This window comes from Leucoraja erinacea, chromosome 2 (genome assembly GCF_028641065.1).
Source record: "Leucoraja erinacea ecotype New England chromosome 2, Leri_hhj_1, whole genome shotgun sequence".
NCBI lineage: Eukaryota > Metazoa > Chordata > Chondrichthyes > Rajiformes > Rajidae > Leucoraja > Leucoraja erinaceus.
Window position 1 is genome coordinate 32124110 of NC_073378.1, and position 72089 is coordinate 32196198.

General features: G+C 45.3%; 2 protein-coding genes across 3 annotated transcripts; both read right to left on the reverse strand.

Annotated features, from left to right (window-relative positions):
• Window positions 1-16447: 16447 nt before the first annotated feature.
• LOC129705727 (uncharacterized) lies at window positions 16448-21659 on the reverse strand. The gene is made up of 5 exons (XM_055649482.1): window positions 19302-21659; window positions 17257-17445; window positions 16961-17149; window positions 16678-16863; window positions 16448-16564 (listed from the first exon to the last, which is right to left on the reverse strand). Exons 2-5 carry the CDS (start codon window positions 17443-17445, stop codon window positions 16448-16450), a joined length of 681 nt encoding a protein of 226 aa, XP_055505457.1. The 5' UTR covers window positions 19302-21659.
• Window positions 21660-21787: 128 nt separating this feature from the next.
• On the reverse strand, window positions 21788-56698 carry LOC129708595 (activity-dependent neuroprotector homeobox protein 2-like). Of its 2 annotated transcripts, XM_055654426.1 has the most exons (4): window positions 54901-56698; window positions 40430-40552; window positions 34623-34712; window positions 21788-32226 (listed from the first exon to the last, which is right to left on the reverse strand). In XM_055654426.1, the coding sequence occupies exons 2-4, from the start codon at window positions 40535-40537 to the stop codon at window positions 29515-29517; spliced, it is 2910 nt and encodes a 969-aa protein (XP_055510401.1). In that variant the 5' UTR covers window positions 40538-40552; window positions 54901-56698; the 3' UTR covers window positions 21788-29514. The 2 variants fall into 2 exon arrangements, with proteins under 2 accessions (XP_055510401.1, XP_055510407.1); XM_055654432.1 differs by lacking the exons at window positions 34623-34712; window positions 40430-40552; window positions 54901-56698 and adding an exon at window positions 32858-32939.
• Window positions 56699-72089: the final 15391 nt, after the last annotated feature.

Consider the following 72089-nt stretch of genomic DNA (forward strand, 5'->3'; position numbering starts at 1 on the left):
TGCAAAACGCTATGTGTGGCGGAAAACTAACACTGCACATCACCCTGAACACACCATCCCCACTGTGAAACATGGTGGTGGCAGCATCATGCTGTGGGGATGCTTTTCTTCAGCAGGGACAGGGAAGATGGATGGAGCCAAATACAGGGCAATCTTGGAAGAAAACCTATTAGAGTCTGCAAAAGACTTGAGACTGGGGCAGAGGTTCACCTTCCAGCAGGACAACGACCCTAAACATACAGCCAGAGCTACAATGGAATGGTTTAGATCAAAACATATTCATGTGCTAGAATGGCCCAGTCAAAGTCCAGACCTAAATCCAATTGAGAATCTCTGGCAAGACTTGAAAATTGCTGTTCGCAGACGCTCTCCATCCAATCTGACTGAGCTTGAGCTATTTTGCAAAGAAGAATGGGCAAAAATTTCAGTCTCTAGATGTGCAAAGCTGGTAGAGACATACTCCAAAAGACTTGCAGCTGTAATTGCAGCGAAAGGTGGTTCTACAAAGTATTGACACAGGGGGGCTGAATACATTTGCACGCCACACTTTTCAGTTTTTTATTTGTAAAAAAATTTGAAAACCATGTATCATTTTCCTTCCACTTCACAATTATGCACCACTTTGTGTTAGTCTATCACATAAAATCCCAATAAAATACATTTATGTTTGTGGTTGTAACGTGACAAAATGTGGAAAAGTTCAAGGGGTATGAAAACTTTTGCAAGCCACTGTATATATTAATGATTTAGATGAAGGGATTCAAAGTAACATTAGCAAATTTGCAGATGACACAAATCTGGGTGGCAGTGTGATCTGTGAAGAGGATGCTATGAGAATGCAAGGTGACTTGGACAGGTTGGGTGAGTGGGCAGGTGCATGGCAGATGCAGTTAAATTAGAAACATAGAAAAATAGGTGCAGGAGTAGGCCATTCGGCCCTTCGAGCTGCACCGCCATTCAATATGATCATGGCTGATCATCCAACTCAGTATCCTGTACCTGCCTTCTCTCCATACCCCCAATCCCTTTAGTCACAAGGGCCACATCTAACTCCCTCTTAAATATAGCAAATGAACTGGCCTCAACTACATTCTATGGCAGAGAATTCCAGAGATTCACCACTCTCTGTGTGAAAAATGTTTTTCTCATCTTGGTCCTAAAAGATTTCCCCTTTATCCTTAAACAGTGACCCTTTGTTCTGGACTTCCCCAACATTGTGAACAATCTTCCTGCATCTAGCCTGTCCAACCCCTTAAGAATTTTGTAAGTTTCTATAAGATCCCCCCTCAATCTTCTAAATTCTGCGAGTGCAAGCCGAGTATTCAGTCTTTCTTCATATGAAAGTCCTGACATCCCAGGAATCAGTCTGGTGAACTCTGTACTCCCTCTATGGCAAGAATGTCTTTCCTCAGATTAGGAGACCAAAACTGAAATTAACTGAAAATTAAAGCCGAAAGGCTTTAATTCGAACAGCTTCTTAACGAGATGCTGTGAAAAGTTTGACTGATTTGTCACATTTTAATGTGATTTAAAAAAGGGCAAACGAAAAGTCTGGTAGATATACTAGAAGTTTAAGTTCTGCTAAAGTTTTGGAAAGCAGTCATTAAGCTTGTTTGCTAGCCAGCCTGGATAAGGCCAGGTGCTTGGCCTTGAGATGTTTTGGAGTTGAGATGCATTCACATTCTTTCACGATAAATCAGCTCTGCACTTCGAAAATAATTGGATTGGTTTTGAGAAGACCTTCCAAAATAATTGGATGTTTACATTAAGAATCAGCTAGAAGACTGAGGGAGATTGAAAACCATCCTGCTAGGCCACTAGCAGATTTGGCAGTCTTACCAAAAACCTGTTTAATTCATGGAGCAAGAAGGAGCAGGTAAGCCAGGCGAGGGAGTGCCACCAGAGGGAGGCGTGGAGTCAGGATCCAGAGGATGTGGGGAAAGATTTATCACCAGAACCGAGAAAGGACAAGCAGGTTACCTGGAAAAATGCCGGAAGGACAGAGAGACACAGAGAGTGGTGAATCTGTGGAATTCTCTGCCACAGAAGGTAGCTGAGGCCAGTTCATTGGCTATATTTAAGAGGGAGTTAGATGTGGCCCTTGTGGCTAAAGGGATCAGGGGGTATGGAGAGAAGGCAGGGATGGGATACTGAGTTGGATGATCAGCCATGATCATATCGAATGGCGGTGCAGGCTCGAAGGGCCGAATGGCCTACTCCTGCACCTATTTTCTATGTTTCTAGAAGCCATGGAAGATTATTGTCAGTTGAACATCAGAGGAAACTAATGAACTCAGAGGAGAATGCGAGCCAAGTACAATCTAATCTGGATCAATTAATCACCCTCTACCGTGAGGTTGGAGAAAAGCAAAACTCAATATGGAGTTTATAACTGTTTGAGGACCAACATAGAAGGTAAACTCAGTGGTTTCAAGAGAAGATTAATATGTTCGATGGTTTCATGGAAAAAACGGAAAAGTGGTTGTCGTTGTTGCAGCACAAACATTGCGCTCTACATTGGGAAAAGTTAAGCAACAAGGTGTTGAAATGGGAGATGAAATTGGACCCCAAGAGTGCCTCGAAGTCTCAACACGAAGATCAGGACACAAATCTGGTTCTGTAGTCAGCTCATCTACAAGGGTTTCCGCTCAAGTTGAAGTTGAAGTGGCTGCTCTCTTGCAACAAACTGCCACCTTGGAGAAAAAATCTGAGATTGAGGAACGAGAAGAACAGCTGGAGAGAGGGGCTGAAGAACAAGAGAGGCAGTTCAATCAATCAATCAATTTTATTTGTATAGCACATTTAAAAACAACTGGCGTTGACCAAAGTGCGTCACATCAGTGCAGGTACTAATGTGCTACATACAATGGTACACAGACCTAACAAAACATACATAAACTCTTTACAGCGTCCCCTCAGAGGGCCTCAAAAACACTAGGGAGTAGAAATAGGATTTGAGCCTCAATTTAAAGGAGTCGATGGAGGGGGCAGTTCTGACGAGGTGAGGGATGCTATTCCACAGTTTGGGTGCTGCAACCGCAAAAGCGTGGCCACCCCTGAGCCCCAAGTCGGCCGACCTGAGGGACCTGGAGGTAGAATGGTGGGTTAGAAGATTTTTGATATGGGGGAGGGGGGCAAGTCCGTTAAGGGCTGTGTATACGAATAAGAGGAGCCTGAAGTTGATTCTGTATCGTACTGGAAGCCAATGGAGAGAGGCCAGGATCGGGGTGATGTGGTCCCTTTTACGGGTACCCGTCAGAGGTCTCGCTGCGGCGTTTTGAACCAATTGCAGGCGGGACAGGGATGATTGGCTGATGCCAGTGTTGAAGAGTTGACCAGTTGAAGAGAGCCGCTGAGGAACAAGAAAGGCAATTAAAGAGAGCCGCTGAGGAACAAAGAAGGCAGCTAGGTAGACAGAGAGAGCAGCTGGAATAAGCCACGAAGTTGGCAGTTGCCAAGACAAAGAAGGAGATGCTGGAAGGTTCAAGATGGGGCTCAAGAATATCTCAGAAGAAGAGTTCCTTAGCCCAAGAAGTAGCTGCTAAGCTGTAAACAACAGCTGAATCAAATCTACAGCCAGAGAATATCTGTCATAACTCAGAACCTGCACGGAGCTGGTGGATGGGCGACAAAACTATCAGTATCCTTTTCAGAGGCCTGATATACAGGCTCGAGCTGCCTATCAATCATTTGTACCCAGACATGGACAAACAACTAGCCATGGCGCTCGTGATGAAGCTTACCCAAGACAGTACCCTTTACAGATGCCTGATCAATATACATCTTGCCCAACCAGAGATCTCAAAATGTATTCTTTGAATTGTTGAAGAATCAAATGTAAATCAGCACGCTCATAGCTCAACAAAATATCCTTTCCACTTTACCTCCAAAAGAAATTCCCACATATGACGGGGATCCTTTGCATTATGAAACTTTCATAAAACGGTTCCAAGTGGAAATGAAAACTACTAATCTGGGAGATCGCTTAAATTTTCTTGTTCAGGCGGACGTGCAAAACAGCTCGTTACTTACTAGTTGTGTACATTTGCCTGCAGAAGAGGGATATGTAAAGGCAAGAGAGTAGCTCAAAGAATATTTTGGTGACGAACAGAAGATTGCTAATGCTTACATGAAGAAGGCCATTGCCTGGTAAGTTATCAAGGCGGAAGATGTGGAGCATTGCACGAGTTTGCAATGTTTCTTAGAGGTTGTGGTGAAGGGGGCGCTGTTCTGGCGGCAGCCATGGCAGCAGCGCGTCAGTCTTTCAATTTTATTTTTTATTTTTAGTATGTTTTAAAGTGTGTATTTAGTGGGGTTTTTTGTGTTTTGTGTGGGGGGTGGTGTGGGTGGTGTAAGGGGGAAACCGCTTCGGTCGCCTCCTCCATGGAGAGGCGACTTTTTCCAGGTCGCCTCCCCCGTGGCCTACCATCAAGGATCGGCGAGGTCTTTCCCGGAGACGTGCCCGGGGCTTCAGCGGCAGGCACAGCGTGGACTCGGCGTGGAGCGGGTGAGCCCTCGCTGGGGCTCGCCGGAGGGGAGTGCTCCGTTTCACTGGCCCGGGGCAGCTGGCAGCCTGAAGTCGCAGCCTGAAGCCGCGGTCTGCAGAGTTCCAGCTGCTGCGGCGTCTACAGCCCGGGATCCCTCATGGGGGACCCGGGGGAAGAAGAAGCCGCCATTGCCGGCCCGCGGATAACTTCTACCGCGGGCCCGGCATGGACTTACCATCACCCCTGGAGGGGAGCTTCGACCGCCGGCCCTGCAGTCTACGGTGCTTCTGGCTGCGGCGGGGACTTTAAATCTCAACCGCCGGCCTGCGCCTACACAATCTTGAAGCCGCGGTCTCCGGTGAGGAAAGACCGATCCTGGACTGGACTCTGGACTCTGGTCTTGTCCACGGGGGTGGGGGGGAAATGGAGGAGGACGGCCAAAATTTTTTGTGCTTTCCACCATAGTGATGAATGCTGTGGTGGATGTTTATGTTACATGTTGTGTCCTGTTTAAGCATTTTATTATTTTGTTAACCCATCTTTATGCTTTGTATGGAACTGATTTTTAAATTATGTAAAGCACTTTGGTGTCAATGAAAATTGACTATAAATGTGCTATAAATGTGCTATATAAATAAACTTATTATTATTATTATATATTGTTGGGACGACTCGAATTGAATTGAATGTTCCCGGGGCTTGGGGGCGTAAGGGACATGCAGGCTATTGATTCTTAAAACCAGCACCGGCTTCAATGACTTTAGAATCGAAAACGTCCGGCCGAGTCGACTGCCCGTGTTCCAGCAAATGGGCCCTCGTACGCCAAGTACAGGCAGATGTCCGTGAATTGGCACGACCCTTAGGAGCCGCCACACTATATAAATAAACTTATTATTATTATTATTATTATTATTATGTTTCCTGGTTGGTGAATTCCATAGCCAGGCAAGCACAAAATATGTCAAGTCTGCACCATGGGAATATTCAAGATCCAAATTCAGTGAACGTCAAAGGTTCAACCTTTACTAAAACAAAGGAAGACCAGGACCTAAGGGAAGAAGTTTTGCTACTGCAGAAACAAAAGGCAAAAAGACTAGATGTATCTACTATTAAGTCACAAGGGTTTTGTTTGTGGTGTGATAAAGCTGGTCACCCCATAAAGTGCTGTCTAAAATTCAAGAAGGAATATAAGGAAAAGATGAACTTAAAGCAGAAGAGGATCTGTTTTGGATGCTTGAAGAAAGGACACATGGTTAAAGACTGCCCATATTGGGACCAGGGTAGAAACAGAATATAAAAACATAGAAAATAGGTGCAGGAGTAGGCTATTCGGCCCTTCAAGTCTGCACCGCCATTCAATATGATCATGGCTGATCATCCAACTCAGTATCCTGTACCTGCTTTCTCTCCATACCCCCTGATCCCTTTAGCCACAAGGACCACATCTAACTCCCTCTTAAATATAGCCAATAAACTGGCCTCAACTACCTTCTGTGGCAGAGAATTCCAGAGATTCACCACTCTCTGTGTGAAAAATGTTTTCCTCATCTCGGTCCTAAAATATTTCCCCCTTATCCTTAAACTGTGACCCCTTGTTCTGGACTTCACCAACATCGGGAACAATCTTCCTGCATCTAGCCTGTCCAACCCCTTAAACCTGTATTTTCTCTATCTTACCAGTAAAGGTAAGGAATAGCAAGACAAATACAGTGTTGCAAACATATGCATTTTTAGATCATGGAAGTTTGGCTACCTTTTGTTCAGAAAGCTTGGTGAGAAGGCTGGACATTAGAGAAAAGGTTAAGATTCTATTGCTTACCAGGAATGAAGTGAAAGAGTGCGTTAGTCATCACATTACAAGTATGGGAATATCTAGCCTGGATGAGGACAATATTATACAAATATCTGATGTGTTTACACATGAGACCATGCCTGTTTGTCATCAAAATATACCCAGACATGAAGACTTGAAACAATGGCCTTACTTGAAGGATGTCAAGATACCTAAAATAAATCTGGTGTCGACCTAGTTATTGGAACATAGAAAATAGGTGCAGGAGGCCATTCGGCTCTTCGAGTCAGCACCGCCATTCATTGTGATCATGGCTGATTGTCCCGTATCAATAACCCGTGCCTGCCTTCTCCCCACATCCCTTGACTCCACTAGCCCCTAGAGCTCTATCTAACTCTCTCTTAAATCCATCCAGTGATTTGGCCTCCACTGCCCTCTGTGGCAGGGAATTCCATAAATTCACAACTCTCAGTGAAAACTTTTTTTCTCACCTCAATCTTAAATGACCTCCCCTTTATTCTAAGACTGTGGCCCCTGGTTCTGGACTCGCCCAACGTTGGGAACATTTTTCCTGCATCTAGCTTGTCCAGTCCTTTTATAATTTTATATGTTTCTATAAGATTCCCCCCTCATCCTTCTAAACTCCAGTGAATACAAGCCTAGTCTTTTCAATCTTTCGTCATATGACAGTCCCTCCATCCCAGGGATCAATCTCGTGAACCTACGCTGCATTGCCTCAATCACAAGGATGTCCTTCCTCAAATTAGTAGACCAATGCTTTGAATCTATACAGACTGTGAGGAGACAAGGGGTTGGACCATTTGCTGTGAAAACCCAACCCGGATGGGTTATCTATGGCTCCTTGAGAAGGAACAATGAAAGCAGGAACCAGAAGAGCCACCATGCCGCTGCTGTCAATCAAATATCTACTGTTAAATTAGAAGAGTTATTGATCAAGCGATACAATCATGACTTCAGTCAAAGTACCGGTAAGGAATTGGAAGAAATGACCAGAGAAGAATCCAAGTGTTTGGATATTATGAACCACTCAGTAAAGATGATAGGACACTATTGTCTAGACTTACCTTTCAAGCAAGAAAGCGTTAGTCTGCCGAATATTGGTCGCATGGCAGAGCAACGGACCCAGAATCTGAAACGCAAGTTTTGCAAGAACACGAAATTTCATGAGGAATATACATCTTTCCGAAAGGACGATGATTATGTTGAAATGGTACCAACAAACCAGCTAAATCGAAGTGATGGAGAGCTTTGGTATATTCCGCACCATGGGGTGTATCACTCGAAGAAAGGGGTCCTGAGGGTGGTCTTTGACTGTGCTGCAGTCTTCAAAGGAACATGACGCAACTGCCAACTACTGCAGGGTCTGGACCTTACTAATGGGCTTGTCCCACTTAGGCGCCTGCAGGAGACTATACAATCGCCACATGGTCACCACATGTTGCCGGGTGGTTGCCGGGCGGTTGCCGGGCAGTTGCCTTCATGGTCGCAAGGAGTTCCCGCATTCTGGGAACTAGTCGCCGCAAATTTTTCAACATGTTGAAAAATTAGTGACGACCAGAATGAAGCCGCCATGAAGAGTAGCGAGAATTCACGAGCTGTAGGTGGGTCGCCAGGAGGGCCTAATGGGTTGCCAGGAGGTCAGAGGTTCTCGTAGGTTGTAGCCGGTGCTGACTGGTGAATTTCATTGGCTCATGGGGGAAAAAAAAGGTAAGCAGTTTTCAGAACCAAGGATGTGTTAAATGTCCGTCAAGATTCACAGCCGTGTTTCTCTAGCCTCTTAAAAATTATCTCCACTCCTCCCCCTTTCTCCCACCCCATTCTTTTAAAGGACTTACCGTAGGTTTAGCCATCTTAATTACAGCGGCAACCTTCCTGTTCATCGTGGTATCACCTTGGCTTTGCACCGTGTGAATCTTCAGATGCAAGTGAAAGTGGCTACGATACTGTTTCATATGTAAGATTGGAAAACAATGACAATAAAGTACATGTTACATTTTTTAATGGGAAAGGCCAGAGTGGCACCACTGAAGCAAATGACAATTCCCAGAGTGGAACTCACTGCCGCTGTCTTAGCTGTTAAAGTTGACATAATGTTGCAGCTTCAACTGGAGAAATATGTTTTCTGGACTGATAGTACTACAGTGCTTAAATACTTTTAATAATGAAAACAAACGTTTCTTGACATTTGTAGCGAACAGAATCTCTTTCATAAAGGTTGCTACTAATGTGTCCCAGTGGAAATATGTTAACACAAAAGAAAATCCTGCGGATGAAGCTTCTAGAGGACTAACAGCAGACCGCTTCTTTAGCAATAAGCGATGGATCAATGGACCAGAGTTTCTCTGTAAGCCAGACAGAGAATGGCCAAAGCTTAAGCTGGGATCTGAAATCTCAGCTAATGATGTGGAAATTAAACAAAACATTACAATGAACATTATTGCTAAAGATTCATCAAACGCAACAAATGACTTAATTACCTACTTTTTATCATGGAAGAAGTTGAAGACTGTGGTAGCATGGTTGATGGGGAAAGGTATTGGAGATCGTGCCTGATGTTAAGGGTTTGGTGCGTACAGTAAGACTTCAGACTAAGAATAATGTTTTAATAAGACCAATAACCAAGTTATGCTTGCTTCTAGGAGGCAAAGGTGAAGATAGAAGAATCGCTAAAGAAGTCTGAATGCTGATATATAATGCATGTTATTTTTGTTTTTTGATATGTTAAGCTTTTATAGCTCCTTTTTTTAAGGTCTATTAGTAATTGCCTTGTTATATACTCAGAACAATTAGGGGCCGGGATGTAAGTAGCCATTTAGCTCAACTCAGTATGTTATCTTTATAACCAGTTACCTTTAAATGTAGTGTTTAAGAGGGAACTGCAGATGCTGGAGAATCGAAGGTTACACAAAAAAGCTGGAGAAACTCAGCGGGTGCAGCAGCATCTATGGAGCGAAGGAATAGGCAACGTTTCGGCCCGAAACGTTGCCTATTTCCTTCGCTCCATAGATGCTGCTGCACCCGCTGAGTTTCTCCAGCTTTTTTGTGTAACCTACCTTTAAATGTATCTGCCTGTAGTTATGTGGGTGGGATTTATACGTAGTGTGGGCTGTGTTCGTGGCTAGGATTCTGGTGCAGAAGCCCAGATGTTTTAGTTTTAGTTCGGTGGAGACTATGGGAAGATATAGTTTTTGACTATGACCACGAGCACGATAACGACATGACCACGAGTATGATTGAAATGTATATATGCTGGAAGACGATGTACTTATACAGGAAGATGTTTTTAAGAGTGATTTTGCTGTTTTGTACTACTCCAATAAAGAAACTATTAATCACGAGACTGTCTCTGGAATACTTATCTTTCAACGGCTTTGGATGTCTCGGCGAGAGCTCGCCTAAGATGACCTTCTAAACCATTGTCAGCAAATTAGTGACTACCGAGGGCTAATACTTTGAGACGTCGTAAAGACTATCACTACAACTTGTATTATGTTTGAAGTTTAATGTTTATTGAAACTCAACGAACCTCCTGGGGGTGATGATCCATTATAGATAATTTCAAGTTTTATGTGATAATATTTTTGTATGCACTGCTGTATGTTCTTATCAACCTTTCTTTGTTGTTAAAACTTTTGTTTGTTTCAATATCAATAAAGGAAATGCTTGACATTTTGACGGAAAATTTGTGTATGAAGATATTATAATTCAGACTTTCGTAAACATTACGATAGCCCCTGCCACAAATACCTCCTCAGGAGGCTCGTTCCATTCAGCCACCACCCTATGTGCGAAAAAGTGACCCCTCAGATTTCTATCAAATCTTTCCACCCTCACCTTACCTTAAAACCTATGTCTTCTGGTTCTTGATTCCCCCACTCTGGGCAAGAGACTGCGTGCATCTACCCAATCTATTCCCTTCATGCTTTTATACACCTCTGTGTGACGTGTGAAGGGAAGCATTTTGGGAGATCAAATTGAAGAGAAATATGTCTAGAGGGGGTTTGGACAGGCTTTGGATAGCACAGGTTTAGGTGGACAGCGGTCAAACACAGGCAGGTGGGGCTAATGTAGTTGGTTTGTGTGGGCAAGTTGGGCCGAAGGGCCTGTTTCCATGCTGTATGAATTTCGGAAAATATACAGTAAATGGCAGGATTCTTCAGAACACTGTTGTACAAGAAGGACTTAGAGCGCAAGTCCACAGCTCCCTGAAAGCAGCATCACAAGTGGGTAGGGTGGCAACAGTGGTACATGGCCTGTCCCACCAAGGCAATTTTTGGACTAGGCTGTCGCCACATGGTCGTGAGTAGTCACCTCAGTCGCCCAAAGAGTCGTAGCATCTTTCTGGTCGCTGCTGGATTTTCAAAATGTTCAAAAAAAATTCGGCGACAGTGGGTTCGATGCCAATGAGCGTAGCTTGACTTCTCCTGACGTAGGTGCTGTCGTAGGTTGTCGCCAGGGCTGAGTTCGGCGAATTCCATTGGCGACTACCTACGTCACCCTGCGACAGGCACTGCGCGTCAGGAGAAGTCAAGTAGCGACAGGCATTGGAAAAACCCAAGTCCACAGAAGTCAAGCCACAACGGCCAATCGAAATGCTGATGAATGAAGTCCATCTATGCCTATACCGACAACAAGCTACGACCATGCATTTTGTCATTTTTGGGGTTATTTTTCTCTGTATATTTTATTCATGAGGTGACATTTACTGTCTGTTAAAACTTGCGAGTTTCTGGCAGTAGCTCTTCCATTCTCTTGCAGGCAGGCAATTCATACTGGTCTTTATTTACTTTTTTACAGATGCCCAACTCTGACTGTGGTTCCAAAGCCCGAGAAAAGGGAACAAAATATGGCAAGCGGTCTCAGAGTGGGAACAAGTCGGGGTCTGGTGGCAAAACCCTTACCCCGAGACAGCAGTGTATCATCGACAAATGGGGTTTCATCAATTCACAAAGAGTACGAGTGGAGAGGAGACAGAGCACCGTGAAAGTAATTATTATAACATAGTTATTGTGAAATTGATAATTTGATTGTCATCTTGCTTGCCATGTCCTCATGGTCGTGAAAGTTTGTAAAACACATTTATTTTCTTCCAGTTTGACAAGAAGAAGCCACTCCCCACAATGTCCAGTGGAGAGGTGGTTGATCCACTTGAGGGAACCTCTGGATCCACCCCCTCCACCAGTCAGCAGCACAACAAGACGAGCAGGACCACTGCGGGCTTCACCCCAACAGCAACTGGGGTAGAGGAGAGAAAGGCAAGTCGCCCTGAGCTGATCAAGGCAGTAAGTACATTTGGGGACATTTTTGGCCGATTTCCCTTCTATTCCGTCCACCCTCCCATCTTTTTTTCTCCAAATTAACTTACCTGTATCATACTCATTTATGTTGCAATACATGAAACAGGCAACAGAAGCCTGGGAGGCAAGACAGGCCATGACACAGCCCCAGACACCGCATGAGAGGGCTGTTGACATCTTCCAGGGATTCTTAAAGACTGAGCTGCTCAAGATACCAGAGAACATGTGGTTCAAAAGACCATGGCTGCCATGATGGTGGCCCATAACGTCTCCCAGCCGGTTAATATTTTAAGTAATTTTTGTGGAATTTTAGGAACATTTGACTTTAATATTTGACCTTAAAACGTCTGTTTTTGTATGCAATATTCACAAAGGATTCATGTGTGTTGCGGTCTCAGCAGCAGATGGGACACATAGTACAGCCACAGATGGGACTGATGGGACCCCCACCACAACAGTTGCCACTGATGGTGAGCCTGCTGATGTGGTGGTCCCATCTCATTTTATAATACCTTTTGTGAATTGGACTTGAAATTCTTTGTCACACACAGCTTGTGAAAAGTTTTAATTTATTTGCCTTCCACTTAATATTGATATGATTCTGTGTTGCAGCCGCAGTCACTGATGGGACCTCCACAGACGCCACCGCCAGTGATGTCGTGCTCACCGATGGCCACCCCAACCACGGGCAGGTCACCCAGTCCCGCACACAGCAGCAGTTCTCACAGAAACAGCAGCGGCAGCCTACATCAACAGCATCACAGCAGGTAGCCACTACTTCCACATACACTGCCTAATGCAGCCTGCAAGATCTAGTAGCTTCTCTGCACTCTCAGCTGCATTCACAGACTTGACACACCAAGACCTGCACCAGTGACACCAGGGGGTACCCCCAGAACAGAGACCCAGGACGCAAGTGGGGACTTGAGTTTGAGTTTTACAGGATTAATGGACACAGATCACCCATCAGTGTAATGTGTCCATAAATGATGTTACGTCTTGTATGTTTTTGTACTTGTATTATGTTTGAAGTTTAACACTTGCACTTTATTGAAACTCAACAACCCTCCTTGGGGTAATGATTCTTTATACATTTGTTATAAATTATTTAAACATTTTTGTGATTATAGTATTTTTTTCTGCACTGTTGTATGTTCTTAACAACCTTTTTTTTTGTTAAAATGTTTGTTTGTTTCAATATCAGCAAAGGAAATGCTTGACATTTTGACGGAAAATTGATGTATGAAGATATTATAATTCAGAGTAGTATCTCATGGCTTCACTTACAAATATTTTAATTGCCTATATTTTGATCAATAAAACAAACACAAGCATTGTACTGCATTGACAATTAAACTCCATTGGAAGGATGTGGGTTTCCTTGAAAAAGGCCTTTTCTTGTGGGCTCTCTTCCTGGAGTGGTGGACTTCTGTTTGTGATGTGGGCTGTTTGCTGCTGGTCTTCAGATCATGTCGTTCTGCCAATGTACACTGCCTAGTTTGGTGTTGTTGTCAGTGCAGAGATGGTCTCTCTGGTCCTTGGCTCTCTTGTTGGAGGTGTTTCCTGGCAATATCTCCAGTCCCACCATCGGTGCAGCCTGCCCTTCAGTTCTCCATAAGCCTGGTGTGATGTTGCCTGTTTGGTTGTCCACTCGGTCACCCTCCACCATGGCTGCTGCTGCTGCTGCTGCTCTTCTGGTACGGATCAGGTTGTGGAGGACACATGCGGCGTAGACAATGGTCTCCACATTCTTGGGTTCCTGCTCCATGGTAGTCAGCGAACATCTGAATCTGCTGGCGAGGATGCTGAAGGCGTTTTCCACGACCCTCCTAGCCCTGGACAGCCTGTAGTTGAAGATCCTCTGCTCCCTTGACATCCACGTGTGAGGGTATGGCTTCATCATCCATGACCCGAGTGGGAAGGTGTCATCACCGACCAGTGTGTAGGGGATGTCAGGATTATCACCTTGGGTGGACACCTGATGGCCATCCACTGCCCCACATGTGTACTGGAAGCTCCATCTAGTATCATAGCCGTGCGCCACTCTCTTCCACTCATCTAGTGTACTAGGGCAGTCCATGATTTCATCTTCATAAGCATTGATGATGTTCTCACAGGTTTCTCGGACAACCTTGCTGATGGTGTTGTGGGCGACAGGAAAACTGTAGGAGAGGCTCGTACAGACATCTTCTTGGGCTTTTTCTTCCCCATTCTTCTTGTCCTTCAGTCTTGTTGATCTTTATGACACAGCACCATCAGCACCCACAGCACCATCAGCACCCACAGCACCATCAGCACCCACAGCACCATCAGCAAGGGTGGGCCACAAGAAAGCTGTAGGAGAGGCTGCTGTAGGTGTCTCCTGATGCCAGGCAGCGGGGGCGGGGGGGGTGATGGCTAGGCGCAGGCCTGGTTCCAGTGGCTTCCTCATGAAGGTCTCCTTTTTCACCAGGAAAGGGCAACCGACAGCCGAAAGAAACGGCGACTGGACCCCTCTAAAACAATGTCCACGACAAGCCACAACAACCTACCACCTAGTTGACGTCAAGCCATGGCAAGCTGCCGACAACTGGGGACCCAATAGTCGCGACTTGGACGTCCATCTACGACCACACCTACAACAACCGGTCAACCTACGTCTGCCAACGACAAGCTACGACCCTGTCGGCGACAACTGAAGACAATTAACGTCATTTTGGCATCTAAGACAATGGAATCCCCCAGTTTCCCTATGAAAGGGGTTGTAGGGTAGGGTTTTCAATCATTCTGCATCATGACTACCTTGGAGCAACATCAGAGGACATTGCCCTCACAACAAGAAGAAGCTCTGCTGCTTGCAGCAGCCTCATGCTTAAAGATCAACAAGCAGAAGGACAAGAAGAATGGGGAAGAAGAAGCCCAAGAAGATGTCTGTACGAGCCTCTCCTACAGCTTTCCTGTTGCGCACAACACCATCAGCAAGGTTGTCCGAGAGACCTGTGAGAACATCATCAATGCTTATGAAGATGAAATCATGGACTGCCCTAGTACACTAGATGAGTGGAAGCGAGTGGCGCAGGGCTATGATACTAGATGGAGCTTCCAGTACACATGTGGGGCAGTGGACGGCCATCAGGTGTCCACCCAAGGGAGGTTCTATGTACTCAACTACAAGACGTTCCATTCCATCATACTCATAGCTGTGGTGGATGCAAACTATAACTTCCTGGTTGTGGATGTGGGCACACCTGGCAGTGTCGCAGATGGTGGGATCTGGAGAGAGGCCTCTCTTGGGCCAGCACTGAAAGGAAGAGCAGGCTTTCCTGATCCAGAACCTCTGCCAGGAGAAGACAATCCTGACATCCCCTACACACTGGTCGGTGATGACACCTTCCCACTCGGGTCATGGATGATGAAGCCATACCCTCACAGGCGGATGTCAAGGGAGCAGAGGATCTTCAACTACAGGCTGTCCAGGGCTAGGAGGGTCGTGGAAAACGCCTTCAGCATCCTCGCCAGCAGATTCAGATGTTTGCTGACTACCATGGAGCAGGAACCCAAGAATGTGGAGACCATTGTCTACGCCGCATGTGTCTTCCACAACCTGATTCGTACCTGAAGAGCAGCAGCAGCAGCAGCCATGGTGGAGTTTGACCGAGTGGACAACCAGACAGGCAACATCACACCAGGCTCATGGAGAACTGGAGGACAGGCTGCACCGATGGTGGGACTGGAGATATTGCCAGGAAACACCTCCAACAAGAGAGCCAAGGACCAGAGAGACCATCTCTGTACTTACTACAACACCAAACTAGGCACTGTACAATGGCAGAACGACATGATCTGAAGACCAGCAGCAAACAGCCCACATCACAAACAGAAGTCCACCACTCCAGGAAGAGAGCCCACAACAGACCACAAGAAAAGGAGCTTTTCAGGGAAACCCACATCCTCCCAATGGAGTTTAATTGTCAATGCAGTACAATGCTTGTGTTTGTGTTTGTTTTATTCATCAAAATATATGAAATTAAAATATTTGAAAGTGATGCCATGAGACACTGAATTATAATATCTTCATACATCAATTTTCCGTCAAAATGTCAAGCATTTCCTTTATTGATATTGAAACAAACAAAAGTTTTAACAACAAGAAAAGGTTGATAAGAACATACAATTGCATACAAAAATATTATAATCACATAAAATTTTAAATTATCTATAATAAATCTATAAAGAATCATCAGCCCAAGGAGGTAGACAAAAACGCTGGAGAAACTCAGCGGGTGAGGCAGCATCTATGGAGTAGGTGATGTTTCTGATCGAGACCCTTCGTTGAGTTTCAATAAACTTCAAACGTTAAACTTCAGACATAATACAAGTACAAAAACAATTACAAGACTTAACATCATTTATGGACACAATACACTGATGGGTGATCTGTGTCCATTAATCCTGTAAAACTCAAACTCAAGTCCCCACTTGCGTCCTGGGTCTCTGTTCTGGGGGTACCCCCTGGTGTCACTGGTGCAGGTCTTGGTGTGTCAAGTCTGTGAATGCAGCTGAGAGTGCAGAGAAGCTACTAGATCTTGCAGACTGCATTAGGCAGTGTATGTGGAAGTAGTGGCTACCTGCTGTGATGCTGTTGATGTAGGCTGCCGCTGCTGTTTCTGTGAGAACTGCTGCTGTGAGTGGGACTGGGTGACCTGCCCGTCAGTGAGCACGACATCACTGGTGGTGGCGTCTGTGGAGGTCCCATCAGTGACTGTGGCTGCAACACAGAATCATATCAATATCTAGTGGAAGGCAAATAAATTAAAACTTTTCACAAGCTGTGTGTGACAAAGAATTTCAAGTCCAATTCACAAAAGGTATTATAAAATGAGATGGGACCACCACATCAGTGGTGGTCCCATCAGTGGCAACTGTTGTGGTGGGGGTCCCATCAGTCCCATCTGTGGCTGTATCATATGTCCCATCTGCTGCTGAGACTGCAACACACATGAATCCTTTGTGAATATTGCATACAAAAACATACATTTTAAGGTCAAATATTAAAATCAAAGTTCCCCAAGATTCCACAAAAATTACTTAAAATATTTACCGGCTGGGAGAAGTTATGGGCCACCGTCATGGCAGCCATGGTGTATTTGAACCACATGTTCTCTGGTATCTTGAGCAGCTCAGTCTTTAAGAATCCCTGGAAGATGTCAACAGCCCTCTCATGTTGTGTCTGGGGCTGTGTCATGGCCTGTCTTGCCTCCCCGGCTTCTGTTGCCTGTTGCATGCGCTGCAACATAAATGAGTATGATACAGGTAAGTAAATTTGGGGAAAAAAAGGATGGGTGAGAAGGGAAATCGGCCAAAAATGACCCAAATCTACTTACTGCCTTGATCAGCTCAGGGCGACTTGCCTCTCTCTCCTCTACCCCAGTTGCTGTTGGGGTGAAGCCTGCAGTGGTCCTGCTCGTCTTGTTGTGCTGCTGACTGGTGGAGGGGGTGGATCCAGAGGTTCCCTCAAGTGGATCAACCACCTCTCCACTGGACATAGTGGGGAGTGGCTTCTTCTTGTCAAACTGGAAGAAAATAAATGTGTTTTACAAACTTTCACGACCATGAGGACATGGCATGCAAGACGACAATCAAATGATCAATTTCACAACAACTATGTTATAATAATTACCTTCCTGGTGCTCTGTCTCCTCTCCACTCGTACTCTTTGTGAATTGATGAAACCCCATTTGTCGATGATACACTGCTGTCTCGGGGTAAGGGTTTTGCCACCAGACCCTGACTTGTTCCCACTCTGAGACAGCTTGCCATATTTTGTTCCCTTTTTTCTGGCTTTTGAACCACAGTCAGAGTTGGGCATCTGTAAAAAATAAATAAATAAAGACCAGTGTGAATTGCCTGCCTGCAAGAGAATGGAAGAACTGCTGCTGGAAACTTGCAAGGTTTAACATTTAGTACATGTTACCACATATGAAAAAAATACAGAACCCCCCCCCCCAAAAATACTAAATGTATTGTCGTAGCTTGTCGCCGATATAGGCGTGGATGGACTTCATTCATCAGCATCTCGACTGGCTGTTGTAGCCTGACTTCTGTGGACTTGGGTTTTTCTAATGCCTGTCGCTACTTGACTTCTCTTGACACTGGTACCCATCGCCAGTTGACATAGGTTGACGTAGGTAGTCACCAATGGAATTCACCATTCAGCACCGGCGACAGCCTACATCACCTGGCGACAACACCTACGTCAGGAGAAGTCAAGCTGCGCTCATTGGCGTGATACCCACTGTCGCCACATTGGTTCCCACAGAGCCAAAGATTCTAGTAGACAGAACGGCTCTGCCAGACATGGGTGAGGTAAAGTTGTACATTTTGAAAATCCAGTGGCGACCAGAAAGGCTCTTTAGGCGACTGAGGAGCACGAGGACCTCACCACCATATAGGCGAAACCACAGACTCACGATCATACAGGTGGCACCCCGGCGACAGCCTAGTCGCCTAAAAAATCGCGTAAGAGGGACAGGCCCTTTAGCCTTCTGAGTCCACCTGGCCATTATTAAATGCAATGCCTATATGAGTGGTCATGACATAGTCTTCCAAAGGAATACCCCAACTGACATTGCCGCCTGCACAGCAGTTTGCGAACATTGGTCCCCACAGAATCAAAGATTCTAGTAGACAGAACGGCTCTGCCAGACATGGGTGAGGTAGAGTTAATGCAGGGGGCGCCTCTGCCGCGCAAAATGATCTATGGAAACGAGAGGGCTGCGCCGTTGACTCTTTGACGGGCCTCTGGCTCACTCCTCTTGGACATGTTTGTGTACCTGATGCTTTCCTGCCCGTTCTTTATGAATATACACTCCCTTACGCATGCTGGTAAGGAGTGAAGGGAATGTGGAATGTTGCTTACACTTTGGAGCTTTTATGAAATGGCCCGTGTCTAAGAGGGGTGAGCAGCAGCAGCAGAGAGAGAGAGTCGAGTGGGATATAAGGGATGTGTAAATGTGTGTTTCTGGTCGAGACTGTTCTTCAGTATGTATTGCATTGATGAACAAAGTTGATCGTATTTGGTTTATCAAGGTTTTAAGAGTTTGCATGATTTCCTCGAGGCGAGTGAGAATTTTATTGTTTTAAAGTGAAGTGTGTGAATATCTGAGATTCTGCATATTACATGAGGTGTGGAAATTTGTGAGTGAATGTCACAGAAAAAAGGGTGTAGAGTGAGTTTAAAGATTGTTACTTGTTTGTGGAACCAGTTCTGGGCGAATGTTGTATTAATCCTATACTTCAGATGAAATAGGATGTAATCGAATGAGCTAGCTCTTTTAAGTGATAAATCTTTGTAGAGTCTCTTTAAGAAGTTGCAGGTGTATGAGGGTGGAGCCGCACAGTTATTTTCTTTCCCTTTGTTCCTTGGAAATGCGTTAGCTATCTATGTGGAAATTAACTGTTTATTCTCTGTCTTCTCAAGAAGATGCAAATATGCAGTTTGTTTTTGTCTTAAGTTGGTTTAGAGGAAGATGACTGAACTTTATTGCCTTCCCACACAGTGGGAAACGTTGATGCCGCAGTGTCGGGGTGTTCATGTTAAATTCTAACGTGCATTGTGTTCTTTTTATTCATGGCTGTATAGTAACTCAAATCTCACTGTACCAATTGGTGTATGTGACAATAAATGTAACTTGAACTTAGATTTGTTTTCTTCCTATTTCTTACCTTTTGTATTGAGTTCAAGAAGAGACCTGGATTCCTCACTGGCCACGTGGAATCCTGGTCAAAGTGTTAGATGAGATTGGAGATGCCTATATCTCAGAGAAAATTTGTTAATTTGAAATTGTGAATTTGGAGAGAGATTAGAAATTGGGAATAATTTTTGAATTGTATTTTCCCTTAATAATGATCTATTTTAAATGGGTTTGCCTTGTAAGTAGTTAAAGAGTGATCTCACATCTCCCACCACCCGCAGAGTTCTGAATTAGTGAAGGGAATGAATAGGACACTAAAGGGTTGACCGAGACGGGACAGGAATGGGTTAAGGTACCATTCTGACGGTTCAGAACAACCCCAGCTAGAGCAGGTTAGTTTTGACCTACAGGCCCTCAGTGATGAATTGATCACGTACACTCACCAATTAACCCGAACCTTGTCAGTCTTACTTTCACAAGTATTGGAAACGCAGAAACCACTATCAGCTGACCATAATGGTGAATCCTTACCACCAGGAGACCACGTACTAATAAGACATTGGGATAGGAAGAAACTGGGAGAATGGTGGAAGGGCCCCTTCCAAGTACTACTGATCACACCAACAGCAGTGGAGGTCGAAAATCTTCCTTGTTGGATACACCAAACTGATTGCAAAAGAATTGGAAACTGGAATAAGGACAATTAAATAAAATAACTCTCCTCAGTGTCCTGGGAATGGCCCAGATGCTGGACTATATCTTTTTGTCTATGAGTTATGATAGACAATTAACAGTAGGTGCAGGAGTAGGCCATTCGGCCCTTTGAGCCAGCACCGCCATTCAATGTGATCATGGCTGATCCATCCCTAATCAGTGCCCTGTTCGTGCCTTCTCCCCATATCCCCTGACTCCGCTATCTTTAAGAGCCCTATCTAGCTCTCTTGAAAGTATCCAGAGAACCGGTCTCCACCGCCAGAGGGTAGAGAATTCCACAGACTCACAACTCTCTGTGAAAAAAAAGTGTTTCCTCATCTCTGTTCTAAATGGCTTACTCCTTATTCTTAAACTGTGGCCCCTGGTTCTGGACTCCACCAATAATTGCCATTCCATTTAATAAAACTCGAGGACTAACCTATATAAAACAATTTTAAAGGATGGTACACTCCCCCCTGTTGGAAAATAGGTGAGAACAGAATTTGGAGAATTCCCCGACTGAGACTAGTAAGCAATCCCCGTATACCAGTTAATGCCACTTGTCATTGTAAAAACCCAGGGAAAGGAGTATATTTGGGAACAGCTCTTGCACCACAATCTCTTCTCTGAGACCACCATGACCAGTAAATGGAACACACTTGGTATGTGGGCTATGGGCATACCCTTGGCTGCCAGGGATGCCACCAGGAAACAACAGCCTTTGCGACAGGATGATGGGGGAGAATGGCAACTGGAAAGGATGCTGCTATCTGGCTTATGTCGTTCTCCACATGCGTAACATGAAACAACTAATTGAGTTATCCCTTCCCTTGCTATCCACACTATGGCTTTACAAAATTGTATGGCATTAGACTTTATCTTGGCAGAAAAAGGAGGCACAGGTGCTATAAAAAAATGAGAAAATTGCACCTATATCCCTGATGAAACTTCTAATATCGCTGACCATGCTACCTATATTTCCCAAGAAAACAAAAAGATCCCTAAGGTTGACAGTGATATGCAAGGGTACAATGAAGGAAGTGGGAGCTAGTGGCCGCTCAGTTGGTTTGGTGGACTTTTGAGGTACTGTGTTACATTATGGCTCAATCTTTTTGTTAATCATCGCTGTGATTTTTATTGTTAGATGCTTGCGACCATTGTGTACCTACCGACGAGAGTGAATGTTATCATGTTATGATAAAAGGAGGGAATGAAAGAGCTAAAGTTAAAGTAGGTAACAAAATGGACCCTACTTTTAGTTTAGAAATATACAAAATGGTGTCTTGCCCTTTCCTCTCAATACTCAGTAAGATTGAAGTATACAATATGCATGCCTTGTCCTATGATCTAAATACTCAGCAAGATGTACAGAACACTGGGTGCCTTCACTGAATATTCAGCCAGACTGAAATGTACAGATGCTGAGTCAACAAGGTAAACACAAGACTGTTTGAATCTGCAGAGATAAGGAATAGCTCCTTCCAGCAAAACAATATATAGACATAACCTTTCCTCTATCGGAAGAAACTACCGATCTTTAATATTACCATATATGGACAAGGCAAGAGGCTGTACAATGCTCTGTAAGATAAAGAATTGCTGAATTGCTGACTATTGGGGTATAAGTACATCTGATTGAACATTACATCTGTGTGTGGAACACGAGGAACTCTGTTTCTGTGTTTACATACTTAGTTGTCTCCCTTACCCGCCTGCACGAAATAAAGACGATACTGCTTTATTACTAACTTAATTGTGTTGTTATCGGTTTGAAGCGAATCGGTCTTTAACAATGTCTGAAGAAAAGGGAGAATGTTAATCAAATGCTGCAAAAATGCAAAAAGGAATTTATTTTTTAATTTGGTACTAGGGCAAAATTCAACTACTCACAATGAATATAAAAATGTCATAAAACTCCTTTGAGAATATTAAAACCCGAATATAATTAAAACGGATTTCCGCCTTTGGAGGAAAAAAAAGGTCGTTATACAAAACAAATCACTGCACAATTACAGAAAGTGCTTTAAAAAAACTATTTTGTTACTATTTACAAGTAATTACATCACTGACAAACTGCACGCAAAATAAATGGTCAACACAACACATCAGGTTCATGGATAAACAACCTTTCATTCTGAATATACGACCACCAGAACAAACTAGGACAAACAATCTATGCTGAGTAACAGCAAAACAGTGGGTATTTTTAAGAGGTACCAAGGTATAGTACAATGAAAAGCTTTTGTTGCGTGCTAACCAGCCAGCAGAAAGACAATACATGATTACAATCGAGCCATCCACAGTGTACTGATACATGATAACGGAATTCGATGATACTACTGTTGGTGTGATTATAATGGATGAATGAATGAATGATCACATGTGACAAGTCACAGTGATATTCTTTGTTTTACACACCCAAGGTATGCAAAGAGTCACCACATAAAGGGCGCCGACTAAGTTACAAACTATTCAATTTTCCCCAAACCATTTTAAACACATTCCATTTGTGGTCCCCCTTAGTTCCCACACCTTGATTATATTCTCTCTTGATTATATTCAGGTTTTACATAGAAAAATAATCATAGGAATGGCACAGCGGGTCAGGTAGCATTTCTGGAGAGAAGCAATGGGCGACGTTTTGGGTCGAGACTTCTTCAGACTGAGAGTCAGCGGAGGGGGAAAACGAGAGTAGTGGAAGGGCAAGGTGTGAAAATGAGAGATCAACAGGGACGATGCTCAAGGAAAATGTAGAATAGATTATTGTTACTTAAGGGAAGGTGACATCAAGGCATACAAAGTAATATTTAATCAGGAGAACTAGGATGGGGGGAGGGGTGGAGAGAGAGGAAAAGCAAGGGATACTTGAAGTTAGAGAAGTCAATATTCATATCACTGGGCTATAAGCTGCCCAAGCGAAATATGAAGTGTTACTGGTGTCAGGGGTTATGGTGAGAAAGGCAGGAGAACGGGGTTAGGAGGGAGAGATCAGCCATGATTGAATGGCGGAGTAGACTTGATGGACCGAATGCCCTGATCCTGCTCCTATCAATTATGACCTTATGACCTAGTCGTCAACAAGTAATTGGACAGTTTAGCAAGCTTATACTATCGGTCACGTATTGGAGACACATGTACACAAATATTTATGAACCCCACAGAGTGTACATTTAGTAATCAGTGCAGAAACTAAATTTAATTATTTGGCCAATAGCATCACTGCTACTTGTATTTTTAGACGACTTTTTTTCCCCTATTTCATCAGCCAAATGGTCTATTGGAGCACAGGAGGATGAGGGAGGGGAGGTGTATGGGAAAATAAAAATCATGAGATTTTTGCCCAGAGAGTTGTGAATCTGTGGAATTCTCTGCCTTATGAAATCGCTTTAAGGTAGCGGAGTCAAGGGATATGGGGAGAAGGCAGGAACGGGACACTGATGATCAGCCATGATCACATTGAAAGGCGGTGCTGACTCGAAGGGCCGAATGGCCTACTACTGCATCTATTGTCTATTGATTGTGGATGATCAGCCATGATCAATCATTGTGAATGGCGGTGCTGGCTCGAAGGGTCAAATGACCGACTCCTGCACCTATTGTCTACGTCAATCGCGGACGAGAGGACATAGGTTTAGGATTAAGTGGGGAAAAATGTAATAGGAATTTGAGGGGTAATTTTTTCCACACAAAGGGTGTATCGAACAAGCTGCCAGAGGAGGTAGTCGAGGCAGGGACTATCCCAACGTTTATGAAAGTTTAAGAAACACTTGGAAACAGTTGAGCGGTCGGTACATAGATAGGACATGTTTGGAGGGATATGGACCAAACGCAGGCGGGTGGTCTATAGCTAGTAGTGTAGCTGGGACATGTTGACGGGTGTGGGCAAGTTGGGCTGAAGGGCCTGTTTTCACGCTGAATCTCTCTATGACTCCATGAACGACAATGTTTACAAGGCTCATGGACACTAAGTGCTGGAGTAACTCAGCGGGTCAGGCAGTATCTGTAGAGAACGTAGATAAGCAACGTTTCGGATCGGGACCACCTGGTTACCTCAATGGCTAAAAGCACTCACTTTGCCAGAAGTATAATCAAAAGTAGCATAAATCTTTTCAAACATATTTTTAAAACAAGTACATTTGCAAAGCACAAATTATTACCTTCCATACAGAGATTTTAGTTTGTGGTTCCGGGAGATTGTCAAGATTTGCAGATTCTCAACAAACGTCATCAAAAGGTTGTGGCAGACGGTGAGTCATCACAACAATCTCCAGTCGAGTCCGGCGTGCCACAGGGAACGAACGGTGTTGGGGCCCTCGCTGTTCTTGATCTACGTTAACGATCTGCCTGACAACCCGTCTTCCAAAGTGAGACTCTTTGCAGCCGACTGTATTGTGTATCGAGAAATCAAATCTGCTGAAGATGCCAAGGTTCTTCAAAATGACATAAACCATCTTTGGCAAATGGGTTTCAATCACAACAAATGCTTTTCCATGAGAGTTACTCATAAAGCCAAGCCGATCATGAACGGGTACAAGATGGGAGACAGCCTGCTTAAAGAAGTTGATCACCACCCATACCTGGGAGTTGAACTCATATCTGGCCTAGCCTGGAACAGACACATAATCCAGATTGCCACAAAGCAAACAGAACTTTGGGTCTTCTCCAGAGAAACTTATCCAGTTGTGACAAACCAACTAAGGAGGTAGTGTACAAAGCACTTGTCCGCCCACTGTTGGAAAATTCCCAGACAATATGGGACCTTCACCAGAAATATAACATTAACACCCTTGACAAGGTTCAGAGGCGTGCAGCCTGGTTTGTCTATAACGACTACTCAGGACAGTCAAGTGTTTCCGATATGTTAAATCACCTTGGCTGGGAGCCGCTTTTGTGCTGTCTACAAGGAGACTCATAGCATCATCCCCAGTAACAGATCTCACTTCATTCAATCCAATACCCGGAAATCTACAAGATCAGGTCTCTTTATTCACACTAGAATTAGAGCAAACAAACATAGCTATCTACAGTCACTATATCCATGCACTATCCTTCCCGACACCACCAGATGTGCACCAACCTTGTCACACTTCAAGTCACAGCTCAACAACTTTGGACATGGATCATCTCACCAAATTTGTCCACAAAAAAATCTAAATAACCCTTTTGTAACCAGCGCCCATGCGAGCGTAACCTGCACGAGATAGCCCAGTTGTTGGAAGTTGTGCAGTAGCATGCAGAAGCAGAAGATTGTAAACTGTAGGGTTGGGATTAATGCAGTTACAGCACCATATTTACAGCACAATATTTTAGTTTGTGTCCCAGATGGCTGTCGGAAGGGAGAGTGTACGCTAGCGCGGTTTAGCTGCCGCTGCTCTCTCTTCACATTGTGTTTTTTGATTTTTTGTCTTTGGATCGAATTCTGTCTTTAATTTGTGTATTGGTGATGTCTTTATTATTTATTTTACTCCGATTATATGGTTTTTTACTCTTGTTAATTTCTGTAAGGTGTTCTTGAGACTTTTGAAAGGCGCCCACAAATAAATTAAAACAAACAAAAAAAAAAATTATTATTATTATTATTATTCACCCCAGAAAGAAAATGAAACAAAGCCCAAGCATTCATAGCTGAGAGTGTACATTTTGATTTGGATGTGTGTCATGGGTTATGGGGAGAAGGCAGAAGAGTGGGGGTGAGAGTGGAGATGGATCAGCCATGATTGAATGGCGGAGTAGACTTGATGGGCCAAATGGCCTAATTCTGCTCCTGTCACTTATGAACTTATAACTGGGGTCATGGGGAGAAGGCAGGAGAGTGGGGTTGAGAGGTGGAGATGGATCGGCCATGATTGAATGGCCGAGTACAATAGCCAAATGGCCCAATTCTGCTCCGAGAACTTATGAACAAATGGTTCTCTTAGAAAACATTCAGAACTGTTTAGTTACTTAAATCAAGGTATTATGATGTAGGGTGCTATCAGGCAACAGAATCACCCTGCCACAACCAGAAAGCAGTCCTGTACTACTATCCACCTCATTGGTGACCCTCAGAATATATATGACTTTACTGGCTTTACCTTGCACTAAACGTTATTCCCTTATCATGTATCTGTACATTGTGAATGGCTCGATTTAAATCATGTATTGCCTTTCCGCTGACTAGACAGCACGCAACAAAAGCTTTTCTTTGTACGTCAGTACATGTGACAATAAACTAAACTGAAACGGAGTTGAAAGGGGGAGGAAGTTAATGATATCGCAATGAATGAATATATATGACGTGTATAAAACATCTATCAAACATGAACATGTATAAAGTCATGAGAGGAATAGATCAGGTGGACGCAGTCTCTTGCCCACAGTAGGAGAATCAAGGACCAAAGGATTTACTTTCAGGGAGAAGGGGAAAAGATCAGAGGGGTAACTTTTCAGAGAGGAATCAGAGGGGTAACTTTTTCTTATAAAGGGTGGTTGAACGAGCGGCCGGAGGAGGTAGTTGAGGAAGATACTATAGCAACGTTTAAGGAAGAATTAGACAGGTGCATGGATGGGACAGGTTTAGAGGGATATATGGGCCAAATGCAGGCAGGTGGGACTAGTGTAGATGGGACATGTTGGCCTGTGTGGGCAAGATGGGCCGAAGGGTCTGTTTCCCACGCTGGATGACTCGATGACACTACATGCCGTTTCTTGGTTCACCTTCTGAACAAAAAAAATATGAAAGAGTTCTATGGAAGGAAAGATCATGAAAAATTGGAAGATAAACTGAAGGGGTTAAAAAGAGGCAAGTGCGTTTTATTGAAAGAAAATCCAGCATTCTTTCCTCCCATGATTTACAAAACGATGTGAAGGCTGCTGTTGCAATGAATCCCAACATTTCTCACCAATAACTTCGCAGTCCAGCTGAATCAGAGAAGCCAATCTTAGTTTTTGTTTTTTAGCTTAGAGATAAAGTGTGGAAACAGGCCCTTCGGCCCAACGAGTCCGTGCCAACCAACCCGCACACTAACGCTATCCTCCACACACTTGGGACAATTTACATTTATACCAAGCTAATTAACCTACAAACCTGTACGTATTTGGACTGTGGGAGGAAACTGGAGGACCTGGGGAAAACCCACGCAGGTCACGGGGAGAACGTACAAACAGGCACCCATAGTCAGGATCGACCTTGGGCCTCTGGCGCTGTAAAGCAGCAACTCTACCGCTGCACCACCGTGACATATAATTAAATTTTCCAGGAACATTTTCTTGCAATAATTGGTGGAGTATTTAAATATTACATCCTCTTCAACGAAATGTTGGGAAAGCTCCAATCAGCTGGCTGTAATAAATAATAACTCACCGATTGGTAATGGGACAGTTCAGACCAAAACACACCAGCAGAAAATTAACAAAATCCTGCAGTTTGGAAACAGCACTTAAAAGTTAGATTTGAGATTTTGTCCCATTTCAGGCATCCAATCAGATATAGATTCTCGATTAGCACGGGTGACAGGGGTTGTGGGGAGAAGGCAGGAGAATTGGGATAGGAGGGAGAGATAGATCAACTATGATTCAATAGTGGAATAGACTTGATGGGCCGAATGGCCTAATTCTACTCCTATTCCTTATGACAATTGAAAAGCATGTTTGAACATTACCTCAATAACAAGTTACCTAGTAATTTTGAAATGTTGTGTGCAATTTTATAACCAGAATACATTCAATGGTTATTTAGTAGTATTAGTGATTAATAGAATTGATAATAGTTTTTAGTTTAGAGATACAGTGCGGAAACATACCCTTCGACCACTGAGTCTGCACCGACCAGTTATACCCGCACATTGACACCATCCAACGCACACTAGGAATGTACTTTGAAAGTGGGTGGCAAAGTGGCGCAGCGGTAGAGTTGCTGCCTTACAGCGCCAGAGTCCCGGGTTTGATCCAGACCATGGGTGCTGTCTGTACAGAGGTTGTACGTTCTCCCCGTGACCGTGTGAGTTTTCTCAGAGATCTTCGGTTTTCTTCCACACTCCAAAGACGTACAGGTTTGTAGGTAAATTGGCTTGGTATAAATGTAAATTGTTCCATAGTGCGTGTAGGGTAGTGTTAATGTTTGGGGATCGCCGGTCGGTGTGGACTCGATGGGCCGAAGGGCCTGTTCCCACACTGTATCTCTAAACTAAAAACTAGAAAGAAATTAGTTTTGAGAAATAATTTAGGACTAATTGTTGAATGATGAACTGTGATTTTTTTTTTAATCATTTGTGAAATGAACTACAAAATTGTAATAGTGAAAAGAAGAGGAACTACAAAATTGTGATAGTGAAAAGCAGACAAGGCATCATAATCCTAAATTCGTCACGAACATTGGAAAAATGGACTAGGCAATGTCAAAAAATAATCCAAGATGGCGCCCAACAAAGAAGCAGATCTACAATCAGATTACAATCGCTGCACCCATTACACTGTAAATGGTTCGATTGTAATCGCGTATTGTCTTTCTGCTGACTCTATAGCACGCAACAAAAAGCTTTTCACTGTACATCTGACAATATACTAAACTGAAAGAGGCAACTTTGCAGCAGGTTTGACCGAATAAACTGTACTTCTCACCCTCCTTTTCATGTTTCAAACAAACATTAAGAAACTGCAAAGGCAGGAACTTTGTAAATTGGGCAGAGCAAAAGTCACAGTGTTATTGACATTAAATTCATCCTCCAACATATATAGCAAAGCTCATCGTGAACCTGTGCTTAATACCAATATATCCCTTTCTACCTGAATGCAAGTTTACATTTCATTTTGCAAACCGCACTGCATCCATGTAAAGTGGCTGTAAATAAACACAATAACATTTTTGGCTTTAAGCAGGATTTCGAGTTAAACCTTTGTATTTAGATTCATCTTGATCTCGAGCTTCCAGCCACAAGGAATCATGACCAGTATGGCACAAGAAGCATCCCCTAAAGCAAAATGCCATGAACAATTTGATTGTCTTCCAGTATAGATTAGTCCCTGTATTTGTACCCTATGACCAAGGTGGACACTCATGTCAAAACTAAAGATAGACACAAAATGCTGCAGTAACTCAGCTGGACAGACAGCATCACTGGAGAGAAGGAATGGGTGGGTGACATCTCGGGTCGAGACCCTTCGTCAGACTGGAGAATGGAGCAGTGTCTCGACCTGAAATGTCACCCATTCTTTCGAGTTACTCCAGCATTGTGTGTCCATCTTCGGTGCACAACTTCACCAATGGAGTCTGGACAAAGTTTACACAATAATCTACAGTATCACTGTCAAAGTCATTCATTTTCAGAATTTGGAAAGATGGACAGTTATAATCCAAAGATTGACACAAAATGCTGCAGTAACTCAGCGGGACAGGCAGCATCTCTGGAGAGAAGGAATGGGTGACATTTCGGGTCGAGACCCTTCTTCAGAAACGTCACCCACCCATTCCTTCTCTCCACAGACGCTGCCTGTTCCGCTGAGTTACTCCAGCATTTTGTGTCTTAACTTAAGTGTAAACCAGGATCGGCAGTTCCCTCCTACGCAAGCCATAACTAACTCCTATTCGACTTTCTGTTTGTTCCCCCAAAATCAAATCTGATCCCGTGCTTTACTTTCTTCAGTTCCGACATGTTGAATCCTAAAAGCACAAAAGGTTTGTCCTTCATTGCTTTCAAGCACGACCCCCGTTTTGTGTCAAAGACGAGGGCAACGTCGTTCTTCTTCAGGGACAGGACTGAAGATAACACCTCGATCTCCTTATTGCTCGGGTAAGGTTGCTTGTGAAAGTAGTCGTTGAGGAACAGCTTTCGTTCTTTGTTGGGGCGATGGCCAAATCCTTTCGGGACTAGCGCCAGCACAGTAGATGGATCCGAAGCGGGCAAGGAGTGTGAAGTATTCGCCGTGTTACTCCGTGCTAAAGGAGGGGCTTCAGAATAGGCGGTGGCTACATCAGTCTTTAATCGTTTTGAAGCCGGCGGCGCTAAATTTCTTCCGTCGCCATTTGAAACCAGTTCAGCCCCCAATTCGCCAATTTCAGAAATCGCACGCTTTGACAGTCCAGTGTCTTTTGGCAAAGTAACAGTTTGCATTTTATTAAGGCCCCTGCAGCGAAATAGATGGAGAGAGATTGTTGATGCCGCCATGTGGTCTGTGTACACGCCGAGACAGTAAATGCACTTAAACGAGGGTATCTTCAGTAGCGGATGAAGAATAGGTGCCACGTGATGTTTCTCGTGCAAATGCTTTTCATATTTCGAACCCCGAAAATGATTCCTACAGAAAGGACACTCTGAGCTTGGTGGCCCCGGGGTTACAGCCTGTGCAATGATGTCTACCTCCTCTGCCTTGTGCCTGCACACCTCGATTACGAAAGGCGCGTGAGGAGAGGACATTTTGCTGGGAATGAGGGTCAGGTGGATGTCGTTGGGACCCATTTCATCTTCTGGTAACGTGATAGTCAAGTTAAAACCGCCTTCGTTGATTTGGTTGGAAGCCGAGGCTCCGTCTTTGCCGTTTTCCACCACTTCGAACCTCAGCCCAGCGTGCGAGGACTTGGTGTGCGTGGTAAACTTGGCCAGATCGTGGAAGGTTTGCGAGCAGAACAAGCAGGTCAGGCCATGCATTAGCAGATGGCAAAACAGGAGGTTTTCGTGTACGTAACACTCACAGAACAGACACTTGCAGATGTGGGCGCCGGCCCTCTGTAGGTAGTTGGCACAGGCCACGACCTTCTCAGGCCTGTTGTTGTTGTTGGCCCTGTGCGCGGTGGCGATGTGGTTGTCGTAGGCGCTGAGCGGTAACAGTGAGCTGCAGAGGGAACAGCTCTTCCACTGTTGGGCTCTGGGGACGGGCGCCGGCGGCAGATTTAGAGCAACCGCGAGCATCGACGGCGCCGGTTCCCGCTCCACGGCGCCAACTGCGATCACCGACGGTTCTTCGCGTGGTTGCCGGGGAACGGACGGCGCTTTACAATTCGTCCGGTCGATATGAAGTGGCAGTTGCATGGTGGAGAGCACGCCCAGCTTGTTGCTGCTGCTGCTGCTGGTCGCAGTGGGAGCAACAGGCAAGGCGAACTGAACTGGAGTTAGGGTGTAGGCAGGTAAGCCGTTGGCGTCTTTCCTGCTCTGAATTAGATGCTTAACCGTCGGCAAATTGGCCGACGGGCCGTTCCCTGGAATACTGGGTCTCACCGCCCGGTCAATGGTCAATCCCTGCGGCATGAGGAATGCCCGAGGGAGCACCGGACCCGCCGCCCTGATGGCAAGGTTACTCTGGCTCATCTGGAAGGTGGCAGGCACCAGGTTAACCTGGCCTGGCTTTGGGAGTCCACCAGAGCTGGTCACTGGGATCAGACTGCTCGGCACCGTATGGAAAGCGTTCAACGCCGGATTCATCGAGCCCAAAGACACCGGACTGAAATTCGGAGGGAGCGCCAACACATTCAGCGACTGCTGTGCCCGCACCGGTGCCGCGATGGGAGACACCACGCTGGAGATCACCGGGATAGACGGCGTGGTGTTCGCCATTGAGGCGGCCTGCTTCACGCACGTGAGCATCGGGCCTTTCAGTCTGATGCTAAGAGCCGACCCGGCAGCCCGAGGTCCGGACAGCATTTGACCAGCTAGCCTGATGCTACACGGTGACAGTGCGGAGGTCTTGCTTGTCTGGGGCTTGGGAGCGATGTGGGGCCTGGGTTTCAGCTCCGATATATGTCCAACCATTGCCTTGACTGGCCCGTCCACTTCTTTGTGCTTTTCCAGAACGTGATAGAGCAAAGCATCGTGGGTGGCCATTTTCACGTGGCATCCTTTACAAAAATAGTTGTACACCAAGAGATCTACCTGGTCCACGATCTGACCGGTGTAGTTGTTGACGAAGCTGCCGAAATGGGACAGAAAGACATGTTTCTTTATGCCGTACACAGAGACATCTTTGTAGGAACATACCCTGCAATAGTAAACTGGCTTGACTAGATTTGGCATTTTGCCCTGGTACGTCTTGGGTTGTGTCTTCCCCCCTACTTGATCGTCAATGTCGTGGTTGGCAGCGCCGTGCGCTCTCCGAGTATCCAGATGGAATATTCTGCCATGCTTCTTCACGAGCTTGGGGTGTGCGGTAAATGTGCAGTTAGAGCAGCCGACCAACATCTCCATATCCATCTCATCCTCGTGATAACAGCGCATGTGACTCTTATAAGCGTTAATAAACTTTGTAGAGAAGTCACATAGGCTACAGCAAAATGGTTTCGTTCGGTAGGGGTGGACCTGCAACCAAAATAAAATGCAACAGAATAGTTTTACATTGAGCACATTTCGTGAGCTTCTCCCCATCAGCCATCAGGCTATTAAACACTACTACCTATGGTGGGAGTTTGTCAGCACTGGGCCTGTACTCGCTGGAGTTTAGAAGGATGAGGGAGAGACCTCATTGAAATGTACAGAATAGTGAAAGGCTTTGATAGAGTGGATGAGAGGACGTTTCCACTGGTGGGAGAGTCTACGACCAGAGGTTGCAGCCTCAGAATTAATGGACGTTCCTTTAGGAAGATGAAGGGGATTTCTTTAGACAGCGGGTGATGAATCTGCAGAATACATCGCCACAGAAGGCTGTGGAAGCCGTCGATGGATATTTTTAAGGTGGAGATAGATAGATTCTTGATTAGTACGAGTGTCAGGGTTATGGGGAGAAGGCAGGAGAATGGGGTTGAGAGGGAAAGATAGATCAGTCATAATTGAATGGCAGAGTAGATTAGTAATTGTCTAATTGTTTCTTAAACATTACGATAGTCCCTGCCTCAAATACCTCCTCCGGAGGCTCGTTCCATTCACCCACCACCCTATGTGCGAAAATGTGACCCCCCAAATTACTATAAAAATCTTTCCCCCCTTACCTTACCTTAAAGCCTATGTCGTCTGGTTCTTGATTCCCCCACTCTGGGCAAGAGACTGTGTGCGTCTACCCAATGCTTTTATACACCTCTGTAAGACACGTGTGAAGTGAAGCGTTTTGGGAGGTCAAATTGAAGAGGAATAGGTTTAGATTGGTTTCTGAGAGGCTTTGGATAGGACAGGTTTCGGTGGGCAGCGGTCAAACACATGCAGGTGGGGCTAATGTAGTTGGTTTGTGTGGGCAAGTTGGGCCGAAGGGCCTGTTTCCATGCTGTATGAATTTCGGAAAGTATACAGTAAATGGCAGGATTCTTCAGAACACTGTTGTACAAGAAGGACTTGGAGCGCAAGTCCACAGCTCCCTGAAAGCAGCATCACAAGTGGGTAGGATGGTAACAGTGGTACATGGCATGCTTACTTTCATCAGTCAAGACATTGGGTATAAAAATCGGCAAGCCATGTTGCAGCAGTATAAAAGTCTGATTAGGCCACATTTGGAGTATTGTGTGTAGTGTTGGTCACCATACAACAAGGAAGGGTAAGGAGGCTTTAAAGAGGTGCAGTAGGGATTCACCAAGACATTGCCTGTATTGGAGTGTATCAGCAATAGTTTCTGTTCATAAATAAAAGGTGCAGAATTAGCCCATTCAGCCCATCAAGTCCACTCCGCCATTCAATCATGGCTGACCCATCTTCCCCTCTCAACCCCATAACCCCTGAAATCTGCACTAATCAAGGATCTGTCAAGCTCCGCCTTAAAAATATCCGTTGACTTGACCTCCACAGCCGTCTATGGCAATGAATTCCACAGATTCACCACCCACTGACTAAAGTCATTGCTCCTCGTCTCCTTCAGGACAGGTTGGACAAAAGATTGGCGGAGAAGTATATACTTGTGAGAGACAGAGAGACAGATATCAGCGTGGAAATTTTAAGACACTGGAAGGCATACATTTAAGGTGAGAAGTGGAAAGTTGAAAAGTAGACATGCGGGGCAAGTTTATTATACAGAGAGGGGTAGATGTCTGAACCTCTCTGCCGGGGAGAAGGTGGGAACAGATACGACAGCAGCATTTCAGGGGCATTAGATAGAACAGGATGGAGGGAGCACCATGTGCAGGCAGACAGGATTAGTTAGATTGGAATCATGGTTTGCACAGGCACAGTCAGCCATAGGCTCTGTTCCTGTGCTGTATTGTTAACAGAGCAATTCTTCACATCACGCAATGAATTGGGGTGGCACTACGGTAGAGTTGCTGCCTTACAGCACCAGGGACCAGAGTTCGATCCCGACTACGGATGCTGTCATAAATAGTAACTTTGCCGCATTGAGGCCGTACGTAGCGCCTCGACGCCGTGCGCAGGGTCTCGACGTCGTACGGCTAGCGCGTGACGTTGCGACATGATGCCACCGCCCGGCGTGCCGTTGCGTGATGACGTCACCGCCCAACGTCCAAATACAGTCGGCCCGCCTCCTGCCCAGCTGATTGGTGAGTATGATGTCAGGACCAGCCCCGCACAACACCATATGCCTCCGCCGATCGAAGTGGGACCGGCCCCGCGAGGCCGTACGCTAGCTAGATCAGCCATGATTGAATGGCAGAGGTCACTTGATGGGCCAAATGGGATTAGGAGAAAGAGCTAGATCAGCCATGATTGAATGGCAGAGGACACTTGATGGGCCAAATGGGCTTATTCTGCTCCCATCTCTTATAACATGACTAATCCAACACCCATCGCATGCATAAATGTAATTTTAAGCATCAAGTTACCTTAGACTTTTTGTTTGAGTGCCACTTTGAAAGGTCAGACCATGTTGTGTTTTTCATGTAGTAATCTCCTGGATGATAACTTTTAAATTCCTGAAAGTAGAAAAGTATTTTTACTATTTATGTTATATATAGAAGGCCGATTAGTAATCAGAAGTTATGAACATCGTGAAGAGAATCTTCAAATCATAGTATATCAAACTGATGAGGCTACAAAATCTTGCTAACTCAGCAGGTCAGGCAGTATCTATGGAGCAACATAGAACTGCAGATGCAAGTCTATACCAAAGATGGGGACAACGTTCTGGAGTAACTCAGGCAGTATCTCTGGAGAAATAGGATAGGTGACGTTTCAGGTCGAGACCCTTCTTCAGATAGCTTTAAATAAAAATAAGGGCCAGATGAATTTGGTTGCCTGCCCCTTTTCCGGGGTTACGTCCGTGCCCGGGTGGTACTAGAGAGGGACTATGCGCTGGTTCACGGGCATCCTGGGGATTTCTGGGGCCGCTGGGCACCACGGGGGAGGTGGAATGCATCCTTAATAAGGATGCGGAAAATAGTTATTTTACTTGTTTTACTTATATTGTGGTGGTGGGCTCGTTTTGAATAATTTCGTAATGCAAATAGAAACATAAAAAATAGGTGCAGGAGTAGGCCATTCGGCCCTTCAAGCCAACACCGCCATTCAATATGATCATGGCTGATCATCTAAAATCAGTACCCATTCCTGCTTTCTCCCCATATCACATGATTAAGAGCCAAATCTAACTCTCTCATGAAAACATCCAGTGAATTGATGATACTAAAATGGGTGGTTTTGCAGATAGTGAAGATGGTTGTGAAAGATTGCAGTAGGATCTGGATCGATTGGCCAGGTGGGCTGAGGAATAGGTGATGGAATTTAGTACAGAAAAGTGTGAGATGTTGTATTTTGGGACGTCGTACAAGGGTAGGACCTACAAAGTGAATGTTAGGCCTCTGGGTAGTGTTGTAGAGCAGTGGGATCTAGGAGTACAGGTGCATGGTTCCTTGAAGGTCGAGTCACAGGTAGATAAGGTGGTCAAAAAGGCTTTTGGCACATTGGCCTTGATCAGTCAGAGTATAGAGTATAGAAGTTGGGAGGTTATGTTGCAGATGTATAAGACGTCAGCGAGACAGCATTTAGAATATTGTGTTCAGTTCTGGGCTCCATGTTATAGGAAAAATATTGTCAAGCTTGAAAGGGTTCAGAGACGATTTACAAGGAAGTTGCCAGGACTAGAGGGTGTGAGCTATAGGAGAGGTTGAGTAGGCTGGGTCTCTACCGGTAGGCGGCGCGGCTCTGGCCAGCAGCGGCCTCTGCAGCCTGTCCGCGTTTTTATTATTTTCTGTCTGTGTTTTTATGTAGTTTTTGTTATTTTATGTTGGGGTGTGTGTGTGGGGGGGCGGGGGTGGGGGGAAACTTTTTGAATCTCTCCCTGCACTGGAGACCCGACCTTTTCTCGTCGGGTTTCCATTGTCGTTGAGGCCGCAACGAGGAGCGGCCTCCAACAGGAAGAAGCCGGGGACTCAGGTGCCGACGACTCACCGTCGCCGTCGCGGGGCTGGCCGAGTCCGGAGCGGTGGAGGAGCGCTGCTACTGCTGCTGCTGCTGCTGCTACCGGAGAGTCGGAGGCTCTCTACAGGTCTGTGGACGGCGGCGCCGGGAGCCCACGGCTCCCTGGGGGGAGACCGCTTTTCGGGGCTCTGCAACGGCGACTTCTCCCGCCCGAGTTGCGGGGTTGAAGAGCTCCTGGAGCGGGGCCTGACACCACTGCCCCGCGCGGCTGGAATGGCCGCGGACTCTGCGAGCGCACACCGGGGGCTCTAACACCAAGACCCGGTGTGCGACCTCGCACCACCCGGCGTGGCTTTAATGGCCGCGGGACAATCGCCATCGCCAGCCGGGGGCTATGACTTTGACTCTGACATCGGGGGGGAGAGAGTGCAGTGGAGAGATAAGTTTATTTGGCCTTCCATCACAGCTATGTGATGGATGTTTATGTTAAATGTAATTATGTTGTGTCTGGGGTCTATTTGTGTGTAATGTATGGCTGCAGAAACGGCATTTCGTTTGGACCTCCGGGTCCAAATGACAATTAAATTGACTCTTGACTCTTGACTCTTGACTATTCCTTGGAGCACAGGAGGATGAGGGGTGATCTTATAGAGGTGTACAAAATCATGAGCGGAATAGATCGGATAGATGCACAGAGTCTCTCGCCCAGAGTAGAGGAATCAAGGACCAGAGGACATGGGTTCAAGGTGATGGGGAAAAGATTTAATAGGAATCTGAGGGATAACATTTTCACACAGTGGTTGGTGGGTGTATGGAAAAAGCTGCCAGAGAAGGTAGTTGAGGCCGGGACTATCCCAACGTTTAAGAAACAGTTAAGACAGTTACATGGATAGGACTAGTTTGGAGGGATACGGACCCAACGCAGGCAGGTGGGACTAGTGCAGCTGCGACATGTTAGCCGGCGTGGGCTAGTTGGGCTGAAGGGCCTGTTTCCACACAGTATGACTATTTGACTCTTATTGTGGCAGAGAATTCCACACATTCACAACTCCCTGGGTGAAATAGTTTTTTTCTCAACTCAGTCTAAATGGTCTACCCCTTATTCTTAAACTGTGACCCCTGGTTCTGGACTCCCCCAACATTGGGAAAAATGTTCCTACATCTAGTCTGTTCAAACCCTTAAGAATTCTGCACGTTTCTATAAGATCCCCTATTGTAGTATTGTAAATATTTGAATAAATCTACTTTTGATTGTAGCCCCTGGGGACAGTGGTCGCTTCAGGCCGCCGCCACTGATAGGACGTGCTCAGCCACCTCTGGGCTCACTCCCCCTTCCTCTCACCTGCTGCCGCTGTTTCCTGTCGCCCGTAGCTTTTCCACTCCCCCGCTTGACCAGCGCCTCCTCCTCCTCCTCCTCCTCCCGTCGTTCGGTCCACTCGGCCTCTCTCCCACCCGCCCCCCAGAACACAGTGGCGTAGCAGAAGTCAAGTCAAGTCAATTTAAAAACTCTCGTTGACCAAAGTGCTTTACCTCAGTGCAGGTACTAACGTGCTACACACAGTGATGCATAGGTCAACAATACATACATAAATACATCCATACAGCGCTCCCTCAGAGGACCTCAAGAAACGCTTGTGAGTAGAAATACGTGTTAAGTCTAGACTTAAAGGAGTCGATGGAGGAGGCAGTTCTGACGAGAAAGGGGATGTTGTTCCACAGTCTAGTTGCTGCAACCGCAAAGGCGCGGTCGCCCCTGAGCTTATGGACCGCGGGATGTTCAGTAACCTCAAGTCGGCCGATCTGAGGGACCTGGAGGTGGAGTGGTGGGTAAGCAGATTTTTGATGTAGGTGGGGGCAAGCCCGTTATGGGCTTTGTAGACATAAAGAAGGATCTTGGAATTGATTCTGAATCGCACTGGGAGCCAGTGGAGAGAGGCCAGGATCGGGGTGATGTGGTCCCTTTTTCGGGTGCCCATCAGAAGTCTCGCTGCGGCGTTTTGGACCAATTGCAGGCGGGACAGGGATGATTGGCTGATGCCAGTGTAAAGGGAGTTGCAGTAATCAAGGTAGCAGGAGATAAATACGTGGATGAGCTTTTCGAGGTCGACGAATTGGAGGAATGGTTTAATTTTAGCTATCGTGCGAAGCTGGAAGCTAGCTTTTTTACCACAGCATTGACTTGTTTGTCAAAATTCAATGTGGAGTCAAATATCACGCCAAGGTTCTTGACGTGAGGTTTGAGTAATGGGGTAAGGCTTCCAAGGCTGCCTGCTATCATTTTGATGGAGTCTGAGGGGCCGAGTAAGATGACCTCAGACTTGCTCTCGTTTAGTTGGAGGAGGTTCTGGGCCATCCAACACTTTATATCCTTGAGGCAGTGCATAAGGCTGTGTAGATTAGATCAGTTGTTGGGCTTCAGTGGGAGATAGAGTTGTGTATCGTCTGCGTAGCAGTGGAAGGAAATGCCGTGCCTTTGAATGACTTGGCCTAAGGGGAGTATATACAGGGAGAAGAGAATGGGGCCTAGGATGTAGCCTTGTGGAGCCCCGCAGCAGAGGCTAGCTGGGGAGGAGAATGTTTGTAGAGAAACTCCTATCTTTGAGGTAGGAGACGAACCAGCTCAGGGCAGTGCCATCAATACCAACCCCGTACCGGAGACGGTCAATTAGGATGGTGTGATCCACTGTATCAAATGCTGCGCTGAGGTCGAGAAGGAGCAGGATTGCACAGTTGCCGGAGTCAATGGTGAGAAGTAGGTTGTTATGTACCTTCAACAAGGCAGACTCTGTGCTGTGGTGGGCCCTGAAACCTGATTGGAAATTTTCCAGGATGGTATTTTGCTGTGGTAAGGCATTAGTTGATTTAAAATTACCTTTTCAAGGACTTTTGAAAGGAAGGGCAGTTTGGAAATAGGTCTGTAGTTGCTAGGCAAAGTGGGGTCTAGGTTAGGTTTTTTAGGAGGGGCTGGACCACCGCGTGCTTGAAGCAGGTTGGAACAGTGCCAGTGGCCAGAGAACTGTTGATGATGGCGAGGATGCTGGAACCGGCTATAGCAATGACATCCTTCAGAAGGGCAGTGGGGACAACGCCGAGGGGGCAGGTAGCAGGTTTCATAGTGAGGACCAGTTTTACAAGGGAGGGTAGAGTAACGGGTTGGAAACAATCTAATTATAGAAGAACATAGAAATACCCTAGGTGCAGGAGTAGGCCCATTCGTGTGAAAAAAGTTCGAGCCTGCACTGCCATTGAGCTGTGATTATGGACTGATCATCCAACTCAGTATCCTGTACCTGCCTTCTCTCCATACCCCCTGATCCCTTTAGCCACAAGGGCCACATCTAACTCCCTCTTAAATATAGCCAATTAACTGGCCTCGACTACCCTCTGTGGCAGAGAGTTCCAAAGATTCACCACTCTCTGTGTGAAAAAAGTTCTTCTCATCTCGGATTTAAAGGATTTTCCCTTATCCTTAAGCTGTGACCCCTTGTCCTGGACTTCCCCAACATCGGGAGCAATCTTCCTGCATCTAGCCTGTTTCTATAAGATCCCCTCTTTCAATCTCTAAATTCTAGAGAGTATAAACCAAGTCTATCCAGTCTTTCTTCAGAAGACAGTCCTGACATCCCAGGAATCAGTCTGGTGAACCTTCTCTGCACTCCCTCTATGGCCTTCCTCAGATTTGGAGACCAAAACTGTACGCAATACAGGAACAGACCAATGAGACAGCTAGGTCACGAATGGGAGGGGAAATATTTGTCCTGATGTTCTTACCTTTGCTGGTGAAAAATGTAGTAAATTCTTCGCACTTAGCAGGGGACCCCGCAAAGCTGGTACTGGGGGAAAGACATATGACAGAGGTAATGGTACTAAATAGGACCTTGGAGTTATGGGCGTTTTTGGAAATAAGGTCGGAAAAGCATTGTGTTCTTGCAGACTTTTCTGCTTCCTGGTATTTGAGAAGATTGTTTCTCAGAAGTTCAAAGGAAATTAGAAGCTTATCAGATTTATACTAGAGTTGCAGCCTTGTGGCGCCAAGGACCCAGGTTCGATCCTGACCACGGGTGCTGTCTGTGTGGAGTATGCACGTTCTCCCCCGTTTCTCCGGTTTCCTCCAACATTCCAAAGATGTGCAGGTTTTCAGGTTAATTGGCTTCTGTAAAAATGGTCTCCAATGTGTAGGATAGAACTAGTGTACGGCTGATCGCTGGTTGGCGAGGACTCGGTGGGCCGCTGTATCTCTAAAACATAAAACTAAAAAGACTACACTACTTACCTCCAACAGTTCTTTGCAGCATTGTAGACCAATATCAGACAAGATCCTCTTCACCTTTTTCCTGGATTTTCTGAGAATTTCCAGATTGGTTACAGGAAGCTGATACATGTTTTTTTACTGTATCTGAATAAACAAAGATAACAAAAGCGATAATTGCATTAAGAACCACCTGTATTATCCATGTAGGAACCCAAGTCCAGCGTACAATACAAGTTAATGTCATAGGAGCGGAATTAGGCCATTCGGCCCATCAAGTTTACCGCCATTCAATCACGGCTGATCTATCTTTCCCTCTCAACCCCATTCTCCTGCCTTCTCCCCATAAATCCTGATGCCCGTACTAATCAAGAATCTGTCAATCTCCACTTTAAAAATGCCCAATGACCTAGCCTCCACAGTCATCTCCGACAATAAATTCCACAGATTCACCACCCTCTGACTAAAGAAATTTCTCCACACCTACTTCCAAAAGGAACGTCCTTTCATTCTAAGTCTAGACTCTCCCACTGGTGGAAACATCCTCTCCACATCCATTCTATCCAGGCCTGTCAATGAGGTCACCCCTCATCCTAAACTCTAGCGAGTACAAGTCCGGTGCCGTGAAACCCTCATGATGGTAACCCAATCATCCCCAGTGTGTATAAGAAATACACGCCAGGAGTTCTTAAATTGACAACAATACTCTTCACCACGATGAACATCTATCTCGCTATACATAACTTATACTCTGATCTTGTGCTCTTCCGCTTGCGTGGTTTTTCTATCTGCGCAAAAAAAAAATACACGATAGCGCTACGATTTTTCGCCATCTTACTCATCATTCTCCTGTGTTGCAAGTGCAACAAGTTTTGTTCTGATCTATGGTATATTTTAAAAGTTATTAAGGTTTAAAAATCTTAAAAGCCATGCATGCGCAGATTGGTCTCCTCTCCTGTCAGTCAGCGCCACGCAGATTGGTCTCCTCTCCTGTCAGTCAATGCCACGGCCGGGACAGCGACGCCCCTTCCTGCACCGCGGCCTCGCCCGCCTCACTCACAAACTCCTCTCTCCCCTCCTCACAGTAACTTGTCTACCGTCTCCCCCACAACCGGTGGCAGCCGTGGGGGGGATTCAGTGGAGGCCCTGGTCCCGCTTCTCTCTCCATCACTCGCCCTCGCCCGCCCGCCTTTTGCGGCAATAGTGGTCCCATCTACCCATCGCCCCAGGTGAATGGCTGGGGGGTAAAGGGATTGGAGGGGGGTAGGTTGGGGAGAGGAGGTATGGCGGGAGGGATGGTGTGACTGAGGGTAGGGGAAAGGAGAGGGAGGGAGAGGTGAGGGAGGGATTGGGGGAGGGGAGGAGGAGAGGGGAAATCAGATGGAGGGTGAAGTGAAGGGGGAGGGAATGCTAGGGGTTATGGGGAAATATACTGTGCCTGCGCAGATGGGGGCTGTGCATGAGTGGGTGAATATTGCATTGGGGGAACGGGTGAGTGGTGGAATATTACGTTGGGGGAGCAGAGCCCCAGGTATGTAGGTTAATTGGCTTGATGTGTGGGTAAATTGGCCCTAATGTGTGTAGGGTAGTGTTAATGTGTGGGGATCGCTGTTCGGTGGGCCGAAGGGACTGGGCCAAAGGTCCTGTTTCTGAGCTGCATCTCTAAACTAAACGATCAAATAATCCCACCACCCTCCAATGAAGCATCCCTCAACCTCGCCTATTTTGATATTAGTTTTATTCATGTCTTTCTTTAGTTTAGTTTAGAGACAGTGCGGAAACAGGCCCTTCGGCCCACCGAGCCTGTACCGACCAGCGATCCCCGCACATTAACACTATCCTACACACACTGGGGGCACTTTACACATACACCAAGCCAATTAATGTACAAACTTGCACGCCTTTGGAGTGCGGTAGGAAACCGCTGACCTGCGGGGTTTTCTCCAAGATCTCCGGTTTCCTCTCACACTCGTAAGACATACAGATTTGTAGGCTATTTGCCTTGGTAAAATTATAAATTGCCCCTAGTGTGTGTAGGGTAGCCTTAGTGTGTGGGGATCGCTGGTTGGCGTGGACGTTGTTGGCCTAAGGGCCTATTTCTGCGCTGTATCTCCAAACTAAATTAAGAAACAGATTAATCTCAACCAAAGGCTATTCTACCATCACAATAGACCACTTGTATATTTTGCAGCGTGCAGAAATTCTTTTGGGAGCATTTCCTCAGATTACAGAGCAGTATTTCCCCCCCAGCCACTATAACATTCAGTTAGCCTTCAATTTCTTGGAGTAATTGGTTGGAGCTCAAGTGTGAATAGAAGATCAACTAAAATAAGAGAGAGCAGGGAAAAGTGGTGAATGATGAGTTATTTTTGGTCGCAGCCCATTTAATCAAAAGCTTCCTTTGCCAATAAGCCTAAGTGCAATTACACTTCCAACCCTGATTTTCTCAAATAACTCTTTATCAAATGGCACTTCCCATTTAACAAAGCTGCGCTTGTCACCATTAATTTTATAGGCATTTTTCCCAGCATAATTTAATTTTAGTCCCGGATTATAAATCCACACACTCTCTCCATTTATAGACGGATTGCTGGATCTATCCTTCTTCTCCACTGGCACCAATACAAGCTTGGAAAATGGAGTCTTTGCAATTTCATTCCTCACTTTCCTCAGCATTCTAAGATGGATTCATTCTGGCCCAAGTGACTTCTCCTTTGCAAATTCGGACAATCTTTCAAGTGCATCCTCTGTTATTCTATACAATTGAATCTCTAGTTATTCCATTATAACTTTAGCAGGATCTACTTTTATCTTTGTTGAAAAAGACCCTTAGGTACTTCAGGCTAACACTTACTTTAGCTGGGTTAATTTTTTAGTCTACACTGTTCCAACCAAATAATAAGAACAAGGAACAAGGAAAGGGATGCTGGTTTCCTAAGTAAAGACACACAATGCTGGAATAACTCAGAGTCAGACAGCATCCCTGGAGAACATGAACAAGTAGCATCCAGTTTCATCTTTAACGTCGGGACTCCGCACAGTTTCGAGTAGTTCACTAAAGATTCTACCAACAACTAGCGAGCAGTCCTGATCTACTATCTACCCCATTGGAAACCCTTGGACTATCTTTGATCGGACTTTACCTTACACTAAACGTTATTCCGTTCATCCTGTATCTGTACACTGTGGACGGCTCGATTGCAATCATGTATTCTTTTTCCGCTGACTGGTTAGCACGCAACGAAAGCTTTTCACTGTACCTCGGCATGCGTGAAAATAAACTAAACTCACCAGGCAATGTTTTGGTGCAGGACCTTTCTTCACCCGGCAGAGCTACTGCGGAGACCCGGTTTTGATGCTGACTACAAATGCTTTTCTGTACAGAGTTTGTGGGTTTTCCCCGGGAGCACTGGTTTCCTCCCGCACTCCAAAGACGTACAGGTTTGTAGGCTAATTGGCTTGGTTAAAAAAAAAAGTAAATTGTCCCTAGTGTGTGTAGGATAGTTAGTGTGAGAGGATCGTGGTCAGTGCGGACTCGGTGGGCCGAAGGGCCTGTTCCACTCCGTATCTCTAAACTAAACAGCAGCGCTGTATACTTCATTTTCCTCTCATAAAAGGCTTCAAGTAGAAGTAGGGGACAAATCTCCTCTGAAGGTTTGCCATTAGCCAGTGTTTAGTGTGTAGTTGAGCCTGTAGCACTCTTCACCTGAAGCTTGCAGGCTGAAGTCTGAACAGAAAAATCAAGCATAAAATTTCATTCTGATGATGATTGTTAAACTACATGGGATGTGTAAACACTCGCTCTCTCTCATGGGCGACAATTGTGGGGAGATGTGGGAAACACCCTTCGGCCTCTCTCTCTCCGACCAATGAGGCGACAACACAATTAAACTGAAAAGCCATTCCTCAAAAAATGTAATTTTTAGTTTAGTTTTAGAGATACACACAAAAAGCGGAAACAGGCCATTCGGATGTCCCCATTCCTTCTCTCCAAGTGTCCGATCCGACCAACACACAACATAATTTACCCCTAAACATCCATCACATTAGCAAAAAAAATTATCTCTCCACTGCATACACAAAGTCAAAGCCCCCGGCTGGCGAATCGGGATAATTTTGACCCCCGCGGGGGCGCTCGCAGAGTTTACCAAAGCCAGTTAACCTACAAAACTGTGTAAGATGGAACTGCAGATGTTGGCTTAAACAGAAGATAGACACAAAAAGCTGGAGTAACTCAGCAGGACAGGCAGCATCTCTGGATATCACCCCCCCATTCCTTCTCTCCAGAGATGCTGTCTGTCCCGCTGAGTTACTCCAGCTTTTGTGTCAACCTACAAAACTGTATGCCTTTGGATTATCTTCTATGCCTGCCACTGACTACGTCCAAATTCATGTTCTAGGAGCAGAATTAGGCCTTGTGGCCCATCGTATCTACTCCACCATTCAATCATGGCTGATCTATCTTTTCCTCTCAAACCCATTCTCCTGCCCACTCCCCATAACCCCTGACTCCCGTACTAATCAAGAATCTGTCAATCCTCGCCTTAAAAATATTAAAGAAGCTTTGAGGAGGAGAAATCTTTGAATACATGTTTGTAGATCCTCAAGTGACAATTCAGGTTGATATGGAAGTTTTGACTTATAGGATGCTTGCCTTTATTGGCCAAGGCATAGAGGGCAAGAACACAGTGGTGATCCAGGCTGTAGAAAATATTATTCGACCATAGCGCTTATAGTCAGTGATAGTGTGGAAGAAGGCCCTTCAGCCCAACTTGCCCACATGTGTTTACAACATAGGAAGCCATTTCAACCTCTTGAGTCTATGACAGACTACAAATCAATTCCAGTCTCACACTAACCTATTCTTCGCCCATTCCCAGATACTGCACCCACCAACACACCCAAGTGCAATTTACAACAGACAACCTGCATGTCTTTGGGATGTGGGAGGAAACCAAAGGAATCCCAAGTAGTTACATGAGACGAATAGATTGGGCAGATGCAGTGTCTCTTCAAGAACCAGAGGATATAGCTTTAAAGTGAGGGGAGGGGGTGAAGATTTCATAGGAACCCGATGGGTAACCTTTCCACGCAAAGGGTGGCAGGTGTATGGCAGGAACTGACGGAGAAGCTAATTGAGGCAGGTACTATTGCAACGTTTAAGAAATATCTAGACAGGACAGTGGATATGGTTTTTGGAACAAATGCAGGCAGGTGAGACTAGTGTGGATGGGACATGTTGGCCGGTGTGGGTAAGTTGGGCCGAAGGGCCTGTTTCCACACTGTAAGAGAGGAGGTCATGATTGAAGCAGCATCATTGGAGCAGTGATGCAGTATCCGTATTAGCTGCATCACTGAGCTGGCTCTACAGTTTTAGGCCACACACCACAAGAAGCTTGCAAGAACATAAGAGGGACTACAAAGGATGTATCTAGCCAGGTCTTGTGAATGTACAGTTATGAGGTAAGACATAGCAGGGTGTCGTTATTTTTCTCTGAAACCAAGGAGGTTTCATTGAGGTGTAAAAAAGCAATGAGTAGCCTGAATAAATAGGGTGCCGTTATTCACGTTTTTCCCTTTATCACGTATCTATACACTGTGGATGGCTCGATTATAATAATGTATTGTCTTTCCTCCGATTGGATAGCACGTAACAAAAGCGTTTCACTGTGCCTCGGTACACGTGACAATAAAATAAACTATGTTCAGTCTGAAGAAGGGTCCCGAACTGAAACATCACTTATGCATGATCTTCCAGAGATGCTGTCTGACCCGCTGAGTTACTCCAGCATTTTGTGTCTATCTTCAGTGTAAACCAGCATCTGCAGTTCCTTCCTACATTCTCAGGTTTCAACGCAGCTCCGACTTGCATTTCACAGATTTAATGTATCTTTGATTTCTCTCCCCATTGATACTGCCCAATCTTTTGCCTATTTGCACTTTATTTCCCCCCCAGGATTTCAGCATCAGCAAAATGATGCTTTTGGGACAAGGTGGCCCATAAAGGATAAATACTGGCAGGGTGAGCAGTGGTAGAGCTGCTGTCCTACAGCGCCAGAGACCCGGGTTCGATCGTGACTACGGGTACGGTCTGTACGGAGTTTGTACGTTCTCTCTGTGACTGCGTGGTTTTTCTCCGGGTGCTTCAGATTCCTCCTACAATCCAAAGACATGCAGGTTTGTAGGTTAATTGACTTCTGTAAATTACTCCTAGTGAGTAAGATGCAAAAATGGGACAGCATAGGACCAGTGTGAATGGGTCGGCGTGGACTCAGTGGGCCAAAGGGCCCGTTTCCGTGCTCTATTTCTAATATGCAAGCACTAGTGGCGACCAAAGATAGACACAAAGTGCTGCAGTAACTCAGCGGGTCAGACAGCATCTCTGGAGAAATAGGATGGGTGAGGACACTTCTTCAGACTGAAGTCTGAATATTATGGTGGAGATCGATAGGTTCTTGATTAGTCCAGGTGTCAGGGGTGATGCAGAGATGGCAGGAGAATAGGGTTGAGAGGGAAAGATAGATAGCAGAGTGGACCTGATAGGCCAAATGGTTTAATTCTGCTCCTATAAATTATGAAGGATCCCGACCTGAAACGTTACACCAGTGCTTTGCACTTATCTTCGGTACAACCCAGCATCTAAAGAAGGGTCTCGACCCGAAACGTCACCTATTCCTTTTCTCCAGAAATGCTGACTGTCCTGCTGAGTTACTCCAGCATTGTGTATCTATCTTCGGTGTAGACCGACATCTGCAGTTCCTCCCTACACATTTCATCTGCAGTTCCTTGTTTCTGCTAGTGGTGACCAGTTGCCCCAATTGGCCTGTCTGCACTGAATGCAATTGCAGTGCCACATTCTGCATCCCAGGCAAAATGATATCAATTGAACCTCTTTGTAATGCTCTTCATCATGTTCACGATTGCAACAAGCCCATAAGTTGCAGCATCTCTAACTGACCTATGACAAATGGATTATCAAATCACACCACTCATTACAATAAGCTCCTGTTACCACGGAGATACATGGCGATCCTGGATCAGCAGTGGAGCACAGGCAGAGAACAGGTACCGAAGACAGAAACACAATGTTGGAGTAACTCGATGTGACAGGCAGCATCTCTGGAGAAAAGAAATGGGTGACATTTCAGGTTGAGACCCATCTTCAGGCTGAGAGTCAGGGGAGAGGGATACATAGAGATATGGAAGGGTAGAGTGTGAAAACGAAACAAAGAATAAATACCATCCGATCGCTTGGATAACAATAGGCTGCAATGCTGGAATGAAACATGGCTGCCTCGCCAACAGTCTGTCTGTCCTTTCTTTCTTTTGTGTTTAATAGTATGTGTTAAATGTATGTTTTTAGTGTTCTTTAGCTCGTTTTATGTGGGGGGGCGGGGGAAACTTTTTCTAATCTCTTACCTCGACGGAGATGAGATTTTTTTTCCGTACCGTATCTCCGTCCGCACTGCAGCCTAACATCGAGGAATTGGCGGCCTTTGTTGGAGACCGTCTTTTGAGAGCTCCATCGCGGGTGCCTGCGGAACTTTAACATCACGGAGCCCGCGATCCCTTTGCCGGAGCTCCAACCACAGGTGCTTGCGGATTTAACATCACAGAGCCCGCAGTCTCTGGCTAGAGACTGACTTCAGGAACTCCAAGCCGTAGGAGCTTCGACCACCCTGACACGGGGGGTTCCATCGCCGGCTGCAGGAGCTTCGAGGAAAATCGCCCCGGCCGATGGTTCCACTGGCCCAACCGCAGGAGAATAAAGAGGAAAATTTGACTTTTTAGCCTTCCATTACAAGGAGGAATGTGGGGAATCCACTGTGGTGAATGTTTATGTTAGCTTTTATGTAGTTGTGTGTCTTGTTGCTTTTTTCCCCCATATGGCTCCATGGTAAATCGCATATCACCATACCTTAATTGGTACATGTGACAATAAAAGACCTTTGAAACCTATAAAAGGGCAGTCCGAGACATCGGCAGGGACATCCCAGGGAACAGCCATCGCAAGAAGGAGGAACCTAAGCTCGAAGCTCAGAGAAGACTACCCCGTACCAACAGAGTGAATCTGACCAATTCATTCATATGGGTAATAGCTGACTCCAAGTCATGAGTTTTGTGATTTTGTTTAAGAAGTGAGAAGTTGAAATAGTAAATTAAATGAGAAGTTATTAGAAGTCAATTATTTTTGTGCATGTTTAAAGTTACTCGAGTGTTAAAAAAGAATGTTGTACTAATCTAAACTAAACTTTGGTTTAGAGTCTTGTTCGACACGTCAGTTGATATCCTATAGAAGTAATAGGGTCAACAGATACTTGTAACTAATCTGCTTCCACCTAATGCTGAGATGAGTTTTGACTGGATATTAACAGTCGGTTTACACTTCTGACTTCCTTTTCTCCAGAGATGGTGCCAGACCCAACGAGTTACTCCAGTACTATGTTACACTTCTGACTTGTTGCTCATTCAACCTATATCTGTTTCCTATTCATCTGAATACATAAAAATTAAAAAGTCAAAAGGAGATTACCATAGAAGATAGACACAAAAAGCTGGAGTAACGCAGCGTATTAGGCAGTATCTCAGGTGAAAAGGAACGGGTGACATTTCGAATTGAGACCCTTCTTCAGACCAGAAAAGTCGCCTATACCTTTCCTCCTGCTGCTGCTTGTCCCACTGAGTTACTCCAGCTTTTTGTCTACCTTCAGGTTAATCTAGCATCTGCCAATTATCATCGCCAATTACAAGCTACTGCAAGCTTTATTGCAATTGTGAAATGTTTTATCGGTTCGAATTTCTTCCTCAATTCTTTCAAACTTTGTATTAACCACCAGTGCAAAACACAAATGGTAGGTATGTTACAAAACCTACCTGAATCGTCATTGAGAATCTGTCCCAGGCCGTGTGCGCGATTTTGGCGCTGTTTAGAGGGGGCGGGTTGAAAACACGATTTTTACTAGGCTGTTGCAATCGAAAATGTTCAGCCTAGTAAATCACTAACGAAAAATCGTTGAAAGACCCCGTCGCAAAAGGTATTATTAGTTTTTATGGCCTTGTACAATAGTTATAGTAGATTAAAAATCACTCTCTAAACTCGCGACCTCTCTCAGCCCCAGGGTTTTATAAAGCAAACAATTAAAGGTATGTACCTTATTTTTACATTAAAAGGGGCTTCTTAAGAACCCTGTATGTAAAGTTTTCTATAGCGAGTAGTTCATTTTGGGCTCTTTATATCCCGCAGTATTTTTCTGGGCATTTGAGGGCACAAATCCAGCGCAATGTGAACATTCTAAACCAGCGCGTTCACAGGAACCCACTAGAAAGCAGATTTAAAATGGACTTTAATTTACAGCAATTGAACACTAAATTCCTTCCATTTGGCCTATAAATTGATGTAAATTAGATTTTAAAATCATGTTTTATTGTGAATTATTTGTGAATATTATTTGGACACTTAGGCTATTTAAAAATGTTAATCATTTATTAAGAAATGGATAGATGTTTAGATCTAGTAATTGAAGTTTGAAATTAGCTACAATTGGGTAACTAACTAATTATATGCTTTAATTTCAGGTCATCCAAGTAAGATTATTTTATATTTGTTTCAGAATGGTTCAATCTATGATAACTGAAAATTTCATTCAGTTCTCTTAATTTTTAAGACGGTTACAGGCTTTTGACTGTCCATGATCACAGCTTTTTTGTTATGTCCATAGAAAATCAATAGGGAACAAGATGCTAATTTCCGAGTATGAAAATGGCCATAACATTTTTATTACTTGAGATATGAAAGTGAATTAGGTGTCAAATTAAACTTACTTTTATGCTTTATCTGATGGGATAAATTGCAGACTTGATTTTTTAAATCTCAAAATTTTGTAACATTGCTACAAACGGCAACATTTGCAATGAAAGCACATTAATCCATAACAAATTGAAAATTAAAGTACACACAAAATGCTGGAGTAACTCAGCGGGGCAGGCAGTGTGATGGGATTCAAGAGTTCTCCCGAGTTTCCCCTGATTTGAACTTGGAGAATTACGGTAATAGCCGCTCGTAGGTACTCGGAGCTCTCGTGGATATTTTTCAACATGTTGAAAAATCTTCACAAGTCTTCACGAGCTTACCGCGTTTCCCGAGTACCTGCCGTTAGTTTTACGAGCCGCTAAGAGATGTCCCGAACTCCGACGTACCCGCTACGTACATTCTACGTGCTTACCCAATTCAATTCAATTCAATTCAATTACCACGAGTTTGATTTTTTTTTTTAACTCGGGAGAGCTCTTGAATTAGCTCGTACAGTGGGACAGCCCCTTGAACATGCAGGGATTTGGGTAATTTGGGAAATGGCAGGTGTCTGTGAAAGACTGGGCTTCACTGATAGACAATACATTGCAAGGTGCTGTAGACCCATGTGACCTAGTTGTCACCAGTAAGTCTGGACCTCTGAAGAAGCTCCAGGAAGTTTCTGCCCATATGACCCACCAGTCGCAACTTCTGGCTTCCTAAAGAGGTTTCTGTTATGTTTCAATAAACTGACGCTTGTTCCGTGTTTGTGATTGGTTTGAGGAGTTTTATGTTTCGACATTATTTCTGTGATTTGTCCAGAGGGGTTACCTCACCGAGTATGTTTTTACTTTATGTCTGTGTAATGGTTTGAAGGGGTTTCCCTTCCATTGCCTCCATTTAAACCTCACGCAGCCTCGGCACAGCCAGCAGCATAATCAAGGAGGAGTGGCAGGCCTAGAAAGACCTCCACAGCTGATGACAAAAGAATTCTCTCTATAATAAAGAAAAAAACCCAAACACCTGTCCGACAGATCAGAAACACTCTTCATCAGGAGTCAGGTGTGGATTTGTCAATGACCACTGTCCGCAGCAGACTTCATGAACAGAAATACAGAGGCTACACTGCAAGATGCTGTGGTTAGATAACTACTGGTTAGCCGCAAAAATAGGATGGACAGGTTACAATTTGCTAAGAAGTACTTAAAATAGCAACCACAGTTCTGGTAGGAGAGAAGGAACGGCCCAAGATCCAAAGCATACCACCTCATCTATGAAACACGGTGGCGGGGGTGTTATGGCCTAGGCATGTATGGCTACTGAAGGTACTGTCTCACTTATCTTCATTGATGATACAACTGCTGATGGTAGTAGTATAATGAATTCTGAAATGTATAGACACATCCTCTGCTCAAGTTCAAACAAATGTCTCAAAACTCATTGGCTGGCAGTTCATTCTATAGCAAGACAATGATCCCAAGCATACTGCTTAAACAACAAAGGAATTTTTCAAAGCTAAAAAATGGTCAATTCTTGAGTGGCCTAGTCAATCACCTGATCTGAACCCAATTGAGCAGGCCTTTTATATGCTGAAGAGAAAACTGAATGGGACTAGGCCCCAAAACAAACATAAGCTAAATATGGCTGTAATACAGGCTTGGCAGAGAATCACCAGACAAGGCATCCAGCAGCTGGTGATGTCCATGAATCGTAGATTTCAAACATTCATTGCATGCAAAGGATATGCAACAAAATACTAAACATGACTACTTTCATTCACATGGTATTGCTGTGTCATAAACATTAAGGTGCCCTGAAATGGGGGAACAGACTATGTATAAACACTGCTGTAACTTCTACAAGGTGAGCCCAAAATGTTTAAAAATGGCCTTTACTAAAATCTGACAATGTGCACTTAAACCACATGTAATTTTTTTTTTCACTTACAAATCTCAAATTGTGGAGTACAGAGCCAAATAAATAAATGATGGGTCTTTGTCCCAAACATTATGGAGGGCACTATATCGGTACATTATGAATGGCTCGATTGTTTTTCCGCTGTCTGGGTAGCACGCAACAAAAGCTTTTCACTATCCCTCGGTACACGTGGCAGACAATAAACTAAGCTCAAACTGAACTGAGACATCCATAGATGCTGCTGCACCCGCTGAGTTTCTCCAGCATTTTTGTGTACCCGAGACATCATCACAGCTTGGTTTAGGACCAGCTCCATAAAAGACCGCAAGACCTCTAAATATCTACAAAGACTGGTGAATATTGAATTCACTTTAAAAAAAGAAAAGACAATCAGGGTGCTTGATTCTCCTCCCAGCGCAAAAGTTCACATCCAGAGTTTGGTTTGCCAGGGAATTTGGAGCTTTGCGCCTTTGAACCAGCCCGCGAGCAGTGTTGGGATGCAGAGGGAGGGAGCACCCGAGGGTGGCAGAGGGAGGGAGGACCCGTGGGTGGCAGAGGGAGGGAGCCGTTGGTGCAGAGAGAGAGGGAGGGAGGACCCGTGGGTGCAGAGAGAGGGAGGGCTCGTGGGTGAAGAGGGAAGGAGCACCCAAGGGTACACAGGGAGTGCCCGGTTACAGAGGGTGCGGCGCGCGTGTACAGGGAGAGACTAGAGCACGCCCCAGGTAGCGACAGCAGCGTGCACTGCCCGGGCTCCGCTCACCTGTGGGCCGACGCCCATAAAACACCCCCCTCCCTCCCACAGAGCTGCCGGCACTGAGGGGCGGGCGGGGAGAGAGATAGGAATGGCCAGCAGTGCAAGTGATCTGCAGACCACCTCTGGCAGGTGTTCCCCACGGTCTGGGGTGGAGAGGGAGCGCTGCAGAGCCACTAGTCAATGCCAGGTAGGGTAGAGAAAGGGAGCTCTTACACCTCCCCTCCTTCTCCTCCTGCCCCCCCCCCCCTCTCCTCTACCCCACCCCTCCCTCCTCTTAAACCCCTTGCCCCACCTCCCCTCCCCATCCTCTCACTGACCCACCCTCGCCCCACATTAGCGAATTTGCAGATGACACAAAGCTGGGTGACAGTGTGAACTGTGAGGAGGATGCTATGAGGATGCAGGGTGATAGGTTGGGTGAGTGGGCAGATGCATGGCAGATGCAGTTTAATGTGGATAAATGTGAGGTTATCCACTTTGGTTGCAAAACAGGAAGTCAGATTATTATCTAAAAGGTGTCAAATTGGGAAAAGGGGAAGTACAACAGGGTCTGGGGGTCCTTGTTCACCTTGAAAGTAAGCATGCAGGTACAGCAGGCAGTGAAGAAAGCTAATGGCATGTTGGCCATAACAAAAGGAGTTGAGTATAAGAGCAAAGACGTCCTTCTGCAGTTGTGCAGGGTCCTCGTGAGATCACACCTGGAGTATTGTGTGCAGTTTTGGTCTCCAAATTTGCGGAAGGACATTACTGCTATTGAGGGAGTGCAGCGTAGGTTCAGGAGGATAATTCCCGGGATGGCGGGACTGTCATATGTTGATAGAATGGAGCGGCTGGGCTTGTATCCTCTGGAATTTAGAAGGATGAGAGGAGATCTTATTGAAACATATAAGATTATTAAGGGTTTGGCCACGCTAGAACAGGGATCGGCAAACTACAGCCCCCAGGCCGTATCCGGCCAGTAACCCGAAATCATCCGGCCCGCAGGCGTTTTTTTTCCTCAATCATCCGGCCCCCTGACTTCCGTCATCTCCAGTACCTGAAAGGTGATTTTTAGACCGAGGGTCGGGTGAAACACTGAAAAAGTGCTGCACATCGCCCTGCAATGGCAGAGTGCCAAGGTCTAGCTGTACCTCATCCTGCGCTAAGCCGCCGGCACGGCCGTGCACCTTCTGTGTCTGGGCTTCACTGTTGGGATCGGGGCTGTCAGTAGGCCGGGGACGAGTGAGTGTGAGTGTTTGAGCTCAGTGCTCCGGGTGGTGTCCTCAAAGGGGCGGGATCTATGTGAACACGTGATAGATGTGGCCCTCCATCCGCTCACGGACATGCGTCCTGGACCCTTGGCAGGAAAGGTTGCCGACCCCTGCACTAGAGGCAGGAAACATGCTCCCGATGTTGGGGGAGTCCAGAACCAGGGGCTACAGTTTAAGAATAAGGAGCGAGCCTTTTAGAACGGAGATGAGGAAACACTTTTTCTCACAGAGAGTGATGAGTCTGTGGAATTCTCTGCCTTAGAGGGCGATGGAGGCCGGTTCTCTGGATACTTTCAAGAGAGAGTTAAATAGAGCTCTTAAAGATAGAGTTGTTAAGGGATATGGAGAGAAGGCAGGAACGGGGTACTGAATGTGGATGATCAGCCATGATCACATTGAATGGCGGTGCTGGCTCGAAGGGCCGAATGGCCTCCTCCTGCACCTATTGTCTATTGTCTCTCCCTGCCTCCTCTCCATCTCTCTTGCTCCCCTCTCCTTTTCCCCCTCCTCTCTCTCTCCACTCACCATCCCCTCCCCCCATCCTTCCCCTTCTCTCTCGTCCCTCCTCCTCCTTTCTCCCCTCCTCCCTCTTTACCCCCTCCTCCTTCTTTCTACCCCTCCTCCCTCTCCCACCCTTCATCCCTCTCTTCCATCCTTCATCCCTCTTTCTCCCCTCATCCCTCTTTCTGCCCCCGCCTTCCTCTCTTCCACCTCTCCCCACCCCCTCCCATTCCCATCCATTCCCATTCCCACCTTTGCGCGCCAATTCCCTCACCCAACCAACCTCCAGCCGTCGTCCCGACTTTGTCCCGACTTTATCGGGCTCCGCCTCCCTGCCCGCCCCGGCTCGGCCCGGCTCGGCTCGGCCCCGCTAGCAGGACAGGACAGGGCAGGACAGGACAGGACAGGACAGCTGAACGCGTTGGCGATAACGTGCCGCCACAATAGCCACCGGTTCCCTTCACAACAGCAACGACCCGGACAAAATGGCGTTCTCTTCCACCTGGAAGTGACGTGACACACGATTTGCATATCGTGGCATTGACCAATAAAGTTAAAGTGTCTTGTGCATCTCTCTAAATCCAATGCCAAGAGTCTCTCCCCTCCCCCTTTAAATAACACCATGCACAGGAAACATGTCTCCCTAAACGTTCATACAAAGTTCAAGGAGCACTTGTATTTTTTTTTGTTTGCATGGTTGCATTTTTGGCACCCAAATGTTGGAGTCTAGTCTAGTCAAGTCTGGTCTAGTCCCCCCTGACTCTCAGTCTGAAGAAGGGTGTCGACCCGAAACGCCACCCTTTCTTTCTCGCCAGAGAAGTTGCCCATCCCTCTGAGTTACTCTGGCATTTTGTGTCCGCCTTTAGTGGAAACCAGCATCTGCAGTTCCCTCCTACTCAGTTCAGATCAGTTTATTGTCACGTGTACGGAGACACAGTCAAAAGCTTTATTGTTGAATGCTAACCAGTCAGCAGAAAGACAATACACGATTACAATCGAGCCCTTCTTACATCCTGTCATCGGGTGGCGCCGCGAGCGGAGGCCTTGCCAGCAGCGTGTTCGTCCTTTCGACATTTTTTGTTTTTTAGTATGTCTAAATGTATGTTTTAGTGTGGGGGAACACTTACCTCGAAGGAGATGTGACTTTTCACTTTGTCGCATCGTCACCTCCCTCGCGGCCTAATAACTGGATTGGTGCGGCCTTTCGACCTGCAGAGTGTGTGTTCCGACCTGTCCAGACGACGGAGTTTCGATCATCCCGACGAGAAGGCTTGTACATCGGGCCGTCCGTAACGGCGACTACGGAGGGTTTATGGCCCCGACCACGGGTGAACAAAGGACGAAGATTGACTGAACGTTATCGCCTTCCATCACAGTGAAGAATGTTGATTCCAATGTGGCGGATGTTTATGTTAAATTCTATAGTGTATTGTGTTCTTTTTGTGTATGGTTGCATGGTAACTCAAATTTCACTGTACCGTAATTGGTGCTTGTGGCAATAAATGTGAACTTGAACTTGAACCCTTCACAGTGTATACATACACGATAAAGGTAAATATGTTGCTCACCCAAAATATTTCATTCTGGAGAGAATTGAGGGGGACGGGGGTAACGTCGTTTGGAGGGGGCGTGTCACGATGACCTCAGTGGTTGGAATGAACCAGTTGCAGAGGGTTAATACATGGCTTTGGAAGGGGGTGGTATCAGCCCTATTTCAATGGCCAGCCCGTTGGGTTGCTACCTTAAGGATGAGGCATTGATGAGGAAAGACTAGTCAGTGAGAGTTGCATGAGGAACTTCCAAATGGAGGTAATTTCCAATTCAATATGTGAATGGTTAACCTCAACAGGTATGAGTGATGCATCGTCCAAGTACAAGAATGACATGCACTCCATGGAATGCAATGGTGGTTAATAATGGTTTAAATATTGGTGAACCCCATGCGTATACGATAGTGGTTCAAAAGCGCACAAAGTACTGGAGTAACACTGGTCTGGCAGCATCTCTGGAGAACATGGATAGGTGACTCCTTGAGTTGAGACTCTTCTTCAGATGGGTCCTGATAGCAGATGACACAGTAGACCAAAAGTTGGACACAACTCTATATATGCAAGTCAAATTGTAAAAGAGTGTAAAATTGGTAGATTCATGTTGATCAGTCAAGAACAAGCCTTGGATTCAGATTCAATTTTAATTGTCATTGTCCGTGTACAGTACAGAGACAACTAAATACATTTAACATCTCCCTTGAAGAGCGACATAGCAAACGATTTGAATAAAAAATAATAAGGTGGTGATTGGCAGTCACCGAGGTACGTTGTTGAGTAGAGTGACAGCCGCCGGAAAGAAGCTGTTCCTCGACCTGCTGGTTCGGCAACGGAGAGACCTGTAGCGCCTCCCGGATGGTAGGAGGGTAAACAGGAGGATTGTAGTTGACTCTCAACATAAGGTTCTTCAACAAATGTTATGGTTTGAAAGTTCAGTAAAAAGTTAATTTATTCACTAAGTGTTGGACTTTTAGTTGATTATAGTAACTTGAAGAAGGAAATATGATTGAGTTGATGGCCATATCTCTTCTGTCAACTTTCAAAAATATATAAAGGTCCAGACCTAACCATTCCCACCACAGATGCCGCCTGACCTGCCAGGTTCCTCCAGCACTTTGTATTTTACTCAAGATTCCAACATCTGCAGTTCCTTGTCTCTCCGCTATGGCTTAATGACTATCTTTTTTGAGTAGAATTATTGTTAATAATGGATAGTTCTAATGAATGTGCCATTACCTTTTGTTGACTCTTCACTCAGTTACTCTTGAATGGATAGCAGAAGCCTTTATAACATTTGCTATTTCATTGAGTACCAAATCCATTTAACTTTCAATGTGCTGATATCATCAAGGTACAAGCATGAGAAAAAAGATAATTTAACCAGTTTATAAAAAAAATCTTTCATATCACAATTTTTATCATTCCTATGAAACATAATTTTTTATTATCGTATGAAAAATGTACTGCCAGGCCTAAGTGATTAATATTTTAGTTCGACCAATACCATGGTTCTTTTCTGCTTTACTTACGTGCACAATAACATTATTTTGGAATGAGATTAGGTAATTAATCTAGATTAAGATACAAATCTATAAACCATGCATAGAAACTCGTAGGTGGTGTTGCAGTTGAATTTCCAACCAATTTACTTTTGGCTTTAGAGGTATAATAATCAAAAGGAAAAGAAAATATTGAGGGAAATGAGTTATGATATGTCAAGAGACAAGAGTACAAAAGAACTTTATTTATCCCAGGAGGGAAATTGATCATTTTGAAGCTATGAGAATGAGTCATCTTCATGTTCATAAATTCTAGGAGCAAAATTCAAGATTCAAGAGATTCAAGATTCAAGAGATTCATGAGAGTTTATTGTCATGTGTCCCAGATAGGACAATGAAATTCTTACTTTGCTTCAGCACAACAAACTATAGTAGACGTGAATACAGAATAGATCAGTGTGTCCATATACCATTATATAAATATATACACACATGAATAAATAAAACAGATAAAGTGCAAATAAACAGATAATGGGCTAATAATATTCAGAGTTTTGTTTGAATTGAGTTTAATAGCCTGATGGCTGTGGGGAAGTAGCTATTTCTGAACCTGGACATTGCAGTCTTCAGGCTCCTGTACCTTCTACATAATGGGCTATTAATGTTCAGTTTTGTTTGAGTTGAGTTTAATAGCCTGATGGCTGTGGGGCAGTAGATATTTCTGAACCTGGGCGTTGCAGTCTTCAGGCTCCTGTACCTTCTACCTGAAGGCAGCGGGGAGAGGGTGTGTAGCCAGGATGCTATTCGGCCCATCAAGTCTACTCCACCATTTAATTATGTCTGTTTTAGGGGGAAATATATGTTTCCCTCTCAACCCCATTCTCCTGCCTTCTCCCCATGACCACTGACACCAGTACTAATCAAGTATCTGTCAATCTCCACCATAGAACTACCCAATGACTTGACCTCCACAGCCGTCTATGGCAATGAATTCCACAGATTCATCACCCTCTGACTAAAGAAATTCCTCCTCATCTCCTTTCTAAAGGTTTAATGTCCTTTTATTCTGGCGCTATGGCCTCTGGTCCTACTCTTCCACTGGTGGAAACATCCTCCCCACATTCACTCTACCCAGGCTTTTCACCATTCGGTAAGTTTCAATGAGGGAATGGGTGATGTTTCGGTTCAGTCTGGTGAAGGTACTTGACCCGAAACGTCACCCTTCTCTACAGAGATGCTGCCTATCCCACTGAGTTACTCCAGCATTTTGTGTCTATATTCAGATTAAACCAGCATCTGCAATTCCTTCCTACAAGTTTCAATGAGGTCTCCCCCTTATCCTTGGATTGTCTTCTCCGTGGACTGTCACCTTGTCGTCGTGGAGAAGCTTGTGTGATTCTGAGATCCTGAGAGCGATGCTGTCTGGAGCCATGCTCCTGGTAGGGCCACCCATGGCGGTAAGGTCGAGGGGGAGGTCTCTGACAAAGAACAATCCAACCCAGACCTCAATGGTGGAACAGGCGGAGGACTTTAGTGGAGCGTCACAACGGCTGGGAAGGCGGATGAAGGCTGCAGCAGAAAAGGGTCTCCGGTCGTCTTGGACTCCATGCCACTGGAACCTGACCCAGATCTGTCAAGTACCGTGTGGTGGCTGTCTGTGCACCAGTCTCCCCACATTAAACAAAGTCACGCACAGGCTTCCTCCATGAGAGGACAGTCATACTCCTTTCGAGTGACCACCGATGATGATGATGATGGTGAAACTAAGAACATACAATTGCAAGTTAACATGACAAGAACATTTGGAGGAACTCCTACCACAGTAATATCAATAAAATAGTGACAGAGACAAAATATCTGTGGTGAAAAATGCCAAAACTGAAGGCGATATGTTGAAGTACTTCACATTTTTATTCTTCTGGAAGATCACACTGGAAATATTAGGGTGTTCTGCGGAATTGAGGAAGCAGTATACTATGGATTAATTAGAGTAAGATTGGGTTTCATCAGTTCAGTTTACTTTATTGTCACGTGTTGCAAGGTACAGTTAAAAGCTTTTGTTGCGTGCTATCCAGTCAGCAGAAAGACGATACATGATTACAATCGATCCATTCACAGTGTACAGATATATGACAAGGGAATAACTTTTAGTGCAAATTAAAGTCAGATCATTGTTAAAGTAAAGGGTCTGTCCCACTTTCGCGACCTAATTCACGACCTCTGCCGAGTTTGCCCTTGACTCATACTCGCAGTAGGTCGTGATACTAGTCGTAGGTACTCGTGGCATCAAGTAGGTCGGGGCGTTTTTGTCTAGCATGATGAAAAATGTCCACGGATAAAAAAGGGCGCCTGGGTTGGGCGCCATCTTGGAAGTCAACCTTTATACTAATTTAAGAGTTGCTGAAGGATATGAATAAAAAAAGACAACCTACCTGCTGATCTACCAACGGGAAGTGATCAAAATATGCCATCAACTGAAGAAAGATTGAGAGTAGAATCATCTATGAGAAAGAGTGGAAGGCTGGGAAGGGTACAGCGAAGATTTACGAGGATGTTGCCAAGACTTTCTGGAGCGCTAGTATGGGTGTTGTGGGCCGAAGGGACTGGTTTCCAGAGGGCTAGTATGGACATTGTGGGCAAAAGGGATTCTTGGGCTGACGGCTCAGTCACTCAACCCTGTTGTGCGGGCTGTTCACTCACCGGCGGCTGGTCGGCTGGCAGTTGACTCACGGCTATTCCTTGAAATTCCATTTCAAGCAGGGTGCAAGGCCACCAAATTCGAGTGCAGTTTCTTACTACTTCAAGCAGAGTGCAAGGCCACCGAATTCAAGTACAGTTTCAAATCAGTTCAAGCAGGGTGCTAGTCCACTAAAGACAGCGAGTTGTGACCTCTCCCTCCTCCATCTTGCAGAAACTGAGCCAGCCCACACTTCTGGGTTTTATAGTCTCCTCCCCTCTCCCACCAGATGAGGCGCAACCTTCATGGCGTGATTGACAGGAGAGAGAATCTCAACATTTTTAAAACACTAATAACTCTTTTATGTTTCATCGATGGGAAACATCCTTGGCACCTAATGAGCGGAGGGGGACTCTTAGTAAGATGGCCAAAAATCACAGCCGTACGTGGTAGCGTATTTTCTAAAATCAATATAAAGCGCAAGCAGGAAGTGGTCAAGATTAGACTTATAATTATATTGAAGGCAACTTTAATTAGACACGGCAACTTTGATTAGGCAAGGCAACTTTAATTAGGCAAGGCAACTTTAATTAGGCAACATAGCTTTAGCATTTCCAAACCAAAGGCAACACAGCTTTAGCATTTCCAAACCAAAGGCAACACAGCTTTAGCATTTCCAAACCAAATGCAACACAGCTTTAGCATTTCCAAACTAAATTTTCGAACCACGTTAAGAGCACTGACAGGTCAGCAAAACCACTCACAGTTTAGTAGACATGTGTTCAGTGTTATTCACAGCTCAGACTGAGAGACGTGACAAACTCATCTCATCTGCCATTATAATTGACGTTATAATTGACAAATTGGGAGTATAAAGATGGAGTTGAAGAGGAAGTGGCTACAGGAAAAATTACAAAAGATTCTCGAATTAATGGGAAGGAAAGCTTGAGAATAGACAACAGAGTAAGGTTAGGGCCAATTGTGAGGGGGAAGTGAATACGGAGGTCAAGGTACTGTATATGAATGCGCAAAGTATAAAGAATAAAGTGAACGAGCTTGAAGCTCAGTTAGAAACTGGCAAGTGTGATGTTGTGGGAATTACTGAGACATGGCTGCAAGAGGGCCAGGGCTGGGAACTGAATATTCAAGGGTTTACCTCCTATCGAAAAGACAGACAGGTGGGCAGAGGAGGGGGGGGAATGAAATTCAGTCCCCTGCAAGGGGTGACATTGAAACAGGAGATGTGGAGTCAGTATGGATAGAGATTGTATAAGGAATTGTAAGGGTAAAAAAACCCTAATGGGACTAATCTACAGGCCCTCAAACAGTAGCCTGGACATAGGGCGCAAGTTGAATCAGGAGTTAGAATTGGCATGTAGCAAAAGTGATGCTGTAGTTGTTATGGGAGATTTCAACATGCAGGTAGACTGGGAAAATCAGGTTGGTACTTGACCCCAAGAAAGGGACTTTGTAGAGTGCCTTCGTGATGGATTCTTAGAACAGCTTGTATTGGAGCCTATCAGGGAGAAGGCAATTCTGGATTTAGTGTTATGTAATTAACCGAATTTGATAAAGGACCTCGAGGTTAATGAGCCATTAGGAGGCAGTGACCATAACATGATCAGGTTTAATCTACAATTGGAGAGGGAGAAGGGTAGATTGGAGGTGTCAGTGTTGCAGTTGAATAAAGGGGAATATGGGGCCATGAGAGAGGAGCTGGCCAAAGTTGATTGGAAAGATACACTAGCAGGGATGACAGTGGAACAAAAATGGCAAGTGTTTCTAGGATTAATACAGAAGATGCTGGATCAGTTCATTCCTCGGAGAAAGAAAGATTCCAAAGGGAGAAAGGGATGACCATGGCTGACAAGGGACGTCAGGGATAGTATAAACATTAAAGCGAAGAAGTACAACGTAGCAAAGATGAGCAGGAAGCAAGAGGATTGGGTAATGTTTAAAGAACAACAGAAGATAACCAAAAAGACAATACAGGGAGAAAAGATGAGGTACGAAGGTAAGCTAGCCAAGAATATAAAGCAGGATAGTAAAAGCTTCTTTAGGTATGTGAAGAGGAAAACATTTGTTAAGACCAAAGTTGGACCCTTGAAGACCAAAAAAAGGTGAATTTATTATGGGGAACAAGGAAATGGCAGATGAGTTGAACAGGTACTTTGGATCTGTCTTCACTAAGGAGGACACAAACAATCTTCCTGATATAGTAGTGGCCAGAGGATCTGGGGTGACGGAGGAACTGAAGGAAATCCACATTAGGTAGGAAATGGTGTTGGATAGACTGATGGGACTGAAGGCTGATAAATCCCCAGGGCCTGATGGTCTGCATCCCAGGGTACTTAAGGAAGTGGGTCTAGAAATCGTGGATGCATTGGTGATAATTTTCCAATGTTCTATAGACTCAGGATCAGTTCCTGTGGATTGGAGGGTAGCTAATGTTATCCCACTTTTTAAGAAAGGCTGGAGAGAGAAAACAGAGAATTATAGACCAGTTAGCCTGACATCGGTGGTGGGGAAGATGCTGGAGTCAATTATAAAAGATGAGATAGCCGCACATTTGGATAGCAGTAACAGGATCGGTCCGAGTCAGCATGGATTTACGAAGGGGAAATCATGCTTGACTAATCTTCTGGAATTTTTTTGAAGATGTAACTAGGAAAATGGACAAGGGAGAGCCAGTGGATGTAGTGTACCTGGACTTTCAGAAGGCATTTGATAAGGTCCCACATAAGAGATTATTGGGCAAAATGAGGGCACATGGTATTGGGGGTAGAGTGCTGACATGGATAGAGAAGTGGTTGGCAGACAGGAAACAAAGAGTAGGGATTAACGGGTCCCTTTCAGAATGGCAGGCAGTGACTAGTGGGGTACCGCAAGGCTCTGTGCTGGGACTGCAACTATTTACAATATACATCAATGATTTGGATAAAGGGATTCAAAGTAACATTAGCAAATTTGCAGATGAATCAAAGCTGGGTGGAAGTGTGAACTGTGAGGAGGATAATAATAATAATAATAATAATAATAAAATTTATTTATGGGCGCCTTTCAAGAGTCTCAAGGACACCTTACAAAAATTTAGCAGGTAGAGGAAAAACATGTAAAGCGAATTAAATAAATAGTAGAGACATGACTAGTACACAAAGTAAAGACAGAATTCAATTCAAAACACAATATGAGGCAATTGATGCACAGATGAAAAGGGAGGGGGACGTGTGGCTAAGGATAGTGCAGTATAATGTGAATAAATGTGAGGTTATCCATTTTGGTGGCAAAAACAGGAAAGCAGACTATTATCTAAATGGTGGCCGATTAGGAAAAGGGGAGATGCAGCGAGACCTGGGTGTCATGGTACACCAGTCATTGAAAGTAGGCATGCAGGTGCAGCAGGCAGTGAAGAAAGCGAATGGTATGTTAGCTTTCAGAGCAAAAGGATTTGAGTAAAGGAGCAGGGAGGTTCTACTGCAGTTGTACAGGGTCTTGGTGAGACCACACCTGGAGTATTGCATACAGTTTTGGTCTCCAAATCCGAGGAAGGACATTATTGTCATAGAGGGAGTGCAGAGAAGGTTCACCAGACTGATTCCTGGGATGTCAGGACTGTCTTATGAAGAAAGACTGGATAGACTTGGTTTATACGCTCTAGAATTTAGGAGATTGAGAGGGGATCTTATAGAAATTTACAAAATTCTTAAGGGGTTGGACAGGCTAGATGCAGGAAGATTGTTCCCGATGTTGGGGAAGTCCAGGACAAGGGGTCACAGCTTAAGGATAAGGGGAAAATCCTTTAAAACCGAGATGAGAAAAACTTTTTTCACACAGAGAGTGGTGAATCTCTGGAACTCTCTGCCACAGAGGGTAGTTGAGGCCAGTTCATTGGCTATATTTAAGAGGGAGTTAGATGTGGCCCTTGTGGCTAAGGGGATCAGAGGGTATGGAGAGAAGGCAGGTACGGGATACTGAGTTGGATGAGCAGCCATGATCATATTGAATGGCGGTGCAGGCTCGAAGGGCCGAATGGCCTACTCCTGCACCTAATTTCTATGTTTCTATGATAGGCAGAGGTGAAGAGATGGGTCTTGAGGCGGGACTGGAAGATGGTGAGGGACACGGAATTGCGGATCAGTTGGGGGAGGGAGTTCCAGAGCCTGGGAGCTGCCCTGGAGAAGGCTCTGTTCCCAAAACTGCGGAGGTTGGACTTGTGGATGGAGAGGAGACCGGCTGATGTGGATCTGAGGGACCGTGAGGGGGAAGGGGAGAGGAGGTCAGTGTGATATGGGGGGGCCAGATGGTGGAGGGCTTTGTAGGTGAGGATCAGGATTTTGTAGGTGATCCGGTGGGAGATGGGAAGCCAGTGAAGTTGTTTGAGGACTGGAGGGATGTGATGCCAGGATTTGGTGTGGGTGATGAGTCGGGCGGCTGCGTTCTGGACCAGTTGGAGTCGGTTGATGTAGGTGGAGCTGATGCCAAGGAGAAGTGAGTTGCAGTAGTCCAGTCGGGAGGAGATGAAGGCATGGATGAGTCTTTCAGCAGCGGGAGGTGTGAGAGAGGGTCTGATTTTGGCGATGTTGCGGAGATGAAAGAAGGAGGTTTTAATGACATGGCGGATGTGAGGCTCAAGGGAGAGGGTGGAATCAAAGATCACGCCAAGGTTGCGAGCCTGGGGAGATGGGGAGACAGTGGTGCCGTCGATGGTGAGAGTGGGGTTATTGATTTTGCTGAGTGTGGATTTGGAGCCTATGAGGAGGAATTCTGTCTTATCGCTGTTGAGTTTGAGGAAGTTATGTTGCATCCAGGTTTTTATAGCTGACAAACAGGAGTTGATATGGGAGAGGGGGGGGTTGTGGGGGGATTTGGTGCCGAGGTAGATCTGGGTGTCATCGGCGTAACAGTGGAAGTCCAGGTTGAAGTGGCGGAGTATCTGACCAAGGGGGAGGATGTAGATGATGAAGAGGAGGGGGCCGAGTACGGAGCCTTGGGGAATGCCTTGAGTGACTGTGGCTGTAGCAGAGGTGTGGTTGTGGAGAGAGATGAAGTGGGATCTGTTGGAAAGGTAGGAACGGAGCCAGCTGAGTGCAGAGCCTTCAATGCCGAGGTCTTTGAGTCTGGTGAGCAGGATGTTATGGTTCACTGTATCGAAGGCTGCGCTCAGGTCGAGGAGGATGAGGATGTTGAGGGAACCAGTGTCAGCAGAGGTGAGGAGGTCGTTGAGGACTTTGAGGAGAGCAGTTTCTGTGCTATGGAGGGGGCGAAAGCCAGATTGGAGGGGTTCAAGTAGGTTATACGCAAGGAGGTGGGAATGAAGTTGCGACGCAACGATACGCTCCAGGGTTTTTGAAAGAAAGGGGAGGTTTGAGATTGGGCGATAGTTAATGAGAGAGGAGGGATCAAGACCAGGTTTCTTTAAGATTGGTGTGACAGCAGCAGTTTTGAAAGCGGAGGGGACAATTCCTTGGGACAATGAGGAGTTGAAGAGATTAGTGAGGTAGGGGCAGAGAATGGGGAGGCAGGACATCAACAAGGGAGTGGGGAGAGGGTTGAGGGAGCAGGTAGTGGGTTTGGAAGAGCTGATGAGTTTGGAGATTTCAGTAGGGGTGACCAGGTCAAACTGGGAGAGGAAGCAGTGTGGAGGAGGGGTAAGGAGGTCAGTGGAGATGTTGAAAGGAGGGGCCATAGGAGGATGCTATGAGAATGCAGGGTGACGTACAGGTTGGGGGAGTGGGCAAATGCATGGCAGATGACGTTTAATGCGGATAAATGTGAGGTTATCCGCTTTGGTAGCAAAAACAGGAAGGCAGATTACTATCTAAATGGCGTGAAGTTGGGAAAATTCTCTGCCTCAGAGGGCGGTGGAGGCACGTTCTCTGGATGCTTTCAAGAGAGAGCTAGATGGGGCTCTTAAAATTAGCGGAGTCAGGGGATATGGGGAGAAGGCAGGAACGGGGTACTGATTGGGGATGATCAGCCATGATCACATTGAATGGCGGTGCTGGCTCGAAGGGCCAAATGGCTTACTCCTGCACCTATTGTCTATTGAACAGGGGAAGTATAACGGGATCTGGAGGTCCTTGTACATCAGTCTATGACAGTAAGCATGCAGGTACAGCAGGCAGTGAAGAAAGTGAATGGCATGTTGGCCTTTATAACAAGAGGAATCAAATATAGGAGCAAAGAGGTCCTTCTGCAGTTGTACAGAGCGCTAGTGAGACCACACCTGGAGTATTGTGTGCAGTTTTGGTCCCCTAATTTGAGGAAGGACATTCTTGCTATTGAGGGAGTGCAGCGTAAGTTTACAAGGTTAATTCCCGGGATGGCGGGACTGTCATATGCTGAAAGTATGGAGCTGCTGAGCTTGTACACTGGAGTTTAGAAGGATGAGCGGGTATCTCATTGAAACATATAAGATCATTTAGGGCTTGGACACACAAGAGGCAAGAAACATGTTCCCGATGTTGGGGGAGTCCAGAACCAGGGGCCACAGTTTAAGTATAAGGAGTAAGCCATTTAGAACAGAGACGAGGATACACTTTTTCTCACAGAGAGTTGAGTGTGGAATTCTCCACTCTGAGGGTGGTGGAGACAGGTTCTCTGGATGCTTTCAAGAGAGAGCTAGATAGGGCTCTTAAAAATAGCGGAGTCAGGGGATATGGGGAGAAGGCAGAAACGGGGTACTGATTGGGGATGATCAGCCATGATCACATTGAATGGCGGTGCTGGCTCGAAGGGCCAAATAGCCTACTCCTGCAATTATTGTCTATTGTCTATTGTGACCCTCTCGCACCCCCATCTTGCAGTGAATGACTGAGGCATTCAACACTTCGGGGATTTATAGTCCCTCCGGAAGGGGCGTGGCATTCAGGAGGGAGAATCTCAACATTTTTTAAACACTAATAATATTTTTATTTTTCATCGATGGGAAAAATCCTCTTGTCCTATACAGCGGTGGCGGACTCTAAGTAAGATGGCCAAAAATCACAGCCGTAAGTGGCAGCGTTTTTTCTAAAATCAATATACAGAACAACCGGAAGTGGTCAAGATCAGACTTTTAGTTATATAGATTAGACAGATACATGGATAGGACAGGTTTGGAGGGATATGGACCAAATGCTGGCAGGTGGGACTAGTGTAGCTGGGACATGCTGGTGGGTGTGGGCAAGTTGGGCCAAAGGGCCTTTTTCCACACTGTATCACTATGGCTATGAGATGGGAACACTTGGACCAATTATCTCAAAGGGGTTCGGTTAGGTAAGGGGGAGGTACAGCAACACCTGGGTGTCCGTGTACACCGGTCACTGAAAGTTGGCGTGCAGGTACAGCAGGCAGTGAAGAAAGCTATTGGAATGTTGGCCTTCATAACAAGAGGATTTCAGTATAGGAGTAGAGAGGTTCTTTTGCAGTTGTATAGGGCTCTGATAAGACCACATCTGGAGTATTGTGTACAGTTTTGGTCTCCTAATTTGAGGAAGGACATCCTTGTGATTAAGGCAGTGCAGCGTAGGTTCACGAGATTGATCCCTGGGATGGCGGGACTGTCAAATGAGTAAAGATTGAAAAGACTAGGCTTGTATTCACTGGAGTTGAGAAGGATGAGGGGGAATCTTATAGAAACATATAATTTTATAATAAAGTTAGTTTTGTTTAGTTACTGAGGTAGAGTGAAAAGCTTTTTTGTTGCATGTTATCCAGTCAGAGGATAGACCATACATGATTATAACCAAACCATCCTCAATGTACAGATACTGGATCAAGGGAGTAATGTTTAGTGCAAGATGAAATTCAGTAAAGTCTGATTAAACATAGTCCTACTGTCTCCAAAGAAGTAGATGTTAGACAATAGAATAGACAATAGGTGCAGGAATAGGCCATTCAGCCCTTCAAGCCAGCACCGCCATAGGACTGGACAAGCTAGATGCAGGAAAAATGTTCCCAATGTTGGGCGAGTCTAGTAGCAGGGGCCACAGTGTTAGAATAAAGGGTAGGCCATTTAAGACTGAGGTGAGAAAAAACGTTTTCACCCAGAGAGTTGTGAATTTGTGGAATTCCCTGCCACAGAGGGCAGAGTTGCCACACTAAGTCTTGTTCGGCTTTATTCAGAGCTTTCCTTAATCCTTCTGGCAATTTACAAAGGAATCCCAATCTTCTTTGTCTTGTGTCTTCCTTGCTTTATTGTATGCCCTCTGTTTCTTACGTCTGAGTCTGTGGTGATGTCTGGTGAACCAGGGTAGGATATTTAGTTTGGCTGCTGTCATTTTTGGAATATGTCTCTCCATGATCTGTTTTATTTCGGTTACAACAGTGTCCCACTTCTCCTGAATAGATCTATGTTTCTATTCCCCATTGAGAGAGAAAGGTCCCGTAAAGCATCCAGGTCTGCATTGATCAGTTCCTCGTTTGCTTTCCAACGTACGTAATATTTCCTTCTAGGTTGTCGTTTCCACTTGGCTGTCAGATCCAGGTCAACAATAACTATGTCATGGTCGGATAAAGTAGGAAAGTAGGATTTTTTTTCACAATTTCATATTCCCAATGAGGAATTCTGCACTGTTGATCCTATTACTTCATTAGGATATCAACTGACGTGTCAAACAAGATTCTACACCAAGGTTTAGTTTAGTTTAGTACAACTTAATCTTTATTAACACTCGAGTAAATTTAAACATGCACGCAAAAAATTGACTTCTAATAACTTCTCATTTAATTTACTATTTCAACTTCTCACTTCTTAAACTAAATCACAAAACTCATGACTTGGAGTCAGCTATTACCCATATGAATGAATTGGTCAGATTCACTCTGTTGGTAGGGGATAGTCTTCACTGAGCTTCGAGCTCAGGTCCCTCCTTCTTGCGATGGTTGTTCCCGGGATGTCGCTGCCCATGTCTCGGACTGCCCTTTTATACTAATTTTCCTTCAATCTCCTAAAGGAAGCGTTTGTTCTAACCCAAGGCTCTCATGGCTTTACAATCAATCATTTTGAGTTGTCATTCATACAATTGCTGAATAAACAAAACGCATCTTCGTTCCTTATCAGGCTAGGGAGTCCTTAATTATGTGGCCTGTTCATATTTTCATTCTCATTATAATTCCTTTGCAAAATGGCCGTTCCCTGACACCTTATCTTCTCAAGGCCATACTGCCTAGCCATGAAATCATTTGCAGCTCTGTTCTCACCAGATGTCCATCACGTGACCATTTTCACTGCGCTCTTTTGTTCTCCCGGCTCCCCTCTGTCTGTCTCTAGCTAGTAGCATCCTCTCAAAGCCTGTCTGGAAACTTGCCATCCAGTCCCAGGCAGCAGCACAGTAGAATAATCCCGACCCAGAAATATCACCTATCCATGTTCTACAGAGATGCTGCCTGACTCGCTGAGTTACTCCAGCGCTTTGTGTCTTTTTTTGTCAGTAGAAATAAGCCTGATCTTAGAAGGATGAGAGGGTATCTCATTGAAACATATAAGATTGTTAAGGGTTTGGACACGCTAGAGGCAGGAAACATGTTCCCGATGTTGGGGAAGTCCAGAACCAGGGGCCACAGTTTAAGAATAAGGAGTAAGCCATTTAGAACGGAGACGAGGAAACACTTTTTTCTCGCAGAGAGTGGTGAGTCTGTGGAATTCACTGTGTCAGAGGGCGGTGGAGGCAGGTTCTCTGGATGCTTTCAAGAGAGAGCTAGATAGGGCTCTTAAAAATAGCAGAGTCAGGTGATATGGGGAGAAGGCAGGAACGGGGTACAGATTGGGGATGATCAGCCATGATCACATTGAATGGCGGTGCTGGCTAGAAGGGCTGAATGGCCTATTCCTGCACCTATTGTCTAACATCTACTTCTTTGGAGACAGTAGGACTATGTTTAATCAGACTTTACTGAACTTCATCTTGCACTAAACATTACTCCCTTGATCCAGTATCTGTACATTGAGGATGGTTTGGTTATAATCATGTATGGTCTATCCTCTGACTGGATAGCATGCAACAAAAAAGCTTTTCACTCTACCTCAGTAACTAAACAAATTTTGGGATCCCAGAATGATTACTTTAATCATTATCGTGAGTGGTTTAGTTTAGTTTAAAGATACGGGGTGGAAACAGGCCCTTCGGCCCAGCGATCCCCGCACATTGATATGCCAAGAAAGAAATATATATTTCCACTGAGTCCTTCACAGCCGTAGATTGCCTCATAGCAACATGCAGCCAAGGAAGAAAGTTTTTTAATTTACTGTTAGAAATATTGTTAGGAATCAGAGCAGCTAATTTTCATCCTGCAAATGATGCACTGAGCAATGATATAATGATCGGATAATTTGTCCGAGTGTACGACATGGTTGCTTAGCAGGCTGCTGGACACTGCTGGTGGGTGGTGGAATCTGGGGAGAGTTGATTGAATTGAATTGAATACATTTTATTAGCCAAGTATGTGTACATACAAGGAATTTACCTTGGTGCTTTGTTTGCGAGTAACAACACGATCCATATACAGTAGATATTTCGTGCAGACATTTCGTTCAGACCGTAAGGTCTGAATGACAAATAAAGGATCTAATTCTAGACAATTAAAAATAAAACATTATAATTTCAACGTGTGAAGAATGAAATAAAATACCAGAGCAAAAGGAGGCTACAGACTTTTGGTTATTGAGTAGACAATAGACAATTGAAAATAGACAATAGGTGCAGGAGTAGGCCATTCGGCCCTTCGAGCCAGCACCGCCATTCAATGTGATCATGGCTGATCATCCCCAATCAGTACACCGTTCCTGCCTTCTCCCCATATCCCCTGACTCCGCTATTTTTAAGAGCCCTATCTAGCTCTCTCTTGAAAGTATCCAGAGAACCTGCCTCCACCGCGCTCTGAGGCAGAGAATTCCACAGAAAAGAGATACAGCTTGTGGAAAAAAAGCTGTTTTTGTGTCTGGCTGTGGCGGCTTTGACAGTCCGGAGTCGCCTTCTAGAGGGAAATTGTAGATGAATCCTTACTAAACCATTGTGGCGCGGCAGTAGGCCCGAAATGAAGCTGAGGAGCCATGTATTTCGGGAGGACTTTAATTAGACATCGATCTCCTGTCCAGACGGGTCTGCAAGAGGGAGATTGCACCTAAACCCCTGCCCTTTATCCCTGTAGCTAACGCCTGCCCCCTGGACTCATCCATTCCCGTGCCGAGGGGTTCGATAGTGGAAATGGCCCGACCCTTGGGAGCTGCCACAGGACCCCACCCCCAGAACAGGAGGCACGAAACGCACCAGTAGGCGTACAACCCGACCAGACCGCATACGGAAGTCGGCCAACAGAGGGCCCAGCGGAGGCATGGGTGGAGGGACAGGCGGAGGGAGCTTATGTTGGCCTGTCCCTCATTAGCAAGAATGTCCTTCATGAAATTTGGAGACTAAAACTGCACACAATACTCCAGGTGTGGTCTCACGAGGGCCCTGTACAACTGCAGAAGGACCTCTTTGCCCTTATACTCAACTCCTCTTGTTATGAAGCCAATATGCCATTTGCTTTCTTCACGTCTGCTGTACCTGCATGCTTACTTTCATTGACTGACGAACAAGGACCCCCACATTTCGTTGTACTTACCCTTTTCCCAACAACATTCAGATAATAATCTGCCTTCCTGTTTTTGCCACCAAAGTGGATAACCTCACATTTATCCACATTAAGCTGCATCTGCCATCCATCTGCCTACTCACCCAACCAGTCCAAGTCACCCTGCATCCTCATAGCATCCTCCTCACAGTTC

Excerpts from the sequence above, each read along its gene's own strand:
- LOC129705727 (XM_055649482.1), bottom strand. The coding sequence starts at position 17,445 with ATGCCCAACTCTGACTGTGGTTCAAAAGCCAGAAAAAAGGGAACAAAA. Across the intron at positions 16,864-16,960 it reads GCCCTGAGCTGATCAAGGCA|CGCATGCAACAGGCAACAGA; the intron begins GTAAGTAGATTT and ends TTTATGTTGCAG. Across the intron at positions 16,565-16,677 it reads CCCATAACTTCTCCCAGCCG|TCTCAGCAGCAGATGGGACA; the intron begins GTAAATATTTTA and ends TGTGTGTTGCAG.
- LOC129708595 (XM_055654426.1), bottom strand. The coding sequence starts at position 40,537 with ATGTATCAGCTTCCTGTAACCAATCTGGAAATTCTCAGAAAATCCAGG. Across the intron at positions 34,713-40,429 it reads GCTGCAAAGAACTGTTGGAG|GAATTTAAAAGTTATCATCC; the intron begins GTAAGTAGTGTA and ends TTCTACTTTCAG. Across the intron at positions 32,227-34,622 it reads ACTCAAACAAAAAGTCTAAG|GTCCACCCCTACCGAACGAA; the intron begins GTAACTTGATGC and ends TTTTGGTTGCAG.